The sequence below is a fragment of the Nuphar pumila genome, chromosome 1 (genome assembly GCF_984573655.1).
Source record: "Nuphar pumila chromosome 1, dmNupPumi1.hap1.1, whole genome shotgun sequence".
Taxonomy (NCBI): domain Eukaryota; kingdom Viridiplantae; phylum Streptophyta; class Magnoliopsida; order Nymphaeales; family Nymphaeaceae; genus Nuphar; species Nuphar pumila.
The window spans coordinates 120,477,316-120,549,404 of NC_143249.1; the positions used below are offsets into that span (position 1 = coordinate 120,477,316).

Consider the following 72,089-nt stretch of genomic DNA (forward strand, 5'->3'; position numbering starts at 1 on the left):
CAAGAGAAACAATTAATTAGATTTTTAGGATAACTGTTTTCATATGCATTCTCATATATTGTGAATATGTCTATATTTTTAAGTTTACATGATTATTGCATATGAATTTTGTTACATGTCAATGGAAAGACATGTTTATGCTTGGTCATATGATTTGACCTATTGTTACAAGTCAAAGGCTTGATTGATGCACGTGAGGTGCTTGTGTGTGCGAGGCACACGGGAAGGGTCAAGATAGGACCTGTTCCATTATGATATTTGAGTTGCAAGTTCATAAATATTGTGATAAATGACATGTGAATATGTATTTGAAATAATGTATGCCTTAGTCATAAGTTGGACATGATCTTATTTTTTTTAGCATAAAAAAAGTGAATGATAGCATTACATGATAGCTTGTATTTTTGCTTCACTTTAAAGTATGCTACAAACTGCTAGTTTCATTCATTTATGCAAATGATTATCATGTATATGAATGAATGTGAAATGGAATGCCATAAATTAAAATATGAATGAATTTGAGTTCTTATGCACACAAATGATGTAATTATGAATGCTATGACATGAATGATGGTTTATGTTAATGAATGTCATATTCTTACTATGTTGTGGATCCTCTTGACTCTCATTTCTAAAATGATGATAATTACACTTGATTTCATCATTTCAACTTGAATTGCATTCTTCAAGTTTAGTTTTGGTTTCCTACGGGCATATCGTTAATGCCCTACAATATTTACAGATAACCTCATGGAAGATTGAAGCAAAGCGCGGGTTGTTGCGTGGTTGAAGGCTCCGCTCTTACCTAGTACGATTTCTGGAGGGATTAGACAAAAGTTTTGAGAGTTAAAAACTTGTGTAAATTTTACTTTTTGTCAAAATCCTTACATTTAAAGATGTGTAATCTTTTTGGAATGAGAATATTTTAAATTTTGTCATTTCATTTTTGTTATGTTCTTGCATATGGTTCAGAACTTTAAATTTTTATGTAACTCCTCAATTATCTTCAACCTCGATACATTTTGTCTTCCGCGTCTTCTTTTTCACATGGGAGAAGCCCTTAGAGTAATAGTCTCAATCAAGTTGTGTTTATGGATGATTTCATACTGGATCTGATATTAGGAGGTTAATATATACTCGCGCTTACGCTCAGGTGGGTCGTCTAGTATTTGGAACGGTTGAAATGTCGTCATAGATGAACTTGTTGGCATATTACTTTTGGGAACCAAGTGAATTGTTTATATAAATAAAAAGTTGTAAATTTCTTCTAAAAATTTAGGGTTTGTGAAAGTTTTTAAAAGGTTAGATTTTTTAGGGACATTACAGATGTTCTTTCGTGTTTGCAGTTTTTTCATGGTATAAAAAATGATTGTCTGCACCCTATGATTATTTTCATATTTTAAGGGTTTCTTTGTGATCCCCAACTTGCTTAATCTTTCATAAAAATTTGACAACTTTTTTAGTAACTGTTTTCGATGATTCATCGGTGGCACTTCATCATTGCATTTCGATGAAGTTGCAATATCTTTTTCATCATCTTCCCCAGTTAGGTCAAAAAGTGAGTTTTATATTATGCATATTGTTTTATTTTCATTCTAATTTTTTTTGTAGAAATGAGCATCATCTATGTCCATGCGTATTTGTGTGTGATTGTTTGCTTGTCCTGTGCTTTTGTTTTATTTAATATTTTCACGTGATTTATTGTTTAGGGTTTACCATGATGTAAATGATTTATGTGTGTTTGTTTGTCCTTTATGTAATTTTGGGTTGACTATGTTGGTGTAATGCATATTTGTTTTCTTCATAGGTAGTTAATTATGGCATCAGTATTTGTTAAACTAAACTATCGTCTTGCTAATGATAGTAACTAAAAATCTTTAGTGGTTTCAAAAAATATTAGCTTTAAGGAATTCATGGCTATGTTGTCTCATAAAACTGGATATAGTGAAGAGTTAGTCAGTTGAGCCTCAAGTATACATATTCTCCAAAGACAAGTGACAAACAAATGTGGTTAATTTTTTGACAATGATGATGTAAAATCAATGTTATTTAGTAGTGATGTTTATGTAGTGGTTCACATAGTGCAACAAGAAGCACTTGGAACATCCCAAACAGTGAACAATGTTAATGTCCCAAACAAAGTCAAATGATTGAAAAGTTGTTATCGCTAAAAGGTTTAATGATTTTCAGCATTGTCGTAAATTTTTGAAAGATCATGTGATTAAGAATAATTATAAAGCAAAATTCACGAAGAACCACAATAACAGAGTCATTATGGTATGCACGAGAAAGAACCCGCAAACTATGGTTGATTGCACCTGAAGGATCCCTTGCACAAAGGTTCAGAGAACAACGCTCTTTCAAGTGAAGAAGTATCAAAGCGAGCATACATGTGATGGATCATTGGGCAACCTAGTAGTGAAAAAAATTTCTTCCAAGTGAATTTCAGGTATTATTCATAGACGCTTGCTTGATAACCTGAAAATGACTCAAAGAGAAATCATGAATGACATTAGTTGCAAGCAAGGTGTAGAGGTTATGTACAAACAAGAATGGCATGAAAGAGAATTGACCAGAGGTGACACTATATGGTTCATTTGAAAAGTCCTTCAGGATGCTTCTCGCCTATTGCCATCATTTGATAACGAGTAATCGAGGATTAACAACATACATTGAGACCAATAGGCGACAAGGATTTACATACATGTTTGTATCCTTTCACGCATGCATTAATGGTTTTTTTAAAGGATTCCCTCCACTTTTTATGGTTGATTACACAGAAAAGTACATGGGTATATTATTGTCGGCCCGTGGTATTGATCATTATGGTGAGATATTTTTGGTTGCATTTGTTGCATATAATACTTATCCATTCAAGCTAATAACGGATAATGTCTCACACATCGCTCTTCTGAACTTTATTCTCGTCTTACCACCAAAAGTCCTAAACTGGGGTGCCCTAAGAAGAAGAGACTGAGAACATAACATGAGGATGTTGTGTCATACAAGTACAATCACTGTGGTGAGGTTGGCCACAACAAGTGAAAGCACAAATAACAGTATGTTTGAGTACTAATTGTTTGTAAAATTTATATTCGTTAGGAGTTGTTTAATGAAATTTTCTTTGTATTTATGTAATCTTTTTTAATAAATTATTCCAATGTCTTATGTCTTCTATGTATATCTCAGGTAGTTCACGATAAATACTTATAAACTATACCAAAAATATTACAGCAGAAAGCAATTGAAATCTCTATCCTCAACCCCAAGCAAGGAAGCAATTATGGTGTTCGATGTACTTGTAAATGTCTTGAGTCATATTTATGTGTTTATATTCAATTTTAAGTAGTGGTTCTGACATATATGTGTTTATATTCAATTTTAATTGTTTATGAGAACATGTTGGTTAGAAAAGTCAAATTGTGCATGAGGGAGAAAATGAGCCGAAAGAGTATGAATTTTATGAAGATACTTTGATAAGAAGTGACGTAAGTGTTAGGTTTGTACGTTTGTTACTTTTGTTATGTTTGTATGTATACTCAAATGAATCTAACATGAATGTACCACATATGTAGCATTTAACAAGATTTATAGAAAGTCTCAAAAAAGTTTACAATTGAGACATGGAAAAATGACATAATCTGTCAAGGACCCTTTACCTTACCCCTTATTTTTTTGTGAGTCTGAAAACCAATGTTTCTATTGTTTTACTTCTGACTAATAAAAACTAACTTGTAAACATTGATTGATCACAACAAGTGCTCACAACTAAAGAGCAGTAAAAGGAGGTTGTTGAATGCTTGGATATTGACAACATGTCTTATGTTTGGTTTGAAGCTGACATGATATCCATTGGACAATGTTATGTACATAATAAATATAAATTTGGGGTTCCCAAAGCGACCTTATGTTTGATTTATGTTGCATATCTTATTTTCTATCAATTGTGGCAACAAGCACTGGGTTCTTTAAGAAATTGACCTGAAGGTGAAGGAGCTCAAGTTGTACAATTCAATTCGTAGCACAACTTGTTCACATAACAATGTCTGCAACATAGTAAATTAAGATTACTTATTTAAACATGATCTTATTGCTTTCTCATACTCGGTAGGTTTAATGTTTTGTTGCAAACTAAATTTTTTACAGCGTGGATGGTCTCACTTATGAATGATATTTCTCAGCAAGAAAATGAGTAATTACTTTGCTTATATGTTTGTTAATTCAATTAATATTCTATACATGTTGACTTAGAATATGATTGTTACCGGTATAATTGTGGTATATTTATCCTTTTGTATATGCAATCTTGGACAGAAATAAGGAATTGACCTTCACTCAGGTACATATTTATGTCATTGTTTGTTATATTAGTTGTTTGCTAATAATCATTTTTTTATAAGGATGTCACAAACTACAAGAATCGTATGATCTCATTCTATAAAAAAAATGAGTAAGGTTGCCGACAAGGAGACAAAAAATAAAAAAAAAAGACCGCAACAAAAAACAACGAAGACAAAAAAAGCAAAGGCTGGAGAGACGAATGTTGTAAAGACAGATACTATAGAACTATGGGCAATTCTGAGGACTATATGTTGATTACTATTATAATTTATTAATTGTCAAACGTTAAGCATGTAAATTATGAGTTTAAATTTGTTTTTTAAATATTTCATGTTTAACTGGGTTAAAACTTATAGTTGATTAAATTTTTCATATTTAATGAGTTTAAATTTATCAAACTTTGTGAATTATCAAACCTAAGGATGTAAATTATGAGTTTCATTGTTCTTAGTAAATTATGAGTTTTGTCATTCTTGATTAAATGTCTCTTGAATTATAACATAAAATAATGGATTTGCAATTTTAAAGAACACTGTAATTAATTGTTATAAACAATAACCAAGAGTTGTGATTTTTAAGAATTCTACAACAAATAATAAGAAAATATGTGATCTTATAAAATATGTGATTTTACTCTATTATTAGTATCATATTTTTTTTCTTCGTATAATTAGATATGTGATCTTCTTATAAAATATATAATTTTACTAATATATTTATGAAGTTACAATCATAAAGAGGTTTGCATAAGTTATATTTGTGTGCTTCATGAATACCGCAAAAAAAAATCGATGTGAACATACATTTAAGTGACGGTTAAAGAAAGGAGAAAGAAGGTTCATACGCTATCCCACGACTTTGATATAAAATATGTGATTTTACTAAGGCATTTATAATTTTATGATTAACATAGAAGACCATATAAATAACATAATTTGTGTGCTTCTTTTGGACCACAAAAAAATATGTGCAAATATACATTTAAGTGAGGTTTTACCTTTGCCGATGGACGGAATGATATATCACGCGATCTTCGTGTGATTTGCTTGTGTGAAGGGTAAAAAGGTTCTAAAAGGTTTTCAATTTGTGGTTTTGAACGGCAGGCCGATTTCAAAAATTTTAAATCAATTGAGAAAACTCATCATATTTGCCGTACAGTACCATCATTTTTCAAAAAAAAAAATAATCCAGTTCCTTCCCATAATGCTGCAAGTGCAAATCCCTCTGGCATGACAAGGAGGCAACTTTAAGTTCAGCTGCATTACAATAGCAACCTAATAAATGGGGGGATGCTATTTATGCTGCCTAGCACCTCATGTTTTGCACAAACCATAGTTTGCCTGCACTCTGTTTTCAGAAGCAATTTTAGTATACCTAACCTTCCTACTCAAGACAAGTAGGAACTTTTTTTGTGAAAGAATATGGAGTTTAAAGGAATACAAACTTTCTGTGGTCTTATTAGTATCTAATTCTGCTTAATTTCATTTTTGTCACTGTTCTTCAAGTGCCAAATTGAATGTCTCCATTTTAATTGTAAAAGGCTCATCAGTTCCGCTTTTTTACATGTAAACAGATTATGATATCCATCAAATTCAGATATTTGTCAGATTGTCCCAAAAAATCAAAAAACACATCCGCATCATATTATAATCAGATTTGTCTTACCAAATGCAACTAAACATAATCAAATTCAGTCAGATATCAATCCGATTCATTGACACCCGTAATTGATACCAACTTGAAAGAATTTTATGCAGGAACCTGAACCATCAAGCTGGGAAGAAACTCCCATCATTCTCTAAACAGATGCGTGCAAGCTGCTGGTTCATTCAGTTGATATTCTGCATTTAATTTTTCATGTAAATGCCATTTAGCAAATGGAGATGAAGAATTGGCGGAAGATGGAGACAAAGCCCCTCTTTCATGTCTTTGGACAAGGGGACTTTCATAAACCACACTTTTGGTATCCAGAATCCACCATCAAGGTTAACAATAGAGGTCCATAAAACTGAAGACCGCAAATCTCCAAGAGTGGCGCTAACCGCTCCTGTAGAATTTGTCACCCTAAGGCTAATTTGCCTTGTGCACCACCATGCATAGTGGTCGATGACTTGGAGAACGAACCTCTTAAGATAACCGTAAAAGTCCAACGTAGTTTAAAACTCCTCATGTTCGTCATTGGGTATAATCTTCTGTAGTTTTGAAATAGAAGTTGATGATCATATCCTTAACAGAGCATAGTCCTCTACATGGATAACACCCAAAACACATTCCCAGGAGTATAATCCTCATCAACACAAGGTGATTTGATGAATTGAGCACGTAAAGTCTCCCCACAGAAATTGAGAAATTGATCTGAACACAAATTCACATGATCCAACATCAATCCTAACTACTCAGCCAAAACGCTTTCTAGGATCACCATGGCAAACCCTGGCCAACCTAAACAGACAATACCTCCATGGCTTTCACCATCAATGCTCTGGACCACCATCAACATCGATTTCAGCAATTACAAGATCATCTTGCATCATCAGGTGCTCCCCAGAAAAAAATGAGAGTAGCACCACCATTACCTGTCCATCTCTCGTCATCCATGGGTGCGGGGGTGCGGCAGGGGCAAAAATGTAATATATATAGTGTATATGTATGAATGTATGGTAGCTGTTAAGGTCCATGACATTTATGCATGTTAACACGTTCACCACAATTTTATGCCCCTAACAAATTTAAAAATTGATATGGTGATTAGGTGTATTAATTGTCACAATTATGGACATTTTTATTAGGAAAACATATTAATAATTGTGCATTTTGAATGCACAGCTAATAAGTGTGCAACTTATTTTTACACAAAATTGCAAAAATAGCTACTGGTGTCCATTAATGCATGGAACCACCAAGTCATTTTTAAACTTCAATGAGAAGCCTTTTGTTTTATGTTTGCAGAGGCATTGATTTTTTTTAGATTTTTTTAGATGTATATCTGAATGTGTGCCCAACTTGCTTTTTACCATTTTTTTATCTTATATGGTTGTCCCCAAAGATGAAAGTGATGAGTTGTGGAGCCTGATTTATTGTTTTTGCCCTTGCAGGAAGGAGGGTCAGGGGGCTCCCCCCGGCGCGGTCAGCGAGCGGGGGTCGGGGGGCGCCCCCCCCCTCAAAGAATTTTTTTATAAATTCCGCAGCCCATTTCATAGGGCAAAAAAAAAATTAAAAATCTAAAAAAATAGACAAAAATGACCCTAGATGCGGTCAACACACTCAGGGTCGGGTTGACTGCACCGGCGTCGAGTCGCGTCAACGCGGGTGCGGCACCCTGCTAGCCGAATCCCTGTGACATAGAATACCACTTACACGCAATGGCACAGTGATGTATTCTGATTGTTACCTCAAACCATTCATTTTCTTCCAATCGTTAGTGGTTGGCACTTCAGTTCCCATCATCCATTTCCCAGATGCAGTAGACAGGGTGCCGGACAGCACAAAGTCCAGTAATACGCATTTCACACATCAACCAAAAAAGAGAACAAATTTTTCCATGTCTTTGCTTTCAAAAGACCCCATTTGGAGGCACAATTGTGAGTTCTGAATACAAGGACGTTTATTAATCATGGAGCATGTGAAAATATCTATATACACAGAGAGAGAGAGAGAGAGAGAGAGAAACAGAGAATTACTCCTGTACAGCAGGAGTTTTGCAGATTGGACACCTGTTCTTCAACCGCAGCCAAACATGGATACAGGATACATGGTAACGATGATCACACTGCAAGTGGCCTATTTCATCTCCAATAACATACTCTTCCTGCAACCAAAAGGTTTCATCAACTCTCACTCCATAAATTTTCTAAAGTTCAGAGTATCATGCTCGCTGCATGCATTTGTAAGTCGAATTTCTCCCTCAATACGAACAGGTAAAGTGGTGTACCGATGACTTAGCACCAGAGAAAATAACATGGATCAAGAGGAAACACGCTAAGAAGTCAGAGTGACTTAGTATACTTTTGTACCTGACAAATGCTGCATTTCACATCTTCTCCACAACTTTTGGTTACAGAGACTGTAGGATCCCATGAATACAAGCTCTGAAGACATTTAGATAGTGCTTCTTCTGAAAGTGTTGTACTGACACTGCCCATCCTTTCCTCCAGAGCTAACAATTCCTGATTAACAGATAACATGCCCTTCTGTAAGTATAGTAGTCCTCTTCCAAGACGAGAGAGAGAGAGAGAGAGAGAGAGAGAGCACTGAGTGGGTTGAAAACTAAACTTAGACTAAGAGACATTAGTTGGATATGGTCTTCCCCATAGTTGTGAAAAGTGTGCCTCAAGGCAAAAAAAGAAAGGGCACCTTGCCTCAAGGTGAGGGGCTTTTAGCCTTGAGGTGAAAGCCTAAGGTACAACCATGTGTGAGGCGTGCACCTCATACACCTTGAGGCGCGACTCAGGTGAGGTGCATGATCATGCATATTTTATTCATGTTTTTATATATTTTTTATGCATGATATTGCGCATAATCAATGTTAAAAGCCCGTGTTTAGTTTATTTTGATGCATTGTCCTGCAGGAGAGCTTTGTGTCGCATTTCATCGAAATTAGAGTGAAAAATAAACAATTTGGTGAATGGATCGGGTAAAATGTTAAAACTCCAAATTGACCCACTTGTGTTTTAGAATATTTTAATTTTTTTGTTTAACATGTTTTTAAAAATAAAATTTTAAAGTGAGGCTCTTTGAAAATCTTTGAAATTAGAATATTTTTTAGAAAATTTCTAATAAAACCCCCCTCTTAACCCTAACCCTTTATTATAAATAGTTTTTTTTTTTAGAGATGGGGGCATCTTCCCTCATTGGAATTCATGGCCTCTCTCTCTCTCTCCTTTCTTCTTCTTTCTCCGCTCATGGATAGGAGGTGCATGACACGTTTATAGAAGAGGGAAGATCATTATTTCTCTCCCCAGGCTCACCTTGGGTTCGCCTCTTCTCCTCCTTTTCTTTATATTTCTGCATATAGATTAGCTTTTCTGAATTTCTAAATGCATATAGCTTAGTTTTTATTTTCGTAGTTGTTGCATATACATTAATTTGTTTTTATTAGTCATTTCAGCATTGTAGTGTAGTTTTCTGATTTTGTTAAACAGAAAAAAAATTAAGGGCTGATTTTTTTATATCAAATCTGCCATCATCGGCAGACCTGATCTGCCATCATCAGCAGATCTGCGATTAGATTTGTAATCAGTCCAGCCTGATCAGTTGACTGATCAGGCCGACCCTGGTCTGCTAGCCCAGATTAGCCAGCCCGACCCAGCCAACTGCACAGTCAGCCTGGCCTGACTGGCAGCCTGATTGTCAACAGATCGCTTATCACGATCTGCCGACTGATCTGCAGAACATTCTTATAGCAGGGCACGGCTGAACCGGATTGTGTGCTTCAGTTTTTGTTATTATTCAGTTTTGTTAGTTTAGTGATAAGTTAGTAGTTATTAAATTTTTTTTTGTATTAGATTAATATAGTAGCTCACGGTTTTGCTGCATATTGAGTTTGGGAATCGTGATCGGGCAAACCGTGTGCTAAGTAAACTTTTTAGTTTAGACTTTTCCTTTCCTTAGATTTAGATATATATAGATTTCTTTTTATTATTTAGATTCAATTCGCTTTTTAGTTTATTGCAACTAACCGTAACTAGAATAGATAGTTTAGTTGCTTTGTTCTTGTGTGGTTTTGAGTTTTGCAGGTGGGCATGAGCTTCTTGATTTCTATTGGAACGCGACAACGATAAGCATATCAGGGCCGTACACGCACGGATAACCGGAGCTAGATTGCGAGCAAACGAAAACCTGTAATTTTTTATTTTCTTTATTTTTTATTTTTAGGGCCTTAGGCCATTTATTTAATTTGGGTTGTAATAATTTTATTTCTACTCGGACCTTTGTAATAGGTTTAGTGTGCTTTGTTTACTTTTTTTTAAGGCAATAAAAATTGTTTTGTTTGAAGTACGAGGTGTTAAACCCGTTCCCTGAGTTCGACTCGAACTTCACAACCGATCGTTTAGAATTCGATGCACAGTTTATACTGACTATTTTTATTGAAAAATCTCTTTTAAAAAATACTTTTAAGAAAAGATGCATCAAAGTTTTGGTGTCGTTGTCGGGGAATGGCGATTTAAGATTAAGTACTCACTTTATTGCCTTTGTTTCACGTATATTTAGGACTACTAGTTTGCTTTCGCATTTTTTTAAGATTGCCTAATTTAATTTATGTTGATATATAGGACCGTTAGAACCACGTTGAGTGCAAACCATAGAGCCAGCTTAATTTTTCTTCACGGCCTACCTACTAGAGTACCATCTTAGGTAATCGAGCATCTATTTTGCTTTCAAGCTCTATACTTGCATTTGGGTGGTGGTTGTTTATTTTTAGTATTTTCTTGTTTGCTTCATGGTGTGGCTTGATTACGATTGCATGGTAGTTTACATAAAAAGCTCCTAGGACGGGCAGTGCACCGGGTCTCAACTCAACGGTGTATGAAGGGCGACGTTCTTCAGGCCCTGAACTTGTAGATCCTATCGAGAACCCTGAATTAATCCTTAGGAGATCTCCTAAAACCAGACCCATGACGGAAGATCTTGCCCCAATCCGTCCTTTGAGGGAGTAATTCATTCCTATGGAGTACAATCATGTTTCCTACATAGCGAGGCCAAATGTAGAAGCCCCCCAATATGAAATTAAGGCTAGTGTCATCCAAATGTTATCATTCTTCTATGGCCTTAGTAACGAGGACCCTTATTGTTATCTTGATGAGTTTCTAGAGGTGTGTTCTAATCAGAGTTACCGGAAGCGCCTAGGCAAAAGGGGAAGCGCGCTTCCCCGAAGCGCGCTTCGGAAGCGCGAAACGTCGCGCTTCCGAAGCGTGAGGGGAAGCGTCCCCCTTTTTTGGGAAGCGCGCTTCCCTTTTATGGGAAGCGCGTCCCCCTTTTATGGGAAACGCGCTTCCCATAAATGGGAAGCGCGCTTCCCCCACGTTTCCCCCACGCTTCCCCCACGCTTCCCCCACGCTTCCCCCTCGCTTCCCCATTTTTTTCATTTTTTTTCGCTTCCTAGGTCGCTTCCGGTTCGCTTCCTAGGTCGTTTCCGAGACGGTTCGGAATTTTCTTCTAAGTGGTCCCACGCTTCCCCGCTTCCTAAATTTTTTAAAGTGCCTCGCTTCCCGCTCCCGCTTCCCGTATCGCTTCCCGCTCCCGCTTCCTCGACTGGTAACTCTGGTTCTAATGTTAGGATCAACAATTTTGGATATAACGTACTTAAGTTAACCTTGTTCCCGTTCTCCCTCAAAGATAAAGACAAAGTCTTTGGATATGGTTCAAATTACTACTTGGGATAGGATGCAAAAAGAATTTTTGAAAAAATCTCTTAATTGGTAAGACGAACCAATTCCGTAAGGCTATCACTAGTGAGAACAATCCCATGAGACATGAGAGAGGATGAAAGATCTTCTCCGGAAGTGCCTCCATCACCATGTACCTAAATGGCAACTGGTGCAATTCTTCTACGACGGACTGACAAAAAAAAAAGCAAATGGTTGATGCAGCCTGTGAGAGTACATTTATGCTCAAGAATGAAAACGAAACATGGGCCTTATTCGAGACCCTGAGTGAGAATTCTATGTATCATGCTTCGGCCTCAAGAGCAAAAAGGGCAACACCTACCGCTGTTGTAGTGAAAAAAGCAAGTATGTGCGAACTGGGGACAAACCTTGAGTTACAAAACAAGGTTGACCTTCTGACCCAGAAATTGGATCAGTTGTTATCAAATCCCACCCCAGTTACGCAGATGTGCACATTGTGTGCTTGCCCAACACACCATGTTATAGATTATCCTTCTGAGTCACAGTAACCTGAATTTGTGCAAGAACAAGTTCAGGTGGCGCAAGGTTTCGCCAAGCCCGCGAATAACCCATTTTCCAACACTTATAACCCTAGTTGTCGAAACCACCCAAACTTCTCATGGGGAAATCTACAACAACAACCCTATGCCCCTTCTCAGACCTAAGTTAGGCCAGGTAGCTATCAATCACGCTACTAGAGACCCAATTTCCCTTAGGCTCAGCCTATGTTTAGCCAGCCTCCTTCTCAAGAGTCTACATCAAGCCAAACCTTTGAACAGAAAATGCTTCAGGCTTTTGCAGACATAAAGGCAAATTTGAACTCCCACACAGAGTTGATAGCAAAACTAAAGACTCAGATGGGACAGCTAGCCGAGGCATTAAGCAGGTATAGCGAGGGTATGCTACCTAGCCAACCTATGGTCAATCTCAGGAAAAAAGAACCTATCCATGGTTTGCATATGACTGACTCACATCAAGGACAGGCTAAGTCTATTGAAGAGTTTCAAGGACAAAAGAGTAATCAATCGGTCTCCTTAGCTTCACCCTAGGAAAGTGGGAGGACTTCACAACCTGAGCCTTCCAGATCGTATATACCCCAGGCCCCCTTTCTTGAAGCACTTGAGAAGCTAAAATCCTTTGGCAAGGGGTGAAAATGCAAGAGATGCTTGAGATATTCAAGCACATACAAATAAACCTCCCCTTGTTGGATGTCATTCAGCAGGTCCCTGCATATGCGAAGTTCTTGAAAGAACTTTGCACACAAAAGATGAAGTTGTAGTGCAATATACCCAAAAATGTTTACTTAACTGAGCAAGTAAGTACGGTGTTGCAACACCAAACTCCACCCAAGCTCACGGACCCAGGGGCTCCTATTATCTCATGCGTCATCGAAGATATTACTGTTGAGCGTGCTTTGCTCGACCTTGAGACAAGTGTAAACATCTTGCCGGGTTTCTTTTATGATGCATTCAGGTTAAAGGATATGAAACCCACACCCATGACCCTGCAGTTAGTAGATAGATTAATCAAGGTTCCGCGAGGAATTCTTGAAGACGTGTTGGTCAAAGTAGAAGATTTTTATTTCCTTGTCGACTTCATTATTCTGGACATGGAGTGAGTTGCCCATATTAGGCAGACACACATCATCTTGGGACGACCCTTTTTGGCTACTGTCAAAGCGTGCATTAATTGCCGCACGAGAGCTATGGACGTGTCATTTGGCAACAGGAATATGAGGCTGAATATTTTCAATGTTGCCATGGGCCCTACTGGCGAGAATGCTTGCTTCCAGATCGATTTGGTTCAAGATCTGATAGAAGCAGAGCCTCTTTGGACGTTGAGTGGTCCACTTCAGGAAGAGGATGAATCACTCAAGGAGGATAGCTTGGGATTGATTGATAGACTTTCAAGTGAGTTGAATTGGACTTGGCACTTCAAGCTTCTCCCGAATTTGGGAGAGCAACCTGCCAAACCTTCAATTGAGAATCCACCTGAGCTTGAGTTGAAGCCTTTACCAGCTTCTCTCAAGTATGTTTTTTTAAGAAAAGAGCATACTTTGCCTATTATTATTGTGATAAACCTGACAAGCACTCAAGAATGACAACTTTTGTAGGTCTTGCAAGAGCACAAAGAGGCAATAGGATGGTCTGTGACTAATCTAAAGGGGATAGATCCCTCCTTTTGCATGCATCGGATCATCATGGAAGAGGGTGCTAAACCCTCTAGGAAGTTGCAAAGAAGGTTAAACCCCCACATGAAGGAGGTGGTGAAGAAAGAAGTAATTAAGTGGTTAAACGTTGAGATCATATATCCTATCTCCAACAGTCAGTGGGTGAGTCCAACTCAGGTCGTTCCTAAGAAATCTGGGCTCACTGTGACCATTAATGACAAAGGAAAGAGTGTCCCCATGAAAATTACTACAGATCAGTGAGTGTGTATTGATTACCGAAAATTAAACAATGCAACGCGAAATAACCACTTCCCATTGTCATTCATCGATCAGATTTTAGAACGACTCGCATGACAGAGATATTTTTGTTTCCTTGATGCATATTCAGGATACAATCAAGTGGTCGTTCACCTGAGGACCAGGAGAAACCACGTTCACTTGTCCACATGGCACCTTTGCTTTCAGGCGTATGACGTTCGGGCTCTGTAATGCCCTAACAGCTTTTCAGAGGTGCATGATGTTATCTTTTTAAGGATGGTGGACGACATCCTAGAGATTTTTATGGACGACTTCTCAATGTATGGCTCGTCTTTTGATGATTTTCTCCAAAAGTTGTCTAGATTGCTCAAATGATGCATGGAGACTAATCTTGTGCTTAGCTGGAAAAAGAGTCATTTCATAGTTAAGCAAGGGATTGTTTTGGGACACAATGTCTAAGAAGAGGATTGAGGTCAACAAAACAAAAGTGGAGTCCATTGTCAAACTTTCTCCGCCGACCTCCATGCGATAGGTTAGATCGTTTCTCAGGCATGAGGGCTTTTACAAGCAGTTTATAAAGGATTTTAGCAAGATTTCACAACCTCTGTAACTTGCTAGCAAAGGATCAGCCTTTCAAATTCGACGATGCCTGTATGAAGGCATTTCTTACTCTTAAGGAAGCCTTGACCACAACACCCATTTTGAGATCTCTTGACTGGTTATTATCCTTCGAGATCATGTGTGACGCGTCAGACTACGCGGTAGGAGCCATTTTAGGACAAAAGGTTGATCAAAAGTCGTACGCTATTTACTATGCCATAAGAACCCTCTTTGATGCCCAGATGAATTATACTACTATAGAGAAGGAACTGCTAGTTGTGGTGTTTGCGTTGGAAAAGTTTTGATCATATTTATTGGGCTCTAAAGTCGTTTACTCAGATCATGCCATCCTATGGTACCTGATGAGTAAAAAAAAGGACACGAAACTGCAGCTCATCTGATGGATTCTGCTATTACAAGAATTTAATCTCAAGATTTAAGATAAGAGTGCATGCGAGAATCTGGTAGCAGATCATTTGTCCAAACTGACACAAGAGTCATCCACTAATCAAGCGACAGATGATTCGTTCTTGGATAAGCAGATCTTGCACGTTAGGCGTCTTTCTTGGTTCGCTGACATTATCAACTATTTGGTGACCGAAAAGTTCCCTATGCATTGAAATAAAAATGAGAAGGATCGGTTTTTGGTGCAGGTGAAGTACTATTTCTGAGAGGACCCAAAGTTGTTAAGTTATGCGCTGACTAGATGATTCGTAGGTGTGTCCCAAAAGAGGAGAGCGAGTCAGTCTTGGCCTTTTGCCACTCCCTAGCCTGTGAAGGACATTTTTCCAGTCAAAAAAACCGCAACCAAGGTCCTCCAATCTGAATTTTGGTGGCCTACACTGTATAGAGACTCGCATGAGTTTTGCAAGCGATGCTTGCGGTGCTAGTAGACAGGGAACATCTCCAAAAGAAACATGATGTCCTTGCTCCCCATCTTGGTTGTTGAGATTTTTGATGTTTAGGGAATTGATTTTATGGGTCCTTTTCTACCATCATTCGGATATGTTTACATTTTGGTGGCAGTTGATTATGTATCCAAATAGGTCGAGGTTGTAGCCACCCGAACCAACGATCATAAAGAAGTGCTTAAGTTTATTAAGCACAATATCTTTAGCAGGTTCGGAGTTCCGAGAGCGGTAATTAGTGATGGGGGTAAGTATTTTAAGAATATACAAGTTGCTTCCCTACTAAGAAAGTACACAGTGCACCATCGAATTGCTACACCCTACCATCCACAAATCAGTTGCCAGGTCGAGGTCTCTAACAGGGAAATCAAGCAGATCTTGGAGAAGACAGTCAGACCAAACCGCAAGGATTGGTCTCAACGCTTAGATAACGTGTTATGGGTGTACATGACTGCCTTCAAGACCCCAATTGACAGGTCCCCCTACCGATTGGTATTCGGAAAGCCATGCCACCTCCCGGTTGAGTTGAAACATAGGGCCTATTGGGCTATTAAGAAATTCAATTTTGATATGGCCCAAGTCGATAAAGAACGCAAGCTTCAGTTGAGCGAGCTCAAGGAGTTGTGTAATGATGCATACGAGAGTGCTAAAATTTTTAAAGCTCGAATTAAGAACTTTCATAACAAACATATCTTGAGGAAGCAGTTTGAGCCTGGACAGAAAGTTTGGCTATTTAACTCGCGACTCCAACTTTTTTCAGGAAAGCTTAAGTCAAGATGGGATGACCCGTTTGTAGTTCAGGAGGTATTTCCACACGGTGCAGTTGATATCCTAGATCCTAGATCCTAGAACGAAAAGGAGATTCAAGGTCAATGGGCAGAGGTTGAAGCCCTGTATTTCAGATGTCGCAGTGAACCAAAACATCGAGGTCATTGATCTCGTTGATGTATAGAGTAGCGCGCACTTATATATTATGTTAGGATTAGGATGCAATTTTTTGGAAGCTAAGTAGTTCTTGATGCATATTTATTTATTTATTTTTGTTCTATGAGCAAGAATGACAAATCATGTATACCTTTCACTTTTTGGTTAGTATTTATGAGTTACAATACATGACAACTTGGAGCCTCTCAAGAAGCAACTACAGAGCCAATTCGACAAGAAATCATGCATCTACGTGTATGTGGTGGTGGTGTCTTGAGGAGGCATAAATCAGCGCATGCGGGGTTCCATCGCATATATCAAGTGGTATCTATCCTTTCTCTCGTGTTTATTTTATTTTCCCTAGTGTACATTCATTCAATTTGCATATAACCACGGGGGAGTGCCACTAAGGACAGTGTCATTCAAGCATGGGGGAGGGTCACCCAAATTTTTTTTGTCCATGTATCTATTTTCGAATATATATATAAGGCTTTGAGAAGACAAGTTTAGCATTATATTAGTGAATTCTGCAAAAACATGACATTGTAGAGGATTTTTTTTAGCCCCATGCAAAAAAAAAATTTGAAACCAATCTAAAACTAGTGATTATTTATGTAGATTTCAAGGAAAAGAAAATGTATATGAATGTTAAAGTTTGTTTTGAATCGCATGTATGAATACACAGAAAAAAAAGAGCAATGGATATACAAAGAAAAGAAAAGAGCACACATGTAGTTTGTTTTAATTTTCTTAGTTGTTCCTTAATAACTGGGTTCAGACACAAGATGAAGTGTCTGCGCTCATGCAAATAAGACAACTAAGATGGTCAAACTTCTTGTCTAGTCTATACCTATAGCCTTTTGAGTTCGAGCAATTAAGCCTGAGGGGTGTTCTACATCGAGTGCCCTAAAGCCATCTAGTTTGGGAGTCACTAGCTCAAAGCTCGTTACATGGACCCATTAGAAAGTTTAAGAGGTGTAGGCATTGCACACGATAGGAAGAAATGTAATATTGTGTATTTTGGTACTTAGGCATTTTATAATTTTGATGAAAATTTGGCTAAGTCTGGGAGAAAATTTGTTTGAACCTCGATTTTAGATCGATGCTTTTGAGTTTGGGCTTAGGTCTCATCACCTAGGTCTAAACGAGCCATTTAAAACGTGAGAAAAAGTTTTATTTCTGACCTTTAAATTCGGGTTATTTTTTGGTGAAATTCGGAATTTGATATTCGTATAATATGTCGTTGGATGCGTCTCGAAATTTTGAGCGCAACGCTATTTTATTTTTCTCGATTTGGGTTACTATTGGGCCGAAAATCATATTTTTTTCAAAAATTGAGCAGTTTGTCGGTTCGGATCTGGACTTGGATCGGACTGGATTTGAGGGATTTGATCCAAATTAATATGGATTTGGACCCTATCCTATACCCATATTAATCTAGATTTGATCCAGTTTAAAACCCATTTGGATTTTGAATATGGATTTGGATCTTGGATCCGGATCTGGATCCAAATCCATGCCCAATGATTTTTCTAACTTTAAATCTATCAAAAACTTTTAAATTGGGGTTTATTTATGTTAAGAAGCCTCCCACATTAATTTGGTAATTTTTGGAAACTTTTGAAAATTTATTTATAATTTAATATTAAATAATTAATTAATTAAATTAATGCAATTCCGAAAATTTATTTTGGGGTGTGTTTAGGACTCTTAAAAGAGCCTTTAAACACCTATGGAAGAGTTCAAAAGGATTTGAGAGACTAAGAGTTCTTTTTTAACCAAATTTTGAAAAGTCAAACTTGAAGAGTTTTAAAATTTTCGAAAAACTCATATAAAAGAGTTTTATTTTCATGAGAGTTCTCTCTCCAGCCCTTTTTGATGGGTTGGAGAAGGGAGGCGTCCTCCCCTATAGGGCCTATAAAAAGACTTCAAAAAGAGAAAAAGAGAAAGAAAAAAAGGAGGAGAGATAAAGTGAGGGAAAATGAGGAAGAACATGAGTTTGGGCCATCTCCAACCATTTACCCACGTTTTTCAACTTTCACTATCGTTTTTCTTCAAGTTTTTATTCATGGTATGGGTTTTCTCTCTTGAATCAAGTGAGAAATTGATATAGATTTGATTTCCATGCAATAATTTGTTGAAAATCCATGGAAAAAGTAGTTATATGGATGTTTTCTCAAAAATATATGGAGGATGATCTATGAATCTTCCTCCATGGATGTATTTTTTATTCTCTTCGTTATTTCAAAAATAAAATTTTTGGACATATTTGTTCTATGTTAAAACAGAATGTTTATTGGAAGTAGATATGCCTATCTAGATGATTCTTTTGGTGATATTTGGTTTCGTCTGATATTGTTTGTTTAAGATTGCTTTTTCAAAGTTTTTCGTTAGGTTTGTGATGTTCTTTTGAGTCAAGATCTTGTTACTGAGGGAGCTGGTCATGTGTTAACTTGATTTCATACGTATTTTGTTGAATAAGTTCCATATTGATTCCTCATTACAAACATAAGAATATGATTGGTCTCTGTTGAATAAGTTCTAATGGCCATTGTCAGTTCATGTTAGTGGTGATCCTTTCACGCTGAATATAGTTCCAATGATGTCTTTTTGTGGCTTTGTGGTTGAAGTTCTATGTGTTTTTTACCTTGCATAGAGGAGATAAGCTTTTTTTGTCTTTCCTGTCGATGAAATGTCATGTATCTGATCTGGAGTAAGTTCGTGCTGTCATTGTTTTGTCGTTTATTGTCAGTCCTGCTGCATTATTTGTCAACTCAAAAAAAAAAAAACTGAAGTTTTGAAGCATGGTGGTTTTGAGCCGACTGGCAGCCAGTCGAGCAGAGCTCAGCTGACTGCCAGGCCCTGGCAGAACACACACAGGCCGGGGCCGGGGCCGGGGCATGGTCTGCTAGACCCAACCGAGTGACTCCGTTGGGCTGGCCCGGCCAGTATGGGCTGGCAGGACTGCCAGGCACAGTCCAGCCAAGAAGCGGGACTGGCAGCTCATTGTTAGGCCCAGCTGGGTCTGCTTAGACCAGACCCAGCCGACCAGGGTCGGCTGGGCCTGATTGGGACCCAGCCAACCCAGTCGGCTGGGTGTTAAACTTTTTTTTTCAAAAAAATTATGTTGTGTTGTGGTTTGTTTGGGTTCAGCTGGGTCTGGACTGAACCCAGCTGGATAGGCCAACTACAAGGGAAAGGGTAATATTAAGATTGAATACTCGGTGTTTGCAAAAATTTGGAATTTGAGATTTTATATGCATGAAATTATGTTTTATGCATGTATGCTATGACTGAGAAAATTTCATGTGTTTGAAATTATATGACATGCTTAAGCATTATGCAAGATGAAATTTGTTTTCAATGCACATGTACTGATGTGTGTGTCACTTACGCATGAATTCATGAATGCTCACATGTTTAATTGAATAGATTCACGAATGAAAGCATGCATTGGTTCACATGTTGGTCCCCGAACAGGAGCATGCTTTGGGTATGGTTGTGTGAATGCATACATTTGAAAAATGAATACAGGCTGAAGGATATAGTTATTGGCAGGCATGATTGTGCATTGAAAAAGCACATGATATCTAATGAGTATATTGCCATGTTTCTTAAGATTTTTGCATATGAATGCATAGATGATCAAGATGGATCATCATAGGTTGTGGAAGCCTTGAGCCGGTGTGCTCCTTACTTTACTTGTTTATGCATTGCAAAGATCATATTTGATATTGTGGTTTTAATTACATTGTTCTATTGTTGCTACGGTGGTAGACCATGAAGAGTTGCGCATGTTGACTTGCAAGCTTATGTTTGCATATTAATTTGCAAATTTATAAAATTGATTTTAATAACAAGATAAGAAAGAGAACAGTGTAATTAACGATCTCTTGATGTTCCTTCTACAAAAAAATAATCTTGGGCTTAGCGGTTTGGGGACCGTGAGGATAAAAAAAATCTGTATGCATTGTTGTTGCCCCTAAACCCGATATTGAGGTTCTTTTCCTGACCACGGTTTTAGGGAGAATCCGTCACTTTGCCTCAGAATAGTGTGTAGACACAGTTGGTGTTTTAGTATACCAAGAAAAGTGACACTTGTTCCTTGTGTCTCCGACATTAGATGGGTAGTCTAATGTTCCGAAGGATGTTTCGGTCGAGGGTTAAGTTTGGAACTCAGTAATAAAATACAACTTTTATGCTAAGCTACCCTGGGAACCTAACTTGAGCTCGGGGATTTTACCCGTTTGGTGTATCCGCGAGCAATGGTAATTAAAAAGAGAAACTTAAATTGTGTGCATTTAATAAGAACATACTTGACTAAAGATAATAATGTGTTCATACATGCGTATTCCTGTTATGCATCAGATCATGCATATTTACTTGTTCTCTTAATTATGATATATTGATGAATGCATGATGTTTCTTCCTTACTGCATGTTAAATGTCTATATTGCTTAACTTGTGGTCTCTATTGATTATTAAATTGCCCCTCATGCTTAACAATTGTTCTCTATTGCATAAATGATTAATTGAATTACGAATTTGTCATAAATGCATTCATCTAAATTATTGCATGAATCTTATCTGTGTTCTTTATGCTTATTTGTTTTATTAGAGGGATTCATACGCAGAATTCTTTGGATTCTGATACCTTACTTTTTTTTTGTTTTTCGCAGCCTCAGATGCCTATTAGGGAGGACTTGCTTTTGAGAAGAGTCACGAAGGGACTACAAGACTGCAGGGCAGATTCTTGGGATGGTGTGGCTCTTTCCTTTTGCTTTCTTTACTTTCATTTACTTATGTCTCAAACTCTTTACATTTGAATAAATAAAGTTTGGTTTGATTTTGGTTTGGTATGAAAGATGAGTATAAGATCTCTTGTAGTGTGATTGGTTATCCAATTGAAAGTCGAATTGTAAAGGCCCCAGGTCTCTGAGAATGTTTCTGCAATGATTTAAAAAAAAATCTGCATTTTCATAACTACATGTAGCTATGAAAATCTAGGGCCTAGTGATTCGAGTGATTAAGTCTGAGGGATACTCTTTATCCAGTGTTCTAAAGTCGCCTGGCCCGGAAGTCACTGACCCAAAGCTCACTACATGAGTCACGAAAGCTTGAAAATTAACATAGTATTCAGAAAAAAAAAAGGAAAAGAAAAGAACCTAATAAAAATGCATTGTTGAGGAAAACTTATAAAAATTTGTGCAAATAACATATATGTGAGGATAAATGGGCAATAATGTGAATATGCATGATTTTCTAGGAGAGAAATATAAATACTTGCGAATTTTAGAAAGGTAGAAAGAAAAAATATATTATTGTGGTGGCGTGATTTGATTCTAATTTGATATGAGACTGCAATTTCATGAAATATTCTAAACTATTTTCTTGAATACCTATTATTTTTTAAAAAATGATTGAATGTATACATGACGGAGATGTTTGTGGGTAGCATCAATGTAAACCCTCACGAGACCTCTCTCGTCCACTGGGGTAACCTAGGGGTTTAAAAGGTTTGTTGCATATGCTAAATGCAACCGTGATTCCTACGAAAGTGAGTTAGGCTAATGAGGTATTGCATAATAATTTTCGGCTTTAGGCTATTGACTTGCATGTTTTGTTCTGCTTTCGCTTAGTTTAAGAATAATGTTTGCTCGAGGACTAGCAAATGATAAGCATAGAGGAATTTGATCATGCATATTTTATTCATGTTTTTAGATATTTTTTATGCATGATATTGTGCATAATCAATGTTAAAAGCTCGTGTTTAGTCGATTTTGATGCATTGTCCTGCAGGAGAGCTTTGTGTCGCATTTCATCAAAATTAGAGTGAAAAATAAACAATTTGGAGCGAATGGGTTGGGTAAAATGTTAAAACTCCAGATTGACCCACTTGTGGTTTAGAATATTTTAGTTTTTTTGTTTAAGATGCTTTTTGGAAATCTTTGAAATTAGGATCTTTTTTAGAAAATTTCTAATAAAACCCCTCTTAACCCTAACCCTTTATTATAAATAGTTTTTTTTAGAGAGGGGGGGGCGTCTTCCCTCATTGGAATTCATGCCCCCCCTTTTGCTCTCTCTCTCTCTCTCTCTCTCTCTCTCTCTCTCTCTCTCTCTTCGCCTTCTTCTTTCTCCTCTCTTGGATAGGAGGTGCCTGACACGTTTAGAGAAGAGGGAAGATTGCTCTTTCTCTCCCCAGTCTGTCGGAGGCGAACCCAAGGTGAGCCTCTTCTCCCCCTTTTCTTTATATTTCTACATATAGATTAGCTTTTCTGAATGCATATAGCTTAGTTTTTATTTTCGTAATTGTTGCATATACATATAGATTAGCTTTTCTGACTAGCTTAACTCCGCCTGTGTATAACTCTTAGTTATACACTGTCGGTCCCAAGCCCGGATAAAGGAGGGTTGCGGTAGGCCAGTGACAGCCAGCATAAAAACTTAGTCATACCCTATGAATATAAACCAATATGAGAATTTCGTTGGGGTGTTCCCTACTGAGCGACGCGTTGTACTCTCTAGGCCCGGAGGCAGTGATAAATGGGAAAGGGTTGCTAGGTCGTCGCCCAGAAGCGACGCGTCACACCGGCGCCCGGGTGTGGTGTCAAATAGGCAAGGGTTCTCACACTTTGTTGGACGGGTGGGGGTAAAGAAATTAGTCCAAGACCATAAAATTAGGTTAGCCACTTGGAACACAGGGTCTTTAACTGGTAAGTTGGTAGAGTTAGTAGATGTTATGTGTAGGAGAAAGATTGATATTTTATGTCTACAAGAGACCAAATGGGTAGGTGAGAAAGCAAAAGTGATAGAACCTTGGGGATATGAGATTTGGTATACAGAAATAAATAGGAATAGTAATGGAGTAGGGATTGTTATGAGTCGTGAGTTTATAGATAATGTAGTTGAGGTCCGTAGGAAGGGTGATAGGATTTTACTTATTAAATTAGTATTAGGTACGGATATTATTAATATTATTAGTATTTATGCACCTGAAGTAGGTTTAGATTATTCCATTAAGCGTCAATTTTGGGAAGATTTAGATGAAGTATTACAAGGGATATCTTATGGAGAAAAGTTTTTCATCGGCAGTGACCTTAATGGACATGCAGGCATTAGTAGGGATGGATTTGAGAGTATCCCTGGAGGCTATGGTATAGGAGAAAGAAACGAAAGTGGAGAAAGGATTTTAGATTTTGGTTTGTCCTATGATATGATCTTAGCAAACACTTGGTTTAGGAAGAGGGAGTCTCACCTCGTAACATTTAAAAGTGGGGTTAATACGAGTCAGATAGATTTTTTCCTACTTAGAAAGAGAGATAGGGGTTGTTGCATCGATTGTAAGGTTATACCGGGAGAAAGTGTAGCTACACAACATAGAGTCTTAATTTTAGATCTTAGAATTAGACAATGCCACAAAATGATAGACATAGGATAGATCCTAGAATTAAGTGGTGGGCACTGAAAGGAGCTAAACAATGAATGTTTGTAGAGCAGGTAGTTAAGGAAGTTGATTGGTGTCTCGAGGAGGATTCAGAATCAATGTGGAATAAGATAGCGGGTGTCATGAGAAAGGTGGCTAAGGAGGTATTGGGTGAGTCTAAAGGCGGTGCACCGCTAGGTAAGGATACATCATAGTGGAACGAGGATGTCAAATTAGCTATTAAGGTTAAAAGAGTGTTATAGAAATCTAAGTAAGAGTCGTGATAATGAGAATTTGGAGAAGTATATGATAGCAAAGAAGGAAGCTAAAAAAGTAGTTCGAAACACGAGGGATAAGGTATATAAGGAGGTTTATGACAAGTTGGATACCAAAGAGGGCGAGAAGGATATTTATAGGCTTGCAAAGATGAGAGTTAAGAAATCGAGGGATCTGGGTATGGTTAGATGTATCAAAGATGAAATGCAAAGGGTTTTAGTCAAAGATGAGGAGATTAAATAGAGATGGAAAGATTATTTTGATAAGCTATTTAATGGAAGTCATGCTCAGGATCTTGGAGACTTCTCCATTCCTTTTCATGAGATGAATCGTGACTTCATGCGCAAGATTCAAAAGAAAGAAATTGCAGAGGTTTTGAAGAAAATGAAATCAAGAAGGGCAGTTGGCCCAGATAGTATACCTATCGAGGCTTGGAAATGCTTGGGGGAGAAAGGTTTAGAATGGTTGACAAATCTTTTTAACAAGATTTGACGTACAAATAAGATGCCTAATGAATGGAGGAAGAGTACTTTGGTGCCTCTATATAAGAATAAGGGTGATATACAAGATTGCACAAACTATCATGGTATAAAACTCATGAGTCATACTATGAAAATTTGGGAGAGGGTGATTGACTCTAGGTTGAGGAAGGTTGTCATCATATCGGAGAATCAATTTGGTTTTATGCCTGGAAGATCAACTATGGAATCTATACATCTTCTTAGACAACTTATTGAAAGAAATAGAGAGAGGAACAAAGATTTGCATATGGTTTTTATTGATTTGGAGAAGGCATGCGATAGAGTACCTAGGGACGTTCTCTGGTGAACAATGATGAAGAAAGGTGTTTCTCTCAAGTACATTAGTATAATTAAAGATACGTATGAAAGAGTAGTAACCAATGTCCGCACTTGTGGAGGGGTGACAACCAATTTTCCTATAACGGTTGGGTTACATCAAGGATCTGCTTTAAGCCCTTTCCTATTTGCTATAGTGATGGATGAGCTTACGAGATCAATTCAAGAAAATGTGTCGTGGTGTATGTTGTTTGCTGATGATATTGTTTTGATTGATGAGTCTAGAGCTGGGGTTAATGCTAAGTTAGAATTATGGAGACAGACATTGGAAGCAAGAGGTTTTAAGTTGAGTAAAAGTAAGACAGAATATATGAAATGTGGGTTTAGAAAGCAACGAAGTAGTGATGGGAGTGTAGTGAAGCTTGGTGAGCAAGAAATACCGGTGGATGATTGTTTCAAATATTTGGGATCTATCATTCAAAAGTATGGAGAAATTGATGAAGATGTAAATCATAGGATAAAGGTTGGGTGGATGAAATGGAAAAGTGCAACTAGAGTGTTGTGCGATCGTAGAATGCCATTGCGGTTGAAGGGAAAGTTTTATAGGATGACTATTAGGCTCGCTTTACTATATGGTACGGAATGTTGGGCTGCCAAGACACAGCATATTCAAAAAATGAGTGTAGTTGAGATGTGTATGTTTAGATGGATGTGTGAAAATACAATAAAAGATAAGATTCGAAACGAGGATATACGTAAGAAGGTAGGCGTTGCACCCATTGAAAATAAGATGAGAGAGAATCGTTTACGGTGGTTTAGACATATTCGGCGAAGGCCTAATGATGCTCCAGTTAGAAGGATGGAGAAATGGAAAAATATATTAGTTAAAAGAGCTCGAGGTAGGCCTAGGAAGACATGGATGGAGATGATAGGAAAGGATATGAATGCTTTGAACCTCACCGAGGACATGGCATTGGATAGAAATGATTGGAGGAGAAGGATTCATGTGGAAGACCCAGAATGATTTTCTTTTTTAGTTCATATCGCCGACCCCAATTGTTTTGGGATGAAGGCATAGTTGTTGTTGTTGTTGTTGTTGTTGCATATACATTAATTTGTTTTTATTAGTCATGCTGAAAGAGAAAAAATTAAGGGCTGGTTTTTTTATATCAGATCTGCCATCATCGGCAGACCTGATATGCCATCATCAGCAGATCTGCGATCAGATTTGTAATCAGTCCAGTTTGATGAGTTGACTGATCAAGCCGACCTTGGTCTGCTAGCCCAGATTAGCCAGCTCAACCCAGCCAACTACACAGTCAGCCTAGCTTGACTGGTAGCCTGATTGTCAACCGATCTGCAGCTTGATCGCTTATCACGATCTGCAGAATATTGTTTTAGCAGGGCACGGCTAAACCGAATTGCGACAAACCATATGCTAAGTAAATTTTTTAGTTTAGACTTTTCCTTTCCTTAGATTTAGATATGTATAGATTTCTTTTTATTATTTAGATTCAATTCGCTTTTTAGTTTATTGCAACTAACAGTAACTAGAATAGATAGTCTAGTTGCTTTGTTCTTGTGTGGTTTTGAGTTTTGCAGGTGGGCATGAGCTTCTTGATTTCTATTGGAACTCAACAGCAATAAGCATACAAGGGCCGTATACGAACGGATAACAGGAGCTAGATTATGAGCAAATAAGGACCTGCAATTTTTAATTTTCTTTATTTTTTAGTTTTAAGGTCTTAGGCCATTTATTTAATTTGGATTGTAATAATTTTATTTTTGCTCGGACCTTTGTAACAGGTTTAGTGTGCTTTGTTTACTTTATTTTTTAAGGCAATAAATATTGTTTTGTTTGGAGTATGAGGTGGTAAACTCGTTCCTTAAGTTCGACCTGGACTTCAGCACTAGTGTGAACTGGTTATTTAGAATTTGATGCATGGTTTACACTGACTATTTTTATTGAAAATCCCTTTTAAAAAATACTTTTAAGAAAAGTTGCATCATTTAAATTTGAAAATAAAGGTAAAATCGCATATTTCAAGCTCTTCCCTGTGTTTTTCAATGTTTTGCTTAGTTTAAAACTTTTTAATTTGTAGTTTAATTAGATTAGGAGTTTTAATAATTATTTTTAGTTTGTTTAGAAGTGTCCCCTTTCCAAAACACGCTTTTCTGGAAGTATTCCTTTAGAATTTTCGAAAATTAATAGGGGTTTTCAGAAAAAAAAATCGTGTAACCTAATGTGTGCTATAAAATCTTCTTTTTCAGAAGAGAGGGGCATCTCCCTCTTAAGAAAAAAATGTGTTCCTCTTTCTTCTCCTCTCTCTTCTCTTCCTCCTCGTTCCCAACCGATTCTCCCTTTTGCTCTTCCTCTTTCTCCCTCTTGTTCGTCTTGCTTCTAATCTCTTCTGGTGTCGGTTCTTCTTGTCCCTATCGTCGGAGGCACGTGCAACTCGGAGGAAAGACCATTGTTCTTCTCAACCCCTCCGTCGAATACAAACCGTGAGGTTTGCCGCTTCTCCCTCTTCTCTTTACGTTAGGTGCATAGATTAGATCTTTTTGTTTTGTTCATTCATTGCATACATTATCATATTTGTTCTCTTTCATTGCATATATCACATTGTTTATTTTTATTTGCATAGGATATAGGACAGGTTGCTTTTGATTTACGTTTATGCATTTAGATTAAATACAGCCTGAAGTCGTTACATAGTTTAGTAGGTCTTGAAGTTTGATTCCATTTTTGTGATTTTAGAACATGCCGATCTGCCTTAGTCAGTTGGATTGAGTGCATCAATGTGATTTTTGCAACACCGGTTTGTTAGTTTACACAAATCTGGTTGGAACTAGCATCCAAACCAGAGTTGTGTCTGTGTCTGTGTCTGTGTCTGCTGCACGGCTGTAGGTAGGATATTGAAAAAAAAAACGTAACTAGAACTGCAGCTCGGTCTGTTAATACTGTTCCGAGCTGCAACACTTCGGGCCCCAGCCAATCGGTTTTGGTTGTCTGATTGCGACCAGACCACAGGGTGATCTGGTCGGCTAAGGCTGACCCTTTTACCTGTTGGCTGTAGCAGCCAGACCAGCGGCTGATCGGCAGTTTGAGGTCAACCGAATGAACCTATCAGTCCAGCTCGGTTAATGGTGGAAGCGTAGAATTTGGTTAGGCTAGTCTGGTTTTGTTTTAAGACTTTAACTAATTAGTTCCCAGTTATATTCATGGTTGTTTGGTTTGATATTTCTTATTTTCTGTAGTAAGATTTGTTTCAATATTTGCTTTTTGGGTAGTTAATTAGTTAGGATACCTTGAGTCATTAAAGGTTAGGCCCTTAACTCATTGTTTTTCTTTTTTTCTTTGTTTCTTTTTTATTTAATTAGGCTGTAGTCTAGTCCATGATCGATTCTTTAGAGTGTCGTGTGTTTTTTTTTTAGTACAAATAATTCGGGTAAAGCAGTCACGGTTTTCTTTTCTTAGATTGTGTTTGCTTTTCTTTCTTTAACTAGTTAACCCGTTAAAAGTAGTTTAACCAATTAATTAATTAGATTAGGATTAGTTAAGTTCCATGTCTTTAATTAGTCAAGTCCATTGTTAGTTAGCTTGGATTCACAATTTATTGATTAGTTAGTTTCTCTTTGTTTTAATTTAGTTAGTTTGTTTTAGTTTGTTTCAAAAATTAGTTAGTTATTTTTAATTTATTTCAAAGTAGTTTGTTTCATAGTAGTTCATAGTTTGTTATTTAGTTAGTTTAGTTATCACATGTCAGTTACATGGTTTCGTTTGTTACATGTTAGTTATTTGTTACAAATTTGTTATAGTTTGTTAGATTAGTTTCTTGTTTTTCTTGCATGAAATATTAAAGTTTGGTATTGTTTCTTTGCTTTGTTATGTTGGTTTTATTTATTTATTTATTTTTGTAGGGAAGCAGTTGGATGTACGATAGGCCTCAAAAGTACCTCTGAGGTCCCTAAAAGGCCCCTCAGAAAGCCCTCAAAGTACTGATCATATTAAGATGTATGAGAAATGTAAACAGTGAAGATCAAAGGGACTAAAGCTCAAGCAACCGAAGACCTTTTTTCTCTTTTCTTTTAAATTAGTTTTATTTATTTTATTAATTTGGGTTTGTAATAAGACCATTTATTATTCTTTTTTAGCCCTCTGCAAGAGAGTAACACATTGTAATAGTTAGTTATTTTTAATTATTTTTATTTTAAAGAAAATAAAGCTTGTCATTCTGTGGAATACAAAGTTACTTCCCGTTCCCTGAGTTCGACTCAGATCTCACCCTAGTGTGAGCCGGTTTTATTATTTAGTGTTTGGCTTTCACAAAACGTTTTTATCAAAAATATCTCTTTAAAAATCTATTTCATAAAACTTACACCAGTTAGCCCCACCCACCCCCCACGCCCCCTTGGTCTCCTCCCTTTTGCTTCTCAACCCCCACCCTATTTACCACTGGCGGCAGGTCCATACTCTCTTTCTCTCTTCTTCTTCCCTCCTCCTTTTCTTCTTGTTCTTCTTCCCTTCCTCTACTGCCACTTCTTTTTTCCTCCTTATTTTTCTTCTTCTTCTATCCATTTCTTCTTCTTCTTCCCTTCCTCTAGTGCTGCTTCTTCTTCCTCCCTCCTTCCTCTGTCCTTCCCCACTCTTCTTTTTCTTTCCTATTTTTCTTTGTCTTCTTCTTCCCTTCCCTTCCCTTCCCTTCCTCTGCTGCCGCTTCTTCTTTTTTCCTTCTTCTTGAAGGTGCACGCGATTATGATTGTGTATATCAAATTGTCAATGTTAGTTTGCTTTATTATTTTAAAATAATTTTTTGATAGGTGGATATGCATGTAATTGACTGCATATGTGTAGGTTTGTACATGTACATAGCTACATATAAAGAATGTGTATGTACATAATCTATTGTGTATGTGTAGGTTTGTAATTTTATATATAAAGATTGCTAATGTGAATTTGTGACTTTTAGTTTGTGTTAATATGCATTATATGATGATGACACGATGTTGAGGAATTTAATTGTTAGTGATTTTGTTACTTAATTTTTCATTGAATGCTCATATTTCATTTGTTAGATACTTAGATAGATCAAGTTGTTGCATTCATGTTACTTTTACATGTTATTCTCGTATTTTTCAGTATTTATTTTTAGTATTTCCTACTTATTATTGGTTGTTTCTTCATGAATAAAGCATGTCTTTTATTTATTTGTATTTTTAGATATTTTTTAAAGTTTTAAAAATATATTTTTGAGGCTTACACCTCGCTTCATATTGGTGGAGCGCTTCGCTATGCACACCTCAACACTTTTCACAACACTGGTCCTCACAAAAAGTGGCATAAGAAACAAAAAGATGAACAAAATAGCAGGTATGAACTCAGTTTTAACATGAAGAACATATAGGAAAAGGATCATACAAGAAATCATTAATTGGATGGAATGCACAAGTGTACAGAAAGGCAGCAATACAAATGTGGTAATAGCATAAGAAGGAATTTTGAATGCACTTATAAGGTTTCAGGGAACCTAATTAACAAGAGCTAAGTCAGAATCATTCCCAGAACCTGCTGTTGTCTTAAGACTGGTGAACAAATTTGGTTAATCAGATATCAGACCAAATAAAAAGATAAAAATAAAGGGAGAAATGTGAAAGAGACTATGGCAACAAACTGACCTCATACGGCATGTTATCTATATCCATTCTCATATCTCTATGCTGATCGTGGAAACTCAATCCGCCAAGGAACAAATTTGTTTCAAGAACTAATAATTGCTGCAACACAATATGAAAAAATTAGCCCAAGTTAGACACAATAGAGCAGACAGAGACAACCTCATATGCCAACTCTTCATCCTGTTCAATCTTCTCCAGTTCAAACAAGACCTGTGAAAATGGCCAATATTCAAAAGCTGGATTGTAAACACTAAGAAGTTGTGCAGCCAGTTAGACTAAATGCTGATGCAAAGCCAGGAAGGCTTTCCACAAAAAGGAAAAAGGAAAGAAAAAAAGGAGAGAGAGAGAGAGATCCATCTATTCACCAAAATTGTGCGATAAATTGCACATTTTGCAGGGGTGATTCCATCATAGGCAAGATCGTCTAATGGATATTCATTATAATAAACAATTCACCCGTTCAGACAAAAACAGTAAACAGAAACAAAAGGTACCTCTGCAAGCACTTCCAAGTTAAAACGGCGATATCCATCTCGACCAATTGAAAGGCCACGAAATTCATGTGTACTGCTACCCTCCTGACGAGTGCTTGGCCTACTTCGAGAAATTTCATTTCCAGATTCTGAAATCCTAAATGAGTGTAGACAATCAATAGAGGACGATGATGAACTGGCAGAAGTAGAGGAGCAATTTGATAACTCTAGTTGAGATTGTGAAGGAGGCAGACTAGTATCTGATACAGAAACAGTATTGGTGTTACTGCTGCTCCCTGACAATCTTTTGTTAATGCCCTCACTGGGCCCTTGTCTGGTTCTAACTGAAGTTACTCCTCTGATTGCTGAAGATCTACCGTTCCTCCTTGAAGGTTGCAAAGACGGTGAACTTGATGTAAAGGACATATTACGGATAAGGACACTCCGCCTGCTATTTGAGGTAGCTATTGTGGAACTATTGCTTACATTCTTCCCTCTGATAGATGAATTCTCTCCATCAGATTTTCTAACTCGACCAGAGTGTCGTGAATCTTCCACTGAAAATCTGGAAGGAAGCACATCGGATATTGAAGTGCAGCTGAGATTACCAAGGCCATATTTACTGGAGCTAGCTCCTGGACCACATGAAGGAGCTTCAGAGGGCTCTCCAGAGTTTCTAGAAGAGAGGGAACGCTGGAAGATCACCTCTTTACTGGACGAAACATGAGGAAGACTGTGATTACCTGGATTCGATCTTTGATACACTCGCTTTCGTGCCCTTGAACTATGTGTTGAAGGATGATTACCAACCTCTGCTAATGTATCTTGTAGCAACAAAGAGCTCTCTGGTGTGGCAGTGTCTTCCATCTCTTCCCTTTCAGAAGTTACTGATTGGTCTTCTGATGTTGAAGACTCTGGTAATTCCACGTATCCCTGTCCATTGCTGCTTGAAGCAAGGTAGATTTCTTTAGAAGACATAGGACTATGTGGTCTCCTATTAGCCTTTCTTAGACCAGTTGTGCTTGGAATTAGTTTAGAGGAGCTTCCAGCTATTGCCTTACTGCTAAATGCACGAAAGTTTGGTCTTGAAAGCTTGGGCTTCTCAGAAATACCGATCTGCCCCCCATTCATAGAATTAATGCTGCAACCCAAACGGTTACAGCACTGAGAGCTTCTAGGCTCATGGTTTCCATCCCTGAGGGTAAGGCCAGACCCCGTTCTAGAGACACCTAATCCATTAGCAGCTTTCTTGCTAAGGTATTCATCCATGCTTCTCTTATGGCCCAGGTGAGGTGAAGACTATGAATCTATGAGAAATCAGGCTTGTTTTGTAGCCCTGCACACAGATGAGAAAATACTCACAACTCTTCAATGATAAAAGCTTCTCCTAGAAAATACACGAACAAGAAAATCCTCGGTACTACACATGCACACACAAGCTTTTCTGTTCAAAGAATCATTGCTGTTAGTACTCTTTAGACCAATGTTGTCAGTATCGGTATCGGCCCTGAATCATTGGGCCACCGATTCAGCTCTATCAGCCGATACCAATACTCAAGTGAATCGTTGTGTATCGGACAGAAAATAATAAAAAAAAATATTATGTGTTAATCATAACAAGACACGTTAAAACTATTAAAATAAAAAAAATAATTTTAGTATTTTTTGCATTTATTTCAAATAGCCGATTCAGGGGTGAAGCGTATCAATTTTATGCCGATACGATGTGTATCGGCCGATACAGGCCGATACTGATAACATTGCTTTAGACAACTTAACGAAACTCCAGATTGCTAATATGTATGTATCAAAACATATATTAGGACTAGATAGACATCATATAGGGAGAAGTTGTGTATATAGAAGAATGTCATATGCTCTTCAATTGTGCAACTAGTACCATGTAGTTAACCATGATAACCAAGGCTGTAAAATGTATATCTTAATTAGTATTGTTGGCAAACTAGTATTATAAATGCAAAAATTTGACACTGAAGTGAAAAAACTGGTAATTATGGCAACATAAATTGGTAAAAATAAAAAAATCAATAAAACAATACATAAATAAATAAACAAAAACATATTCATGTTATATTTTTGGTTGTGATTGAAGCTAAAATCATTAAAATTGTGATCTACTTTAGCTTCTATAAGATTTCATAATTAATACAATTTGATATTTCAATGATGAAATGAACAGTCCACAGAGAAGATCACGTCTGCAATAATAAAATATACAGCAAAATACATCACAGCCAATGCAGCATGTAAAATCCAAATAAACATTTTTATCAATCCAAATCAGGTAAACTGTTCTCTCTCTATCTAATCTCAACTCTCAAGTCAAAGTAATAAGTGGGTGTTTTCTCATCAATCAACCCAATTCCTAATTAACAAACTGAATTATTTCAAAAGACAAACCTTTGATAAGAGGAGCCTACAAACCAAGTCAGGAAGCCACTTTTGCTTGCTAATTCTAGTGAACAATAGCCTTTTTCCATGCCATTTGCATTTAGGGTGATTGGAGAGAAATGATAAAGGTATTCTCAAAAGCCCTCAAACCTCCACCTTTAGAAAGCTTAAAAATCTATTACAAACCTAGTAAATGAAGATTTGTCCATACTCCATGGGCTTAAAAATGATCCTCATTGACCAAAAGAGTCTGCCAGAAAGTGTTCAAAATATCAAGGAAAAAAATGACAGAAATTCACAATTGTGACACGTATGTAGCGTATCATAGGAAGACCGGTGTTTCATAATGCAATGTACTGTATTATGCGCTACAGAAACACCACATCAGTTTTGGGACTTTTAAGTCCATCATAGTAATGTATGCTACAAGTTTGAGTCTTCAAAGTCCTACACCGTAATGTATCATACACTATGTTACAGCTTTTACAACACCATGACAACGCAAGGGAAGATGAACTGCGAGCATCTTTCAGGAGCAAAACATTTCCTACTCCCAGATGAGTACCACTTAAGATAGCCATTAAACAGTCCCAAATCATTACAGCTATATCTCAGTTTGCTGCAGACCCCCAGTCAAAATCTAGATGCACTCATCAGGCACGCATTTTGCCCACCTCAAACTGGAAACCAGAAATAATCTTTTTCCTATGCTTTCCAACTAGTTTGACAGGGTCAAAGAAAGACGGTCAAAGAACCACCAATCAACATTGACAGAAAACCCGACCTTCGAAGTATCCTGCAAAGTAGCTTCTGCCAAAATTCAAGGGCTGTGAAAACATACCAATGAAACACTAATGCTGCAACTTCCTCGATCTTGACCAATGAAATCTCAGCTTTCCACACATTGCCCTCCTCTTCCTCTGTAATGCTTCCTGAATAGTTCTATCACCCACACAGAGAAACCCTTATTCACCATACAGATATTTCATTAAACATCAAATTGTTTTACTAAGTCCATGGTCCACAATCTGTGTATATGCCCTTCCTATACATGTACTGTTTTAGTCATGAGTAAAGGAATACAAAACTCCATAATTTCACTTTTAGATTTCAAAATACTGATGAGATCACATAAAAATTAAGCTTTAAGCTATACGTTTATCACAGTCAAATGGCAGCAACATGTCATCCTAACACCACAAATTGACATGGAGAGGCATCTAAACAGTTTGGGATTCAGAAATAAATGAAGCTTTTAGACAGACTAGTTGTTAATCATATGGGTGCTATGCTTTCCAACTAGTTTGACAGGGTGAAAGAAAGACAGTCAAAGAACCACCAATCAACATTGACAGAAAAGCCGACCTTCAAAGTATCCTGCAAAGTAGTTTCTGCCAAAATTTGAGGGCTGTGAAAACATACAAATGAAACACTAATGCCGCAACTTCCTCGATCTTGACCAATGAAATCTCAGCTTTCCACACATTGGCCTCCTCTTCCTCTGTAATGCTTCCCGACTAGTTCTATCATCAACACAAAGAATGTAACACCCCAAATTTTAAGTCTCAAAAATCGTGAAAATTTTTGTTTTTTTTTTAAATACTTAATTCTTTTATGAAATTGCAGCGAGAAAACCGATCGAGAATAAAACTTGGCGCGTTACTTTTCGTTTACATTCACATTTAAACTTAAAAACATCCATAAATGAAATAAATGTTCACACATGTCCATCATTACTAATAAAATCCAATAAATAACTCCATTAATATATCAAAGTTTTGAACAACTAATATGCGCTTATTCCAGAACTTCAGAGGTTTGAGAAAGGTAGGACTCGGTCCCCATCGCAACCTCCCGCCATCGCACGTGAGCTCACTTACTTCTTCAAAAACATTAAAAATTCATGGGATCAAACAAAACATGTCTTAGTAGGGCAACAGGAATCTCTTCAAACTTTCATGCATTTAATAATTCAAACACGACAAAGTTCAACAAGTATTGTAAATATCTCAAGTAAGCATGCAATTACAAAAGTTAACATTTATTCACCATTCATTAAACTTAATCAAGTAAAAATGCATGAACAGTTAAAAATACATGTACTTACCAACGCATAAGTCCTTCGTATGCGTAAATCGATTATTATCTTTAATTATCTTTTCTTTCTTATATGATGCATGCGATGCCTATCTAATGCACATACATTTAGGTTTCACTTCTTAACCTCGTTGGTACAAACACAGGCAGATATCTGGATCAGGGTCATGGCGCAGGTAGTGTTTTCATGCAAGGATGGCTTTGGCCTGGCCTGACCGAGCACCTTTCACTAGGGCTGGCAAAACCTGACACGACCTGCCAACCTGCCTCTTAGGCGGGTTCGGGTTTGGCTTAAACTAACCCGTTTAATAAACGGGTCGACCCGCCTAACCTGTTTATTAAACGGGTCGGGTTCGTGTTAGGGGTATGCCAACCCGGCTGACCCGTTTAATAAACGGGTTAGGCGGGCGGGTCAACCCGTTTACCCGAATCTGACCCGCCAACCCGTTTACCCGACCCAACCCGTTTATTAAATGGGTTGGTGGGTCGTGTCGAGTTACCCGTTTAATAAACGGGTCGGATTCGTGTTTGCCACAGCCGACCCGTTTATTAAACGGGTCGGGTTGAGGTATGTTGACCCGCCAACCCGACCCAATTGCCACCCCTACCTTTCACCAGTCCAGGTAAGGGACGACAAAAGCGAGAGAGACTCTTAACACCATCAACGCGATGCATCAGAATTTCACTCATGAGTTTTTTCCCCCTACGTTGCAGTCTATTGCAGAGGGTTTCCCCTATCTTCGTGGGTAGAGAGGAGCAACCTTTCGTGCTCAAAGCATATTTTTATGAAGTCATATTTACCGCTTGCTCCCTCTCTGCAAAGCCCTTGCTTTAGTGTTACATGTTTTACTTATTTGCATTAATATCTTATACGCAACGCTATAATTGAATCCCTCAAATAGGGTTCGGCCACTGCGGCTATGGATGTGTATTTAGAATTTTGCATTCGATATCATGCTCATGCTTCTTACTTTGCAAACATGTGCACATATACATAAACAATATGATAGGCTTTTATAACTTTGCATGTATAGGATCAAATACAATTAAGCATCTACACATGTCGTATTGTGCAAACTCGGATCTCTATTAACCCGATTTTGGAAAACCCATCAAAAATTACAGAAACTGAATTGCACTCTTCCAATTTTTTAGTGAATGCCCATGTGTCTCAGGAAAACAGTCCAAGAAACAGAACTGAAAAACTCGTTATAATAAAACCAGGAAAATTTTAGGATTAAACCCTGTTTAAGAAAAATATAAGACAGATCCTGTTATTTGTAGAATTTTTTTTCGGTTTAGGAAATTTCTCCAAACCTACAGAGAAATCTTTTTACAAAACCCTTTTTATAGGATCATCTTATATATGTTAGCTTTCACCTAAATTTTTCTTGATTTATTTTGATTAGTCTTGGTTGGGTCTTTACAACCATCAAACCATGGGTCGGAACAGTCCTACAGACAGAGCAGAAAACTTAAGCTCTGTTGCAATGGACATTTTAGCCTCAATACTAATCCAACTGAAGCAAAATAAGATTATAAATTCAAGCTCTAGATGTGTAGAACACTCCAGTATTTTTATTTTAATTAATTAACTTCGTTTTCATTGAGATGTCGATTTTTTTTAAAACAGGTCAGGATAAAAAAACGACATGAAAAACCAAGATTTAAACTCATGCAAGATTCATAAAAAAGAACAAAATTCAAGGTATAAATCCATACAATCACGAATTTTGATGCTCTAAACATGGTTACATCATTATATAATGTATACTTGATCAGATTCATGCTAATCTTGTTAAAACAATAACACACATCATTCAAGGATCATAAATCCATCAAGAAATATCTCAAGCATGCTTACATCTATGCAAGAATCATACAAAACCCTAAACAATCATAAAACATGAAATCTTTATGCAATGACCTATGTCACATGGGTGCAGGTGCGGGTGCGACACGGGTGCGGCGCAATTCCAAAAAATTTGGACACGAGGACTCGGCTATATATATATATATATATATATATATATATATATATATATATATATATATATATATATTAACACATAAAGATTGTAAAATTTAAAGCAAAAATAAAAAAAACAATTCTTAACACAAACTTACCAAAATATAACACATAAAGAAGCTTGTGAGTGTGATAAACAACAAAACTTATCATAAATCTGTCTCATCGTCTGAATTAGAGGGAAGAACAAGATCGAGGTAGTTCATGTTGAGAGTATGCAAATTATGTTTTCCCTCTAAGTCAAAATCTTCTGGATTTACATCCCAATTCTTGGATGGTCCACAACTGCATCAAAAAATGACTATATTAGTATCTAACTTAAAACTTTGAATACAAATATTTAAATACAAACTTTGAATACAAAGAAAAAAAAGTACCTATACTCTTCTTTGGTGCGGCGAGAAATTAATCGTAAATTTGAGTGAACATAAACCAAATCCTCTGGTCTTTTACTAGTGAGTTTGTTTCTTTTAAAGATGTGAATTTGAGCATATGTACTCCAATTTCTTTCACAACAAGATGATGTAGCAGGTTGGGATAACAACTTCATTGCAAGACGTTGCAGATTTGGTGTCTCTGATCCATATGTTGTCCACCAATTAAGGGGATCTTCCTCGTCTCTTGCCACGAGTGTTGCTAAAGAATCAAATCTCCCAGTAGAAAACTTGTCAAACTCACTATTTACAACCTTAAACATGTGAGGATCATTAAAAAGTCTTCCCAAACATATCATTCTATTTCTTGATATCTTAGGATCTTAATTTGGAGAAACACGACCAACACTTGTTGTCAACCATTTTTTTGCATAGTATATTGGATTGAGAGAGTGTGCCATGCAATGCAAAGGTGTATTGCTTTTATCCCATCTTCTCACTAAAACTGAACGTACATGATTGTAAAATTCTGAATCATCAAGTGCAATATCTTTCTTCTCATGTTTAAAAATGATACTTTGAACTTTTTCAATCATATTGTCCCACATTTCATAAATTCTATGAAGCATGGGTACATCTCTGTCAACTTCTCTCAACATTTCCCAAATAGGTTCTGTAAATTCAACAAAATATGTAATTTTATCCCACCAAAAATCATCACAGATGCATTTTTTGATAGCTTGAGCCTTGACATCATCTTCAGTACGATAAAAATCCCAATCTTGATCAGTCAACATCATCATCAATGCATTCTTGAGTTGCTTAATTCTTTTCATCATAACAATGAGAGAAGCAAAACGAGTTTAAGCAACTTTCAGTAACTTGAGATTAGAATGCCTATTAAATATAGAAAAAGCATGATGATGGTTTACAACAAAATTTCTAATATTTCGAACATCATGCTCTATTTCCTCAATCCATAAACACATTTCACGTGCATGTGTATCATCTTATGATGGATTGCATATACTCTTAAGTGTCAAATTTAAACTGTGTGCTGCACAAGGAGTCCAAAAAATATGTGAATATGTATCTTCACTTGCCAAATTCATTCATGCATGACTGCAAACTGGAGCATTGTCAGTAATGATTTGCACCACACATTCTTCACCCACTTCTTTTATCACTTCGACAAATAATCTCTTTAAATATTCAGCATCTTTATACTCTCCAAATGCATCAACAGTCTTTAAAAAGATTGACCCATTAAGTAAGTAAGCAATGAAATTTATCAGTGGTCGCCTTTGTATATCAGTCCACCCATCAGAAACAATCGACACTCCATGTCATTTCCATGCAAATTTTTGGGTCTCTAACAAGTCTTCAATTCTATTTTTTCCCTCTACAAGAATGATTGTTCTTAGTTTTTCTAAACTAGGAGGCACGTAACCACTCAAATTACAATTAGCCAAAGATGTAATCATATCTTTCTAGTATGGACTTCTAGCTACATTAAAAAGAATTGAGCTTGAGTAAAAGAATCAACCAATCTTTTTATCAATTTCTGCTCTTGCCATGTTTTTGAATGACGCTTGTATTTTTTTATTGCTTTCCATCTTTCTTTTTTTAAAAGCTCTTTTTGTATATCATTAGCAATAGGAAAAGACAAATTAATCGAATCGCTTCTTATCTCTGCAATTTTCTTCTTTTCAGCTTCCTCTTGTTCTTTTTTTAATTGCTTTAACATGTCTTTGTCAACCCCAAAACATGCCCTAATTCCTTGACCACGAATATGCAAAAGATATGCTTTCACACACGTATAAGAACCTGTGAAAACAGTCTTACATAGATTACAATGAAACTGCACATTCCCACCACCACCACTACTAGCTTTTATCCCTTTTGTCACACGCCTCCAAAGTGGTTGAGAAACTTCTAATTCAGGGTTAGAACTTGAAACAAATGTATTGACACTACCTCTAGAACTCGCCATTATATCTCAAAAGTGAAAACTGAAAAGAAAATAAGTTAATAAACACTTCAAAATAATAGTAATAGGAGCTCCAGGTTCGTTCCCCCTGTGCAAATCAGGTTCAAACCAGGCCCTCCTCTGCAAACCAGGTTCGAGATAAGGGGCCTACCCCCTATCTGACGCAAAAAGGAGGGGCAGGGCAAGCCCTTGTTGAACCTTATCAGTGGCAGGGGCTTCGCCCTTGCCAAAAAGCCAAAGGCAGCAGGGGAAACGAGGAGGGGCCGAGCCGCTCCTCATTTCCCTTTTGTTCGGCAGGGGTAAGAAGGAGTGGGGGAAGGAGGGGGCTCGGACCCCCCCCCCTGCACCCTCTGCTCGCAGAAGAGGGGCTCGGCCCCTCCTCGTTTCCCTTCTGTCCGGCGTGGCAAGGCTCGGCCTGTCAGTCGAGCCCCCCTCCTTCCCCCACTCCTTCTTACCCCTGCCAAACAAAAGGGAAATGAGGAGGGGCTCGGCCCCTCCTCATTTCCCCTGCTATCCTGCGGGGCAAGGCTCGGCCTGTCAGTCGAGCCCCTCCTTCCCCCACTCCTACTTCTTACCCCTGCGATAAAAGGGAAACGAGGAGGGGCTGAGCCTCTCCTCTGTGAATCGGAGGCACAGGGAGGGACGGAGCCCCTCTTCTGCGAGCAGAGGGTGCAGGGAGGGGGGTGATGTAATGAAATAAGCGGAAGAAACCAAGAATGCTAAAGCATTCACTATGTCCCACACGGACAAATGCAACAAGCACAAGAGAGAAAATCCACTAAGGGATATACAAAAGGCCTTATAAAAAGGCTACACACATGAAAAATAATATCACTATTATTGAAGAGGAGCTCTCAAGAGCAATACAACATACATGGGGGGTTCCCCCTATTTATAAGAAGAGGAGACCAAAGGGGCTCCCAATAGAGTCGTTGGGAGCCCCCAACGGTCACATATGTGACCGTTGGGGGCCCCAACGACTCCATTGTGGGGCCCCTTTTCGGTATCCAAAAAATACAAAAATAAAAATAAAAAGAAAAATAAAAAATAGTGAAATACGAGAAACAAAATAAGTACACCTATGGGGTACTTTGTGAAATGACCATAATACCCCTATCGGGTATTATGGTATTATTACATATGTTTTAACACCCCCCCTCAAACTTTACGGGGGAATGACCGAAAGTTTGCCAAGGAGGAACAAGAAGCGAGGAGCAGGCAGGGCTTTGGTGAAGAAATTAGCAAGTTGATATTCTGAAGTGACATATGGCAGTGTTACTGTCCCACGAAGATATTCATCACGTACATAATGACAATCCATTTCAATATGTTTCGTCCTCTCATGGAAAGTGTGGTTGCTGGCAATGTAGATAGCACTTTTGTTGTCACAACAAAGCTTCGAAGCCCCGGTAATTTCGACTCCCATATCTTGAAGAAGACTTCGAAGCCACACCAGCTCCATTGTAGTGGTTGCCATAGCCCTGTATTCTGCTTCAGTAGAAGACAATGAGACTTTCTGCTGTTTCTTGCACCTCCAAGCAATTAGCGAATCTCCTAGGAATACACAAAAGCCAGTAGTTGAGATTCGATCATTTGGGTTTCCTCCCCAGTCAGCATCAGTATAAGCTAGTAAATCTAAGGAAGAGATTGAGGATAGGAATAGCCCTTTAGTCAAAGTATTTTTAATATATCGAATGATCCGGAGCACAGCAGTCATATGCACAGATGTAGGAGCATGCTGAAATTGGCTTGCAGAGTGCACAGCATGAGCAATATCGGGCCTGGTGATAGTCAGATAGGTGAGGGAGCCTATGAGTTGCCTGTAGGGCGTAGGATCGTCCAGCAGAACTCCATCCTCCAGTCGTAGTTTAGCATTGATAACCTCGGGAGTCTCCACCTTTTTATCATCTGAAATCCCAGATTTGGAACATATGTCTGCAGCAAGCTTCATCTGTGACAGTATATACCCTCGAGGAGAGTATGCAACTTCTATGCCAAGAAAGTACCTGAGAAAACCCAGATCAGACATATCAAAATTATGTTTTAACATATTTTTAACTTTAAGAATACCGCTTTCATCATTGCCAGTGATGATCATATCATCAACATAAAGCAGAAGGATGATGATACTATTACCTGCATTTTTAACAAAAAGAGCAGTGTCAGTATAACATGAGCGAAATCCCAACTGTAACATGATAGCACTAAATCTATCATACCAAGCCTTAGGGGCTTGTTTAAGACCATATAAGGCTTTTAATAACCGAAGGGTTTGACCTTGGTTAACACTGATTCCCGGCGGAGGATCCATATATACTTCTTCATTCAACTGACCATTAAGAAAGGCATTTTTAACATCTAATTGGAATATAGGCCATTTCTTAGATGATGCTACCGCAATTAAAGTTCTAACGCTTGTCATGCGAGCCACGGGAGCAAAAGTCTCCTCATAATCGATGCCATATTCTTGTGAGTATTCCTTAGCAACTAATCTAGCTTTATAGCGCTCTAGGGAACCATCACTTTTTGTTTTGACTTTGTAGACCCATCGACATCCTATAGCTTTCTTATTTGGAGGAAGTTGAACTATTTCTCAAGTTTTAGCTTTATTTAAAGCATCTAGTTCACTTTCATTGCTTCAACCCAATGAGGTATACTTTTTGCTTGATTATAATGGGAGGGTTCATAGTAAGAATGCAAGGCTATTAGACAAGCTCTATATTTAGGTGAAAGAGTTTCATATGAGACAAACCTATTAGGTGGAATTGATTCTCTAGAAGAACGCCTAAGGGAGGTTTCTTCTAGGGGTTCATTAAGCCGCAAGAATTTTTCTAAAGCACTAATAGGTTGGGCTTCCTCACGCCGAGTGTATACTTGGAGATTGTCACCATTAGTTGGTGATACATCATCATCATGAGAATCATGAGTATTTTCTAAAATTTCCGGATGACTCAAAGAGTCATCATTTGAATCTTCTAAAAGATCATTGATAAACATATAATCAATTTCATTTGATTTTTCCAATATGTCAAATCCATTTTCATCTTCTAAAAAGGTTACATCTTTGGAGACAAATAACTTATTGTTTTTATGATCAAAGCATCTATAGCCTTTTTGATTTTCACCATATCCTAAAAATACACATTCTATTGCTTTAGGTGACAATTTATCTCTTTTATGTAAAAGAACAAAGCATTTACACCCAAAAATCCGAAGACGATTGTAGTCGGGTGTCATATTAAAAAGTTTTTCATAAGGAGAGATATTATTCAATTTTGAAGATGGCATCCTATTGATTAAATAGGTGGAGGTTAACACGGCTTCGGCCCAAAAATTTTTAGGAATATTTTTAGAAATGAGTAAGGATCTAGTGGTTTCCAAAATATGCCTATGTTTTCTTTCCGCTAGACCGTTTTATTGAGGAGTTCTTGGGCAAGATTTTTGATGACAAATGCCATGTTGTTTTAGATATGCTTGAAAATCATTTGATAAGTATTCTCCACCCGAATCGGATCTAAGAATGGATATTTGACTTTGAAATTGATTTTGAATTTTTGCATGGAATTCTTTAAAGAAGTTAAAAACTTCCGATTTAAAGTTAAGAAAATAAATCCATACATATCTAGTATAATCATCAATAAAAGTAACATAATATGAATAACCACCTTTAGATAGAACCGGAGATGGCCCCCAAACATCGGAATGCACCAATTCAAAAGGTCTTGTTGTCACAAAGGATCTAATAGGAAAAGGAGTAGACTTCATTTTGCCAAAAATGCAATCTTTGCAATTGATATCTTTTTCTTTACAAAACTTGTGTCCAAAAGGAAAAAGATACATTTTAGAGTAACTTGGATGTCCAAGCCTTTTATGCCAAGTTTCAATATTTTTGTCTTGGACATAAGTACAAAATGAGGTATTTGGAAGCATTAAATTATCCATAAAATAAAGGTCTCCCTTCCTATGGCCTTGCCCAATCCGCTTCCCGGACCGGAGATCCTGCACAAAGCACCCTTGGGATGAGAAAGATATTTCACATCCATGGTCGGCTATTTGAGAAACGGAAAAGAGGTTAAGATTTAATTTTGGAACTATTCTAACTTTTGGAACAAGGAAATTTTGAACATTTTTAGAATCAAGAGTTCCAACACCATTTATTTTGAGAAAAGTTCCATCGGCCGTAGAGACACAAGACATTTTTGAATTGGTGTGCACATTGGTTAATGCATTTTCATGAGGGGTCATGTGAAAAGAAGCTCCGGAATCTAAAATCCAAGAGTACGTACCGGGAGGTGATGATGAGGCAATGGCGGCACCGGAGGTGGAAGAAGTGACCTTTAAGATTTGTTGAAGAGCCAAGGAGATTTGTCCAAGAGTGTCTTTGAGATCCCCGTTCTTGCCGTCATCTTCTTTGGTGGTGGATTCTTCAACGGAAGCCACCTTTGGCTTGAATGCCCCATTTAGCTTTGGGCAAACGGGTTTAATATGTCCCGGCTCATAACAATGGTGACATATAATCATTTTTCTTCCACCACTCCCTTGCTTACCAAAATGAGGTGGTTTGTATGTTTTAACATGATTGCCGGGTTTAGATACGGCAAGAACTTCCTCTATGCTTTTACCCATGCTATGCCTAGTCTCTTCTTGAGTAATCTCGGCAATAGCTTCTTCTAAGGGAGGAAACGTGGATCTATGGAGAAGTGAGGATCTCACTTGTTCAAATTCGGGACGAAGCCCAAATAAAAATTGAAACAATCTATCTTGTTCCATTTGTTTTTGTCTTAGAACCACATCCTCCATAGATACCCATTTAGGCTCTAAAAGAGCCAATTCATCCCACAAAGGATTTAGAGCACTATAGTAATCTTGTATGCTCATGTCGCCTTGTTTAGTGGTTCTTACTTTTTCTTGCAAGAAATAAGCTCTTGCAAGATCCTTTTGGGTAAACATACCCTTCATAAAAAACCAAGCTTCATTTGCCCGGCGGAATTTTGCAATATTTGCACATACCTTAAGTTCGACATTATTCATAAACCATGCAAGGATTTTTGCATGGTTGCTCTCCCAATCTTCCATTTGATGATTATAATCTTCAATGGCCTTGAGACGAGCATCGCCTTCAAGTGCTTTCTCTTGATCTCCTTCCATCTTTGTGAGCTTAAGTTGGGGTTCCGGAACGGTTCCCATTACATAACCCCAAAGCTTCTTGCCTTTGAGATTATTCTCCATTGCGGATGCCCATATCATGTAATTTTTTTCATTGAGTTTGAATGATAGATCGATCTTGACTTCCATTGCTACACAAGGAAGATGTGAGAAAGAAAAGGAAGTAGAGAGAGACAAGATTTTACCTTTAGAAGATCTTATGGCTCTGATACCATGTAATGAAATAAGCGGAAGAAACCAAGAATGCTAAAGCATTCACTATGTCCCACACGGACAAATGCAACAAGCACAAGAGAGAAAATCCACTAAGGGATATACAAAGGGCCTTATAAAAAGGCTACACACATGAAAAATAATATCACTATTATTGAAGAGGAGCTCTCAAGAGCAATACAAGGGGGGTTCCCCCTATTTATAAGAAGAGGAGACCAAAGGGGCTCCCAATAGAGTCGTTGGGGGCCCCAACGACTCCATTGTGGGGCCCCTTTTCGGTATCCAAAAAATACAAAAATAAAAATAAAAAGAAAAATAAAAAATAGTGAAATACGAGAAACAAAATAAGTACCCCTATGGGGTACTTTGTGAAATGACCATAATACCCCTATCGGGTATTATGGTATTATTACATATGTTTTAACAGGTGAGCCCCTCTTCTGCGAGCAGAGGGTGCAGGGGGGCAGGGGCCTGTCTGACATAAGCAAAACGAGGAGGGTCCAAGCCCCTCCTTTGTGAATAGGAGGCACAAAAAGGGGTCGAGCCCCTCTTCTGCGAGCAGAGGGTGCAAGGAAGGAGGCTGCGAGCAGAGGGTGCAGGAGGGTCGACATACCTGTTGAGTGTTGACGGAGGGGGAGACGGTGGCTGGCACCTGTGCGTACCGTCGTCGGAGTCTGGATCGTCGGCGTGGGTGTAGGAGAAAGCTGCATGGGCTGAGGGGGAGAGGAAAAATCGAGAGGGTAAGCCCCTCCCCCTGTCGATAAACCCCTTTAAGGGTTCGGCTGCAGATGAAATTTGGATCTGGGTCGGGTCCGGACCCGACCCGGATCCAAAACGTATTTTAAAAATCAAAATGGACATTTTTGGACTCGGTCAAAGTTGAATGAGTCCAAAATGTGGACGGATTCAGCCTCGACTCGTTGACTGAAGCCGCACCCGAGTCCGCACCCGTGTCGGGGCGTGTCAACTCGGGTGCGGCTCCTCCTTAGACGAGTCTGTGTGACTTAGGCAATGACATGCTATTTAATCATGCTAAACATGAAATAATCTACCCTATATGCTTAGATCATCTTTCTTTAACAAGAACATCCAAAACCCTATATTCGAAGATCGGTTCTTAAACCAGTCCCAAATTTGCGAAAAGTCCAACTCTGTCTGACTGTTATAAAGACTGTAGCGCTGAAATTTTTTCAATTTGTAGAAAATTTTGTCAGTTTTCCAATGTTGCAAACTGTTCGTAAAAAATCATCTGTACGAGGGAGTTACGAACGTTTTGGTATAGACCTACACTTCTCTGCTCCAACTGTCATAGATCTGTTTTTAGTCTATGAACAGAGCCCAAAATTGTACAATAGATGCAAAATTTTATTAACTTTCCAACGCAATAAACCGCTCGTTAAAAATCCTCCAAACGAGGGAGTTATGATAGATTTACCGATCGGGTGTCAGGCCAAAAATACGAAACCCGAAAACACAAAACGTGTATTTTCTTATGAAAACGACTATAAAAACCGTTCAAATTTTTACTGAACATCAATATGAACATGATCTACTAATCCAAATCAAAATACACAGAAAAATAACCAAGTAACATGTGTATTTTGCAGTTTTTACGATTTTATTTTCTGAAGAAATCGATTTTGAGAGAAAACGATTCTTAGAGGGGTTTTCTTTCGAAAACCCCTTTCTATCATATACATAGACAGCCTTAAGCCAAACCCACGTGTGAGAGGCATGGTCTAGGGTGTTTACTTATGAAAAATTGAAAAAATTCATACCCACTAATTTTGTATTACGTGTAGAGTATAGAACTCCCTACCTTAATCGGGTTCTCAAACATAGATCGACCTTCGTCTCCCGTCTTCAAACCTTAGAAGAAGTTCAATGACTGCTGGAAAAGCTCCAAGAAGAAAGAAAGAAAGAAGAGGAAGAAGAAGATAGAGAATTCTAACGAGAATAGGAAAGGAAGAGAGAACAAACATTGTTAATCTACCTTCTCAGGGCCTGTATTTATAGACAAGTGTGCCATCTCCAATATAAGAGGTTAATATCTATTAATATATTTTATTAATAAAGCAACTAAATAAATTATAGGTCATAACATATTAAACTTCAAAATTAACTAAACTAGAGAAGAAAATTAGAGACTTCTTACCTTGGTTGGGCTTTAATGACATGGTAACCTTCTGGGAGGCCTACAGACCCAAAGACTTATCAAAATTCGACATTTAAATACTCGATTCGATAGCCCTCGAAACGTAGATTGTCGTGGTGGTCTTAGATTTAATCATACGCACACGGATCAGTAAGAAAATTTAGTCGACATTGAAGAACGTTAATTTTCAACCTACAATTAGGCATGAACTTCAATTGATGATAAAATGCTCAAATCAACACCAATTTAGGCGTGTAAATAGTCAATTGTGATGCCTTCGAAATAAGGAACGTCAAGGTCGACTTCGATTTAATAGATAAGCCACTTATCAGCGAATTTCTGTCAAAACAATAATGACGTTTTTCGGAACGTTTGACCCTATGGGTCCAATCCAATGATATATGATTCAAAATATCCTATGTTATATCCAATCTAATCTATCCCTAATTGATCTAAATGTTATGGATTATATCCAACTTAATTGGGTTTTATCCAAATTTCATTAGTTAAATCCACTACCTAATTTAAGGTCCAAATCCATATCGAATTTTTTTTTATGATTAAATTCTAATTTCATGCATAATTAAATTAAAATTCAATTCTTTACAAATTCAAATGTGAAATTAGATGAAATGGCATTAAATGGCTCTGAATTAGGCTTAAATGTAAATCGATTTCATTTATAAAATTTTGAATTTTCATATATTTAAATTATTTATTTTAAATATTCCTTAAGAGGTTAATTCGAATTTTTCAGAAATAATTTCTAAAAATTTGAAACTCAATAGGGTCGATGAGACCCTTGGACGTGTAGGGGTGTTTCTTACGCAGAAAATTTTGTCTAAGTCCTACATACTCTATACTCAACGCAAATTATCATTATCCAGACTGTTTAATTTATTTTCTAAAAATGATGTTTTCTCATAAACAAACTTCGAAAACGATCTCTACCAGGGTCGGCAGAACCCAATGTGGTTTTGAGTGTTTTATTTTATTTTGTTTTATTTTTAGATTGGATTTAAAACTCATAAAACTAAATTCAAATTTATTGAATTTACATTACATACATATCGAGTTATCCTAAATTTGTCTGAAATCATATTCAACTTTATTTCAGTAAAATTTACCAGTTATTTTATTAAATTTTGATCTTTTTCATAAATTTGATTCTGAATGCGAATTTCATAAAAATCAACTTGAATCATCTTTAAGTTTTCATACGATATTTCTTATAATTTCTCTTAGGCTAATTTATATTTTTACACTTCTTTCTCGTAAAAATTATTATTTATTTATTAAAAATACCCTAAAGAATCACATATATTACTTCTGAACTAAATTTAAAATTGTATATTCAATTTCAACAAAAATACAATTTATCGTATTTTTCAAACTTAAATTAACATTCGATTAAGTCTTAATTTAGATTTGAATCAAACTCAAATCTAATTATAATATTTGAAACATATTTATTAAATCTGAATTCAAATCCAAACCCAATTAAAAATTGAAACCCTGATTCAAAATAAATTCTCTATTGAAAATTTATTTTGAATCCTAATAAATGTTCAAATTATAAATTAATTCTCGTCTTAATCTCAAATAATATTTTTAGCCTTAATTCAATGTTATTTCTCGTAAAATATCAAAAAATTGCAGGTTTCAGAGAAAAACCCTTATTCGCCATCCAGAAATTTCATTAAACATCAAATTGTTTTACCAAGTCCATGGTCCACAAGCCCTTCCTATACATGTACTGTTTTAGTCATGAGTAAAGGAATACAAAATCTCCACAATTTCAATTTCACTTTTAGATTTCAAAATACTGATGAGATCACATGAAAATTAAGCTTTAAGCTATAAGTTTATCACATTCAAATGGCAGCAACATGTCATCCTAACACCACAAATTGACATGGAGAGGCATCTAAACAGTTTGGGATTAAGAAATAAATGAAGCTTTTAGACAGACTAATTGTTAGTCATATGGGTGTTATGCCATGACCTGCCTTAGTAAGAATGAGTGTGGGTGCACCTGTCTTATTTTGGTTTCAATGACTGAAAAAATAAGATAACAAGAACAAAGAGCATATTATGGCTTTAATTTCAAACAACAAAAAACAACTGAAATCCAGTTTGTGATTGTCGGTAAGTGCTGAAGATTTGAAACCCAATATCCACTAGTGATGCCCAACTGTGGTAATACCAAATGAACACCAAATGATGGGGAATGTGAAAGGAAGCAACATCCTAAGACCTAAGATAACACAAAGACTACTTCATCAACATGAAATATGAAATATTTTGAAATTTGTCCCAAGGCTATGAGACACTAAGTGTATGGATATGTATTCATGTAACGCCCCAAAATTTTAATCTTAATTATTATTCAAATATTAAAATTTGGAGACCAACTTTTTTTATAAGTAAATTAGATCTTATAATGCAAAAATGATTTTAAAAAATGGTTAAGACTTTGGGCGGAGTTACACTAAATATAACAATCAAATCAAAATGTACGGGATATACACATTTCAAACCACGTATAATATAAGATTGAAATATAAAGAGTTTTAATTTCATTTCAAATCAGAATATAAAAACAATATTTCAGCCTCTACATGATCAAGTACTTGAAACAAAAAGATCATGTCTACCAAGATCGTAAGATAAGAGTTGACCTTCGAGAATGCAGCTTGATCAGTCTTTTGCTTCAATTACCCATTATACTTTACCTGCACTACTTATACCTCATAAAACGGGGTCAGACTCGCTAAAGTCTAATAGAGCAACTCAAATTCAAACTGAAAGAAAACATATCAAGAATTCAAAGGTAAAGACGTGATAGATTATTTATTAATCATCAAGTGATACACAAGGAAACATCCCATAAGTCATTCATTCAAGCATTTAAACATAAGGCATTTCAAAGTATTCTATCACTTAAAAAATCATTCAATATGAAGTCAATCATAAAGCATAATTCATATACATTCAAGACATACAAGTCATCGCTTGAATATATACATGTATCCTATGTCACAGGGATTCGGCCAACCAGGTGCCGCACCCGCGTTGACGCGACACGGGTGTGCGTGCGGGTGCGGCACCTGGTGCGGTCAACCCGACCCTGGGTGCGTGATTGCACCCAGGGTCATTTATGTAAAAAAAAAAAACATCAAGGGAGGCTCGCCTGAAGAAGAAGAAGACAACGAAGAAAGAGAGAGGCGAGAGGGAGCTCACCTGAAAGGGGGGCGGAGGGGACATCGCTGGCACAGGAAGGACCTGCGTCGAGTGGCTGGAAAGCCAAGGCTCGCCGGACGTGGGGCTTGTCGGCGTTAGGTGGCCGAAAAATGAATGGAAGAGAGAAGAGAGGGAGCCTGCAGCGGGGGGAGAAGGCGAGCGAGGAGAGAGAGTGAGCAGCGTGGAGAAACCCTACCCTACGTGCTTTAAATAAGCACGTAGGGTATGTTTTATCGGGTTTGGATCCAGGTCTGATCCGAATCTGACCCGGGTCTGATTTTTTTTTTTTTTTGCCGCACCCCCGCACCATGTTTTTTTAAAGTGTTGCATTCCCGCACCCGCACCCATGTGACATAGCCTGTATCTAAGACATTAAGGTCATTGCATCATTTTCATATGCATTCATAATTCTCATAAATAATAGGTCAAATCATATTTGATCATCCAGTAAAACACATGCACATATTTTCTAAGTAATTAAGTTAGATATTCATGATACACATTAATCATGATACATAGGTGTGATATATTCACTCAGACAAACATAATGCAATCATTTGCAATGAAACTATGTAGACATAAAATATCATTCACTAATTAAGTCGACCTAGTCATTTGTAGACGTGATGTGTCATTCACCTATAAGCTAACATCAACATTACAATCGGAACCTCATATTAAGATTTAAAATCAATAAGAATTTGATTCTCAGATCTGAGTTCAGTATATACTCATACTACAACAGAAAAGTCAAATCTATAGCTTCATAATTGGCTATCTTAATAAACTCAGAAAATCATCATAATTCATCATAACATTTCATTAAATCATATAAATATTCACAAGATCCACGCCAGATCACTTGGTCTGGAAAATGTACAACCTCACAAGAAGTTATCGTCATAAATGGATGGTTTGCCTGGTATTGGACAATGCACTTCCTCACAGGAATATACCGTCTTCGCGGGCTACCCGCTCTTGGATAATACACTTCCTCACAAAGCTTACCGCTCTAGCCGAATTACCTGATCTGGTCGTGCACACCCTCACAGAGAATCCTTTAAAAACAGTTCCTCAACGGGTACCATATCTAGTGAAAACTATTATCATACATGTATCAATACAATTGATCACTCTCAAGGTCTATAGCCACCAACACAGGCACAAGCATGTATACAATCAAAATGCATCGCATATCACTTTATAGGACATCTAAAATCATAAAATCATGCATTTAACCAAATAAGGTTCTATGAACCATAGTTAACTATTGAACTTAAATATTTATCGCATGTATTCATAATTTCACATCACGTGACATTTAAATTATATCATACAGAAGAATATTATTCTACGTATCATATCATCACCACAAGAAACATTACATTTCGCAAATTGAACCTCGAAGCATGCATAAACAAACATGAGTTCTATGTATGCATACGTGAACATGCACATTTTATAATACAAAACAACTAAACCTCAACATACATAACTCCTACGTAGTTCGAGATTTGCACACAGGATAAAAGTCATGCATTTTTCACCACATGAATCGATATATCACCTTAGATATAATTGTGTAAGGGTATGTCAAAATCTCATTGACCATCCAACCGTACATCATACACACATGTTTCTCCAGCAAACAAGACAATTTATGTTCAAAACAATCTATAACATGCGCATGCATTCTTTCATACAAGAATAAATGAGTCCAACGTATAACAAAATAATATATAACATTCATAGTATGCATCGATCACGACTTACATGTATCCATAATAGTTATATGTGCACCATGTATCAAATTCATACGATCACAAAACAACATAGTATGTGCAAACTAAAGCAATGACGGCACATATTACGTACATATTATACACTCATAAGTGCACAGGCATTCAAACTCACACAGGTGTACCAGCAACAAACACACTTCATATTCCGCTAACTACAATGATGACAAGCATGATCTCCGAAATATAATCACAAGAGTCATAGATATCCACAACTAAGTGAAGTGTGTGAGCATGAAGGTGTTGCATACAATAAAATAAATTATTGTGCGATGCATTTGCATCACGTTTACTTACTATGGGCATTTACCTGATGTGTATTTTGCATTGCATTGTGTTCAATGCACACTAGCTTATAGTCATTTTGATACTTAGCATAAGTATCACATTTTTAGTATATCTTGCACTCAAATCAGTTAAACATATAGGGCAACTTATGCATACATAACAATTCTAGATATTCACAACTAAGTACGGTGTGTGCGCATAACTTGTATTTGCAATTCATTTAAATATTCAGTGCAACGACATCGTGCTTACACAATTATTGCCTAAACATGCTCTCTACAAGTTCAGTTAAGGTATATTACTTTAATAATGTGAAGAACAACAAATCGAAACCCAAAAGACCAAGGGGTTTTAAAATCCGCAAAGACCGCTCAAGCAACGATGCACCGAACACTTAAGGTGCGGTCGAAAATGCCAAAAGCTCTAAAAATATGAAATTCCCAAAAATCCAAAAAGATAGGGTGAACTACCAATAAATATTAACTGGTAAGCAGAAAATGTTGCATACACCAACATCTCCATCTCACCAAATTTGGTTACTGCAAAACATAGATTAAATATTTTAAATAGTACTTTTGATTAAAATGACCAAAATGCCCCTTGATTATAAATTAAGATTTTTAACTTGCTAAATTCATCTAGTAAATTCCAAAATTCAATGATATCACACCAATATTTTATAAAACTCTTAAAAACATGTTTTTTATCAGAAGTGATATAATTGATTATTAAATATATGAAATAGTTTTAAAAATACCAATTTTACGCTTGTTAGCCAAAAATGAGTAATTGAGAATTTAAACTATAGAAACACATTCCTAACTCGAAGATAAAAATGAATTATTTATTTATTAATAATATCCAAATTTTACAGGTTTTACAATTCATGAAGCTGATGTGCCAGTGATGCTCTTAAACTGCTTGATGTCAAATAAACTCAGCTGCAAGAAGACTCTATGAAACTATGCATAAGCACCTTGTACAAATAATTAGTTTCAAGAGCCTATACTCATTGACAGTAAGATCTGAATCATGCAAAATAAAAATAAAAAATAAGAAATAAACTACATCATGAGAGGCAAGTCATAAAGCACCTTGGGCAGGTGACATCATCCGGCCTTAAAATAACAGATCTCATACAAGATGCAAATGAAGCAACTTCAGAAAAGATCATCTCATCTGCAAATCTTTTACACCCTGATGTATCATATAAACATAGATCAAAGCACCAAAATAATGGCATGTACTACATAGTAAGAAATAATAAAATAACCCTGGGTAAGGGAAGTTCCACAAAATTTCCAGAGATTTTTTACTTGGCTCTCATTGAATTTTTAAGTTTATAAGGAAATGATTGCTTAGAAAAACAAAAAGTACAATGGTCTGCATCATGAGCAGCAATCAAAATCCCAGTTACAAGCAAAAAGGGATTTCCTTGAAACTGACACAATAACCATAAAGGAACTTATTCCCCAGGTAATCAAACTCTGAAAATCAATTAAAAACATGAAACCTGACCAAAAACAATGCAATCCTAAGATGATGAAAATAAAGAATTGCCAAGAAATCCAAATATGCAAACAGAAAGTAGCACATGAGACCATTGAACATGAGTAAACTTATGAGAAAATCAAACTTTCTTAAGATCATCAAGCATGAGAAATACAAGGTTGCACCAATGGCAAACTGAAAACAATGAAACTGAAGGATTGTCCAGACACCAAACAGAAAACCAAAAAGCAAATAGAATCAACATACCTGCCACGATAGCTTCCACGCAAAACATTCTTTCCACACCCTCATCAGGTTGAGAAAGAGAGAGAGATTCAAAAGGTTAGTCATCCATCATCAACCATCAAATTTTTCAGAAAGCACAATAAACAAAGCAGATGTTTTAAGTCATCAGCAAACTACTGATAAAACGTACAAGTCCTCAAAATCTAATCCTACCTTCATAAGCAAGACACCAACAAACCATTACGCGCAAATTCCAAGCATAAAATCAAACATTTGCATCTCAAATTAGATACCAACATCAATATTTCAATAAAACATCAATCGATCGCATCGGCTAACAAAAAATTTCCCAAGCTATAATTCCAAGGAGAAAGAAAATTATCATCCCCGCGATGAAGAGTTCCGAAAAACAGAAGGAACCCCAATCGTCAACGAAACACAAAACAAACGGAAGCAACGAACCTAAACAGGGGGCGCTTGGAATCCTGCTAACCGAATAGTCGTCTAAATTAAGAAACTTTGAGCTACCCATTTTCTAACCACCGGACTTCGAGGCGAGAAAAAAACGGCCCCTCGTGTCCCAACACACCACACAAAAGACTTCCTGAAAAACCTCATCTCTTTCTTACTTCCACGCCACCGAATACCCCCAAAAAAATAACCAAATTTTCTCTCCCCCAACATTCCTCTTTAAAAGAAGAACCAAAAGCAGCAAAAAAACAACCAAAATGGAGTTGCCCAACGAATCCCTTTTCACGAACCAATTAACATCCAAAACCAATTTTTAAATAAAAAGAGCAACCCACAAATTCGATTCCTTACATATATTTAAGAAATAAGAGAGAGAGAGGATCCAGGATAGGAAACCAAGAAGAACAAAGAGAGGAAAAAGTAAAGGAAGAGCAAATTGGGCTATCATTCTGATACGATTCTTATCCTTTTTCTCCAATCTCAAAATCGAAAAAGAAGAAGAAGAAAAATAAGAATGGCCATCATCGTCTTACCTCGACGATAGAACGGCACAAAGATGGCGTGTTTAGTACACCAGAAACGATGGAGAGAACAAGAGAGGAGCAAACGTGTGTACCAGATCCGAGGCTTCCCCTGGTTTACTGCTTGGATCAGCCGTGGGGTTCACGAGGGAAGAGGGGTGTCCCACACGGGGCCAATCTACTGCGGCGGTTCGCGACCGTCCAATCTGCCTCCGAATCCGCGTCGGGGAGCGTGCGTTGCAGCAAAGATCGTCCGTTGAATGGCAGACGCAGTGGACGCCGACCAGTTTGCCGTCGGGGGCCGCACCCTACCCTGAGAGAGAGAAAGTAGGGAATTTGTTTTTTCTCGCTAAGTTTTAATAACTTATCAAGTTAAATTACAACGAAAAGAGTGTCATCTCTCGGGGGTCGTTTGTTTTATGCCCCACTTTGACCCATGCAGGAAAGAGCGAGACCACACATTTTCCACTCAAATAAAGGGTTTCAACAAAAATCTGTATCACTCTTCTAGAACACATTTTTTTGCCGAAGGCAGGGAGGGTGAATTTGGATTCCATTCAAATCCCTTTCCACAGCAGGAAACAAATGACTTGTAATGGTAGCATTTAGGGCACGTTTGCAAGGAAGAAAAACTCTCATACAAAAAAAAAATAGCTTATGAAAAGTTTTGATATGATAATTTTGTCACTTGTTTGAGTAGCATGAGAAATTTTTTACTTAGTGGTGGTGGTAGAGCTTCTCTAACATTATTTTTCAGAAGGTGGGTTATGGTCGGTGGAGAGGGTAGTTTTTTGAGAGGTGGAGGTGAGATAGATGGTGATGGTAGGTGAAAAATCATCATGAGGGTGGTGGTGGAGCTTCTCCAAAACAGTTTTATACAAGATGGATGATTGTGGTTGGTAGTGGTGGTAGTGGTGAGATGAATGGTGAAAAATCATGTGTGAAGGGCAGTTTTTTAGGAGGTAGGTGGCAGTGGTGGTGAGATGGATGGTGATGGTGATGATAAGATGGGTTATGTGAGTGTGAATTACTATTTTTCCCTCGTAGAAAACATTCCTCTCACCCCTTTTTTGAAAGAATGTTTTCTATCAAAAAGTATACTTTTTAGAAAAACTCTTTCAAAGAAAATGTTTCTCTCGCTTTGAATGATCAAAAAAGATCGTACAGTTTTTTCACCTTGTATTATTTTTCCTACATCTTCTTTACATTCAAATGTACCCTTAAAAAAAAGTGAAAGGTAAGAAGTGGTGGAGCTACATGGGGCCAGGGTGGGCATGTAACTACCCAGACCTGAGAATGTTAGGAAAATCGCAAGCAATAAACAACCGAAGAAAACAATAAACAAGAATGATCAAACTAAACACAACAAAGACAGAGAGATTTACGTGAAAAAAACTCTCCTCAAATCTGAGAGAGAGTAAAAAACCATGGCCGCTTAGAGAAAACTTTATTGTTCTTCTTCGACTGTTACAAGAGAAAAAGAAAATAAAGTATTTATACAAGGCAAGGGCGACAACCCTAAATGTAAACAAAATCGGGTTTAATCCATAAGAAACTCGGTCTCAAACATATGCCCAAAAAAATTTTTTCTTTCGGGGGACGCTGTCCCCCACGACCCCACACCAAGGGCGGTCACCCCTGGACCCCCGCCCGCTGACTGCACAGCAAGACCTATACCGGAGGAGCCCCCAGACCCTCCTTTTTGCAAGGGTAAAAAACTCTGAATCAGGCTTCACAACTCATCAGAGAAACCTCCTTAGGTGATAGTGGTGGTGAGATGAATGATGATGGTGACGGTGGGTAGTGGTAGTGGTGAGATGGGTTATGGGAGTGTAAATCACCATTTTTCCTTTATAGAAAATATTTCTCTACCCCTTTTTGCATAAATATTTTCTATCAAAAAGTATACTTTTTAGAAAAACTCTTTCAGAGATAAAGTTTTTGTCGCTTGGAATAATCAAAAAGATCATACGATTTTCCCACATTATATTATTTTTCCTATATCTTCTTCACATTCATAGTTGCTGCAAAGTTTTCAACTATGCGATGAGCCAAGAAATCTTTTTTATGTCTGGCAATAATTTTGTTGCTATTTTAGTTTCCGACATGAAAATCAAATTATCTTTTACTATTCCCACTATGCCATAATCTTCACCGATAGGAGTTTGAGGGTTGTTAGTTTGGTTGGGGTCGACCGTAGGGGTGGCAAAACCTGACCCGACCCGCCAACCTGCCTCTTAGGTGGGTTCGGGTTTGGCTTAAACAGGTTTGTGTCATAAATGGGTTGACCCGCCTAACCCGTTTATTAAATGGGTCGGGTTCGTGTTAGGGGTATGCCAACCCGCCAACCCGGCTGACCCGTTTAATAAACGGGTTAGGCGGGCGGGTCAACCCGTTTACCCGAACCCGACCACCCGCAACCCATATATGTTTCATTATCTAACTCTAATTTCCTAAAGTGTAATCCTTCCTTCCTACCCAGCCGCAGCCGTGAGCCGAAGAGTCGGAGACCTCTCCTCTGAGTCCTCTCCACCTCGTTGCCATCATGATTCACCGCACAGGCACACACCACCACCCTCTTCTCTCCTCCCTCTTGTTCCTCCTCTTGGTTTGGCAATGGCACCCAAGCAAAGCAAGTTCAATCCAACGTTTCGTCTCTCTCGTTGAAGGCACCTTTTTTTTCTTGAAGAAGGGGCTGGAATAAGTATGTGGTTTGTTATTTGCTTTTTTTAAATGTCTTCCCATTCCCATCATTTGGCAGCACCGTCACACTGGTATATTATTGCTCTCTCTCTCTCTAGTTTTGGTTGAAACCTTGTGATGATAATGCTTGGGTCTTTTTATTTTTCTTCATAGTAGGCCAGTAGGAATCTAGGATCACCAAGGGTCTCATCTGAGATTCTGAGGCACGACTGGTGGCAGCATGCATTCCCTCTCTGCCTACATTTTGGCTTTTTCATGGGTGTCTTGCATTCCTCAAAGCTTATGAAAAGCTCTCATTGTCCCCACAAACGGCTGTCAAATTTCAAAAGAAACTTCACGAACACCCATTTTTTTTTATTTCTCTTTTATTTTTTTATGCCAAAGAGAGGAATTAGGACTCTTAAAAAATGATAAACATAGGTTGTTTTTGTTTCTCAATTTCTAGTGAAGGTACATTGTGTATTTTGTTTCTTGAGAAGTAGTGATAAGTAAAATTTGGAATATTTATATTTGACACTGTAGGCGGAAAATGTTAGAAGGCAAGCACATATTGGAAACTAAAGGTGCTACGATGAGGTTCTGGTTGCTAAGACTTATCAATTTTTGTTGCATATAGGAGCCATTTTTTTAGCGATTTTAATCATGTGCTCTGCATACTATGATTCCTGTGCATGTTGTGTTGCCAATAAATTTATATTATGAGCTAAATAGATTCCAAAACATTATAAAAAACTGCTAATGGTTTGATTTTTCTCTTCTTTTTTTATGCAATGTTTTGTCATCTTGTATATGTCCATCTTCATTTCCTAAAAATTATTGCCTGGCCACTTGAATTGATTCAACTGTGTTTTCATTGATAATTCAAAAAAACATATCCTAGTATGGCATATGGTCACATCTGCTCATTTTTTGGTATCACTTCATGCTTTTTAGGTGGAGTTGCCATAAAAAAATGGTGTTCAAGCTATAAGTTGGCATAAACATAAGCACATATTAGCATTTACATCTGGTCCTAATCAAATATCTGTGCACGATTTTGAAGAATTAGGTCACTGGCATATGAAAAGTATCTTCTATGTGCTTCTCTTTTTTCTAGAATATATTTTTCTCATTTCAGGGGTGGAATATGCATTTGGTCTACTTATCCAGGGAATACAACTTCTCTAAGATCTGGGTTAGCCTCTTAAGATATATGTATCATACCTCTGACTCAACTATTAATTTTTCCCTATGTTCTTTTACTCTATTCAGGCAGTATTAAATATTACTTTCAATTAGTAATGGACAACGTTGTGGATACATCTGCTGAAGATCCAGAAGAAATTAATTTTGAGGATGTTCGTGTTACGCCATCTACAATATTAGGTGGAGAGAGTTCTAGTACTAGACGAAAAAGAAAACTAACCTCTAATGTTTTGGAAGCATTTAAGCAACTTTCAATTGGAGAAGATGGGATAAAGAGAGATGTATGTAAATTATGTAACAAATCCTACCAAGCAGATAGCAAGAATGGGACCAAAAAATTAAAGCATCATGTGTTTGCATGTCCAAAATTGAAAACTAAAGACATAGGTCAATTATTCCTTGCAAAATAAGAGGGAACTATGTCTTTACAAGTTTCTAAGTTTGATCAACAAAAGTATCAAGAATTGGTAACAACGATGATTCTTAAGCATGAATTGCCTTTCCAATTTGTTGACTATGATGGATTTCGTTCATTGATTACCTATGTATGTGATGAGGCCAAACACATTAGCAGAAACACAGCTAAGGGAGATGTTTTAAAGATGTATAAAAAAAGAGAAAGACAAACTCAAAGATTTGTTGCAATCTATTCCAGAAAGGATATGTTTAACATCTGATTTGTGGACATCTATAACTATTGATGGGTATATATGTCTCACTGCATACTTTATTGATGAAAATTTAATATTGCAAAAAAGAATTCTAAATTTTTCTGCAATGCCAACTCCACACACTGGAATAGCTATATCTGAGAAAATTTATACATTGTTGACTGAATGGGGTATAGAGAAAAAAATATTTTCGATTACACTAGACAATGCATCTTCAAATGATGTATCTGTTGAGTTGTTGAAGAGTTAACTTAAATTGAAGGATGTATTGTTATGTGATGGTGAATTCTTCCATATTCATTGTTGTGCTCATATCCTGAATTTGATAGTTCAAGAAGGACTAAAAAAGATAAATGATTCTGTTAAAAAAGTCCAAGAGAGCATAAAATATGTGAAAGGGTCACAAGGTAGAAAACAAAAGTTTTTGGAGTGTGTTAAGCAAGTTTCTTTGAATAATAGTAAAGGCTTGAGACAAGATGTCCTTACAAGACGGAATTCAACTTATTTAATGCTTGAAGGTGCTATTATATATCGTCGTGCATTTCTTCATTTACAATTGAGTGATTCAAATTACAAGCATTGTCCGTCGATAGGAGAATGGGACAAAGTTGAAAAGATTTGTGACTTCTTGAAGTTGTTTATCATGTGACATGCTTATTTTCTGAATCTACATATTCTACATCAAATTTATATTTTCAAGAAGTGTTTCTAATCCACTTAAGCATAGTCAAGGGTATGCGAAGCTCAGATAGTTTTATTAAATGCATGGCAACACAGATGAATCTCAAATTTGAGAAGTATTGGAAACATCACAGTCTGGTCTTAGCTATGGCTACTGTTTTGGATCCACAATACAAGCTACAGTTTGTGGAGCTCTTATATAATAAAGCAGAAGACTCTTGTGAGGCGATACAAGTTTGTGAGAAGATATTTGCTATTTTTGATATTTATATGCAGAACAGTCCCAAAGCTTCAAATGTCGAATCTTCAATTCCTCTGGATAATGGTTTAGAACGTGGTTCAAATGATAACTCACTTTTTATGGTAATTACTTCTAATACATATATTTTCATTACTAAATTTGTCAATGTTTTTTTTTTAATAAATTTTCTTTTTTTGTGTAGGAGTTTACTTTATTTGAGAACTCTGGGAGTGCGAATAAAGTATAAAAGTCACAATTAGAATTATATCTAGAAGAGCCTCGAATTGATTGGAATTCACAATTGAATGTTCTTGACTATTGAAGAACAAATAAATTTTGATATCCATATCTTGCTCTCATGGCGTGTGATGTATTGAGTATTCTTATCTCCACACTTGCTTCAGAATCTGCTTTTAGCATTTGGTGGTAGAGTACTTGATCAATATAGAAGCTCTTTGAAACTTGATACAATAGAAGCATTAATTTGCACTCGAGATTGGTTGTTTCATGCTAATGGTAATCCATAATCTTATATTTTTTTTCTCATACAAAGTATCAAATAATTCGTGGAGTTTGATTAGTGAGTTTTATGTTACTAACTATTTTATGATATGTTACTAACTATTTTATGGTATAGCAGAAAATTTAGTATTATTAGAGGAGCTGACGGAGGATATTATTGATTTGAACCCAACTGTGACCGCGAGTGAAGTTGTAGAATCTATTGAATGCTCAAATTAAAAACCAATATTTTGTAAGGTACTTATAAAAAATTGATACTTATGTTTTTTTTTTCATATGTTATATCTTAATAATTTAACTTACTCTTTTAATTTTTTTGTGTAGGGTCATGATCTTTGGAGGATTGAAACAATTGATAAATTGATCTTAATGTTGATTGTTGACACAATGTATCTGATGATTAATGTTTAATTGTTATTGTGATGTGGAAGTTTAATTATTTATGTTTATCTTGATGATTGTAAGACAACTTGGTGGATATGTTTCTAGTATGTTTGTAACTTGTAAGACATTGTGTTTATGTTGAGTAATGATGTGCCTTGCTTGGTCCAGTGGCATCAATTAATTCACATGGATGATTGATTTTTAGTCATGTATTTTATCCCTCCGTTGGTAGCTTGGTATTCTTAGTGGAATACCAACTTGTCTGTTCCAGGTGCTGCTTAGCCTTACACCAACTCAGTGAGCCATAGTAATGGAATATGCTTCTGGCGGTGAGCTAATGTTGAGAGAATATGCAATGCTGGGAGATTCAGTGAGCTTTTTGAGAGAATATTCCCTTAGTCTTTTCTATTTTCTTATTTTTATTTGTTTCCGTTAATTGGTTTGGAGATTGCATTTTGGTTAGGCTTGAGGAAGCTGAAGAAAGTGAAGAGTAATGGGCAAACACTTGCAGTTAATGAGGTGTGTGTTTTTCCTTTTTTATAATTATCAGTTATCAAACTTTTTGCTATTCAAAATGCATTTTTGTGCATGTATCGAGTTATTGTATATGATGAACACACAATTAAAAGATATAGTTCTGGTTAATAGTGAGTGTTTTTTTTCTTTTCAATAGTGTAAGTACAAATCATTTTGATCAATTGCATTTTTTTGCCTCCATGCATCTGGAATAAGTTTGTTGTTTATTAGTGCCTTAGGTTTCCTAACCTTTGTTGCTGATCAGTTGCATTTTCAGCTAACATTGTTTTGCAATTTTTACTGATTTTTGAGCAGTTATATTTATGCACAATTACTGATTAGTTGCCAAATTCCTTTACGTTTTCAAGTACCTTAACAACTTGTGCTGGATTGGAAGAATTGGACTTGGGTCAGCGAATTCATGGTTGGGTAATCAAATGCAATCTGGAAGATGTCTTCATTGCAACTACACTGAAAGATGATGTCTTCATTATTAGGCAGAAGGATGTTGTTTCTGCTTTTGAGTTCTTTCGAAGCATGAGAACTTTTGAAGTTGATGCAAACATATACACTGTCACAAGCATACTTAGTGTCTGTGCTAAAATGGCCAAACTAGAACAAGTCTTGCAGTTCCACTGTTGGATTTTGAAGGGAATGTTTCTTTCAGGTGTTGTGGTTTCTGAAGCCCTCATCAATGCATATATGAAATGCCGAAATATTGAGTTGCCTGAGAGAGTGTTTCATGAAGAAAGGGATAGTGGTCACAAGATTGCTGTCTCCACATGGTCAACCATGGTTGTTGGTTATGCTCAAAATCGGAATACATGAAGATGTATTGAGTTGTTCCAGCAAATATCTCGAGAAAGAATGAAACAAAAAAATATGCAACTTCAAGTGTTCTGAGTGTCATAGACTGTGAAGAACTGGGGAAACAAATACATTCTATTTCTGTTAAGGCTGGATTAACTCTTGATGTTTCTGTCGCTAGTTCAATTTTCATAATGTACTCCAAATGTGGAAGCCTCAATGAAGCTTTCCAATTGTTTGAACAAATGGTTGAAAGAGATGTTGTTTCCTGGACTTCCATGATTGTTGGATTTGCAGAACATGTCCAGTCAAAGAAAGCATTTGAATTGTTCAGAAAGATGTAGCTTGAAGCGCTGAACTCTGATGCATTCACTCAGTCAGCTCTTTTCATTCTGCTTCATCAATTGGTAGTTTTAGACTTTAGTTTATCTCATCAGTCTGAAGGACAATATGATTAGACAGGTTATTTGGGTTACTCGGGTCGGTTATCGTGTCTATGTTATCGAGTCAACCCGTTTAATAATCGGGTCCCCGTGTCGTGTAAATGGGTCGTGTCGGGTTACCCGTTTAATAAATGGGTCAGGTTCGTGTTGAGGTATGCTGACTTGCCAACACGCCGACCCGACCCGCCAACCCGACCCGATTGCCACCCCTAGTCGACCGTGTGGTTTCCCCTAACCTCAATCCCATCTTGCAACTAAGCATTTTCTTCATTATGCAAGGCCCTCTCTTCCATTTTTCATATGGGGTTGGATTGTTGGAGTAGGTGGGATGGAATCTCTCGTACAAGCTCTCTTGTGGGGTCATCATAGTTTTCTTCTTAAAGGTGGGTTTAAAGCCTTTAAACACATTTCTTTTCTTTTTGTAAACCTTTTTTTTAATGGAGGACGTTTTTGTTGGACTGGTTGGCAGATCTGGATCCACGACCAATACCCACTCAAAATATAGAAAAATTCTCCTTTTTTAATTAATAAAGTCATTTTATTTGCTTGATTATTTGACTGAATAGTGGTTAAACGAGTGATTTTAGGCATAAATACCGGTGACGTTTTGAAATTATTACCATATTTCAAAGTCCTTTATAATCTTAAGAAATTATGATAATTTTTAAACATTATATATCTAGTTTTTATTTTTTTATGTTTTGTTTATATTGACATATATTCTTTATATATATATCTCTCACATTGGTTTGATGACAAAGCACGCGTTTGTAACAAGTAAATGAAAACCCCAGCCGGTCAAATATAATGACCAAAATAACTTGGCAGTTTTTTGTAAATAGATATGAGGTAGACACCTTTTTGAAATTTTCTTTTTTTATTTAAGTGGTTGTCACTTTCTATTTTTAATGCGGTTGTGCTCACCTTTACTTGTGGGTGGAAATAAACAAACCATTGTTAGTTTTGGTGCTCTTACCTATCCCTCCTCCAACCACAAATATTCCCGTCTCGGATCTGGATCTGGTTCCCACACGCGGGCATGTCTCTAGGGTTGGTAATGAGTTGGGGGTCCAGTTTGATTCCACCGGGCCCATTGTCCAGGTTGTCACGTTTTCGGTTAGGGCTGTTGGTGGATCAGGTCAACCATGCCTTAACCCACTTTGACGAGGCATTAAGTTGGACTCATGATCGTGGGGTCCATACCCCTCTCAAATAACCTGGATCGGAATTTTCCTAGAACCATCAGGAATGATGAAATTTCATGAACTCGTGCGTGTTTTCCATGGCTTTTTGTTTCATTGGGACAGCAGTTGGAAATTTGTGTTGTTGATCCAAGAGCACATGAATTTTCTGAAGTTTGGAATTTACTTATCAGTCAAACACATCACTAATAATTGGTGCTAAAACCCTTGAATTCCTGACTTTTGGGAATTGCCAAAAACATCCAAACACGTCACTAATAATTGGTGCTAAAACCCTTGAATTCCTGACTTTGGGAATTACCAGCAACATCCAAACACATCACTAAGACAGGGACTTTTCTTCGACTGCTGGTGGGCTCAAGGTAGGGATGCAAATGGGTCCAATCCAAGATGGGGTTTTGCAATTTTCAGCTGTTGTGGATCCGATTTGGATCGGCATCCCCGTGTATTTAGCTGTTCCGGATCTGAAACGTTTGCATCCCTGGCTCAAGGATAGCTTGGGCACAGCTGCTATTATGGTAAGTTCACCTTGCATTCATATATATTCGCTCATGGGAGAGTATACCCAAATTGGACATAACGGCAAGGGACACTCTCCATGGATTTCGAACTCTTGATGTTCCATCAGCGTGGCGACATTCACTAGTCGTTCTTACCAGATAAGCAGAGTCCTTGTGGGCGCCTTGCATTAATACTTGCACGTGGAACCAATGTTGTCAGTGTCGGACCTGAATGGTTCGGCCAACGATGCGATTCTCAAGTGAATCGTTTTGAATCAGCTAAAAAATATTTAATGTCAATCAGAACGTGACACATTTTAAAACTATTAAAATATTAATTTTAAGCATTTTAATAATTATTACAAATAATTTAACAATTAAAAATACACACAAAAGAAGCTAGATTTAGCTGGGCTTGATCTGGTCCAATGCAATACGACATCACTGGTTAAGGACTGACCAAATTTGGGTGGTCGGTTAGTCGAGTTCAAAATTGCACGTAGATATTAAATTTCATAGTTGGCATATTGGTTGTAACGGCTCAAAAGATTGAAGTTGCGTTTGGAACTAAACATGATGGAAAATATTTTATTCAAAAGCAAATAACAAGAAATAATTATTTTTTAATAATAAATACTTGGAAGGCTCAAGACAAGATGGGCCACATCCTGCTAAGTTGCAACGCACTTTTCAATACAAAAGAGAAAAGACTCTCCATGGGACCCAACTTCTATTTTTTTTTTCATGGCAAACAGAAAAACCACCTCCGGGACTAAAGACCCAATCGTTCTTGCTATGCCTGCAATACTTATGGTCACTTTTTTTGACAGTGTAAACTCATGGTGCACCTTAGCCCGAAAGGAGTCACCTTGATTCGGCATGAGCAAGAGTCATAATACTCTTGCCTTTTTATAATGTAACGGGCTAACAATATGAGAGATTGAAACTCTTGACTAGCCGCCAAGCAACCAAGGCCCCTCTCACTATGCCAAACCCCTTGGAACTTCAAAGAACCCAACTTTTGAATTGTGCATATCAACAAAGCCTGTAAAATGGTTTCTCACTTGAGAAAATAGATGTTTTTTTTTTTGAAAAAATGATCTTATTGTATAAAAAAATGATGTGTTTTAAAAAAATGCCTCCAAAATTATTAAATTTGCCAAATGGATAATTCCACAGGTTCTCACTTTTTTGAAATGCTTTGATCCCTATAACTGCAAATTTTTGATTTTCACGTGTCATGAAGCTAAAAGTGAATGGACCCACGAAATTCGTCAGTAAAATCACATATGAGGTTGCGATATTATAAAAAAAAATTGTGAAATTCTAAAACACTTATGAAACTTGTGATGAGTATCGCAAAGCACATTGCGAAAGTAATTTAATTGTTGCAAAAAGTTTGTACCTTGCGAAATTCTAAAATAGTATCACATGATGTATTGCAAAATCATGAAAGTTCGATATTGCAAAATTACGATGAGTATCACACGGGTATTGCGAAATCCATTTTCCTGTGAAATAATGTTCTATATAAATGACATTTTGTTTCTCAACCCCTTATTTGCATCTGAATGCACTATTTTTGCAACCCTAGAGTTCTTCTAGTCCTCAATCCTTTATTTGCATCCAGATGCACTATTTTTGCAACCCTAGAGTTCTTCTAGTCCTCAATCCTTTATTTGCATCCAGATGCACTATTTGGATGTAATTTTGATAGAATGAATAAAAACTTGGATGTCATTTGGATGTAAAGTTTATTCATGTTTGTATTTAAAAACTTGATTATAATTTTGCATATAAAGTTGACATAATTTGTAGTTGTTCTGTTATGTTTGTAGATGAATTTTAGTTATAAATTTCATTTTTGTTTATGTGTTGTTAAATTGTTAAATAAGTAGATATATTCTATAACAGTGAAATTTAAAGTAAAAATATTGCATAAGTAGAAAATTCACATATTTTGAAAGAAATTCACGTATATACATGTGAATTTGTATAAAAAATTTGTATGACCTATTCTTTCACAAAATGAAGTCACTCATACATTGCACATTCAATTCTTTCACAAAAATGAAGTTGCTCATATATTGCATTTATTCCATTCTTTCATAAAAACAATGCTTCTCGGTGCTTTTTTGATGAAGAGAAAATAAATTATGTGCAGAAGCATCTTCATCTCTTTGGCCTCAAAAAATGCCAAATTGCATCACATCCTTGATAAAGAGAAAACACAATATATCATAATTGATTCTGCACAATGTGTTGTTCTCCTGATTTTTCCTTTCTCACCTATACCATGTAATCGAATGAACGCTGACTGTGAGATAAGTCGACTCTACATCATCATCCAACACATCTTTTTTGCTATCACAATTTATTACAATGGATAACTTCTACATCATTATCATTCACGTTCTCTATGATGAGAATGCAACACTAATGAACAACTCACAAACTTTTGGTTTCCTATTCTACCCATACCATAAGATCTCACTGTTGATGCTTTTATCAATAAAACTTACCATCGATGAAGTGTCACCGATATTTCCACCACTGATGCTTTTATCGAAAAACTCACTATCGAAAAACATGCATAAATGTCTATTTAAAGAATTTGGTAAATTATGAAGCATTTTTTAAAATGCGTCATTTTTTGTTTTTTCTTCTCACATGAGAAAGTTCTTCAGAGCTTCACAAGCATGTGATTCATTTCCTCAAAGCAAAATGCCCAGAAAATGTATGTTATTTTCACATGTGAGAAAACATGTTTGTGAAAGTTCACTTTGCTCTTTGGTCCCAAGGAAGCAAATCTCAACCACTCTCGGCCTATTTTTCCATTCCCAAACGTGTCATAAATTGATGACTTAAAGAAACGTACTGAGATTTTTTAAGGGAACCACACTAATTGGTGACATCATATTATAGCATAAGCTTCAATCATTGGTGAGAACATCAATACCGCATGTTGATAAGATTATCAACATCTTTTGGCAAATTGGATCGTTTCAACTTTCTAAAAAACAATTTGAAATATCTCTAAGATGTGATTTAGCCAAAACAAAATTGCTACGCTCATCCATTTTTATCTACTTGTCTGATCTGGTCAGGATTTTAGGCTTTACTTAAGATTGATAATTTACTTGGTTAAGAATCAGCTAACCGTGCATCACCCAAATTAATACTTATCGAGGGTCTGTTTGGGTGTCATGAAAAACCATAATTTCTTGTAGCTTTCATGTTTTAGGTGGTACTAGGAAATAGGGTTAATGCTCAAGCTGACTCGTTTGTAGAAAGAATACATTGCTTTAAAGCTGGAAGCAAATACATAATGAACTCTGAACCTATATTGCTTGCAAGCCGAATACAGATCCTAACATTTGACAAAGGATGGGTTCCATCCCACATTCAATCCTAGCCGTTCAATCAGCAGCTAGGATTGGTCCATATTTTCACTTGGATGCAGACTGATATCCCTTGGGTTTTCATAATCTTTTTGTTGAAAGCCCAACGTTTGAAAGGCAAGCTGGGGTTAGACAGTCCAATACAGCTATACCATTGGGTTTTGAACCTGCAATGTCCTGTCACAAGGTGATGTGCAATAGCTGCTCCTACCAGACAAGCTGAGCCCCCATTGGGTTTAAAATATATTTAATACTACTTAACCAGATTCTACCAGCTGAGCTGAACCCAACATCTGTTGTTCATGTTCAGCTTGCCAGAGTTGGAACGCCAAACCATGAAAGTTTTCTAGCCCTGCAAATAGGGGTGTCAACGGGTCTGGTTTACCTGGACCTGACCCAGACCAAACCCTATAGGGTCCAGGTATGGTGACAAATAAGAAGACCCAGGTCCAGTCCCGAATGTCCGATTAATACACAGACCTGGGTATAGTTTGTGAAATTTTATCAGGACCGGACCCGACCTGAGTTCTGATTAAGATGCACAAATTTTCAGTGTAAATATGATAAAAAAGATTATTTTACCGGGTTTTTTTATTGGATCCGGGTATGGTTTATCTTATAATAAACCTGGTTAGACTCAGGTCCAGACCCAATATCATATCCAAAAATCTGGTAGTTCTACTTGGGTCCAAACCAAACGGGACACATAACATCAACTAGACTCAGCTCAGTCCAAGCTTCACATAAAGCCAAAATTAGTCTATCAAGGCGCAGTCCTACCTGGTTTTCTTGAACAGCCCAAGTCAGTTCAAACCCACCCACTCTCGAGACCATGATTATTGAAACCTAGTAGGGTTGTCAACAGGTCGTGTCTTATCTGACAACCCGATACCAATCTGACAGTTTAAGGTTTGGACTAGGGGCATCAAGAGGTGACCCGACCCACCGCGTACCAAATCCTATAGGGTCAGGGTTTGGTGATAAAAAAAGTGGTCTTATTAGAAACCGGGTCGGACCTAAAGGGTCTGATTAATTTATGGAACCAGGTATTGTTTGTGACATTTCATACCCGACTCAGGTCTGACCTGAGTTCCAATTAAGACCAAAGAATTTTCAATATAAAAAAGCTAAAAAAATATTATTTTAGTGGGTATGAAGTGGTTCTAGTTCATGTATTCCATATAGAACCCGGTATGATTTTTCTTATAGCTGACCTGATAGGACCTAGGTCCAGACCTGGTACCAGCACCTCAAAGATGGATCTGAGTTTGAACTCACCTGGGTCCGAACCAGATCTGACCCATTGACACTCTAGTTTGGACCTACTAAGGTAGTTCCAAGTTTTTATTCGGGGCAAATGAACAAGATCCAATAATACATGAGCTGGAACTGGCTTAAATGTTACGAATCAGAGCCTAGACCGACCAGGCATCCGATTAAGATGTGAAATTTTCATGTGTAAAATATTTAAGAAAAATGAGAGAATTTGCCTGGGTGTGGTTCTTTCTATCTTAACCCAGGTCCAAATCCGGTCCTGCTGAATCCAGTTCCAGCAGACCTGTACCGTAACATACTATCAAAATTGGATCCATGTTCAGATTAACCTAGGGATGACAGTGGACGGGGGCGAGGGACAAGGTCTCCATCCCCGCCTCCATCCTCGGAGATGGATTTTAACCTCCACCCCCGCTTCCATTCCAGTTTCAAGTCTTCTATCCCCGGTCCAAATGGGGGTGAGGTGGGGCGGGTCCCCGTTTCCCCTCGGTCTAGGATTGAGACCTCACAACATCCACACTCGACGACCTTCTTTGCGCCCCTCCGAAGTGCATTCTCTTGGCAGCAAAGGCTGTTGAGTTCGGTTCTTATTGCAGCAGGGCTGCAACCCCCGTAACCCATGTGAACAGGTCCCCCGTTGGGCCTGCTGTGCGAAATCCGGTTAAAGGCTCCCAACTATGGGGCTGCTTGTCCTTGGCAGTCGCTTGCGTTCTGCGATATCCTTGCAAACATGGGCTCCTTGGCAGCAGGTTTGGCTGCAGAAAGCCCGTGACAATGGACTTCCTTGGCAGCACCTTCTTGCTGCAGTTTTGCCGAGTCCTACTATGCTTTTGGCAGCAACTCGCTTGCTGCCCAGTTTCTGCAGGACGACTGTGATGGCAGCATCTCGCCCACTACCCTTTTCTGCAGAAATGTCGCTGCACTTTCATGCACTTGCGACACTTGGTAGTACCCTGTTTAGAACAGGTACCCTTCGGTCCTTAGTTTTAGACACCTTTTCATTGGTTGTTTGTGGCGAGGCTCTTGTGTTACCCTGCCGGTTGTGCGCACCTTACGGTTTTGGGCATGCTTGGCGGCAACACATTGGTTACAATGTCGGAACTTCTTGCATCACATGTTTGCACGCTTGGTAGCTCGTATGCGTTGATGGATATGCACATATTCACACTCTAGAAAATATATTGAAGCATGTTAAGTGAATTCCCATGTGTCACATGCACCCTCACACATCTTAACACTTGTACGAACTATTTTACCATAAACATATGTAAGGAAATATTTGTGCCAAATAACTTACGTAGCTAGATGTGTGATCATGTTGAATATCGTGAATGCTTGTATGCAATCCTGGTTGCGTCCTTGCTCACCTTTGCATAATTTATCACCAATACGACGTGTGATGCTTGCTACATGTTTGAGTTACGCAAATTATCCTCCTAGCATGTGTGCAAAATTAATCGAAGCATGGTTGATTGAATTAGAACTTCACATGCACCTCTAGCACACCTTATCACGGGTACAAAATGCATATATAGAAAAGTACGTGACTTGCTCAATTAAGGTGGTCCACATTTTTGGCATTTTGAGATTTATGGGTGGTAGCATAAGAGTTGCTATAATGAAACACAGTAGTGGACCCCTTTGGCAGCACCTTGTTGGTTGTATTTGCCCTATAGTTTGTCAGCATCCCGTGGGTTGTTGCTCTTGTTGCCTCTTGCTCTGCGTATTTGCACTTAAAACAACTAGTTGCATATTTTCTCACTCTAAAAATATATTACATCATGCTAAATATAATGCCACATGACACATGCACTTCTTGCACATCATGACAA

The 72,089-nt window shown here is 37.3% G+C and overlaps 2 protein-coding genes across 8 annotated transcripts; one reads left to right on the forward strand and one right to left on the reverse strand.

Annotated features, from left to right (window-relative positions):
- Positions 1 to 7,868: 7,868 nt before the first annotated feature.
- LOC149849130 (uncharacterized) lies at positions 7,869 to 56,058 on the reverse strand. Of its 7 annotated transcripts, XM_089998592.1 has the most exons (8): positions 55,822 to 56,058; positions 54,756 to 54,795; positions 54,092 to 54,194; positions 31,253 to 32,567; positions 30,915 to 30,968; positions 30,759 to 30,857; positions 8,355 to 8,507; positions 7,869 to 8,149 (listed from the first exon to the last, which is right to left on the reverse strand). In XM_089998592.1, exons 4-8 carry the CDS (start codon positions 32,498 to 32,500, stop codon positions 8,018 to 8,020), a joined length of 1,686 nt encoding a protein of 561 aa, XP_089854718.1. In that variant the 5' UTR covers positions 32,501 to 32,567; positions 54,092 to 54,194; positions 54,756 to 54,795; positions 55,822 to 56,058; the 3' UTR covers positions 7,869 to 8,017. The 7 variants fall into 7 exon arrangements, with proteins under 7 accessions (XP_089854718.1, XP_089854727.1, XP_089854744.1 ...); XM_089998601.1 differs by lacking the exon at positions 54,092 to 54,194; XM_089998618.1 differs by lacking the exons at positions 54,092 to 54,194; positions 54,756 to 54,795.
- Positions 56,059 to 62,423: 6,365 nt separating this feature from the next.
- Positions 62,424 to 63,457, forward strand: LOC149849131 (pentatricopeptide repeat-containing protein At1g74600, chloroplastic-like). Its single transcript, XM_090007268.1, has 3 exons — positions 62,424 to 62,442; positions 62,577 to 62,632; positions 62,972 to 63,457. The coding sequence occupies exons 1-3, from the start codon at positions 62,424 to 62,426 to the stop codon at positions 63,455 to 63,457; spliced, it is 561 nt and encodes a 186-aa protein (XP_089863394.1).
- The last annotated feature ends 8,632 nt before the right edge of the window (positions 63,458 to 72,089 follow it).

Bases quoted from the DNA above. Each gene is read 5' to 3' on its own strand.
- LOC149849131 (XM_090007268.1), top strand. The intron at 62,633-62,971 runs GTGTGTGTTTTT...ATTACTGATTAG, and splicing joins AAACACTTGCAGTTAATGAG to TTGCCAAATTCCTTTACGTT.
- LOC149849130 (XM_089998618.1), bottom strand. From the start codon at position 32,500: ATGGATGAATACCTTAGCAAGAAAGCTGCTAATGGATTAGGTGTCTCT. The intron at 30,858-30,914 runs GTCTCTGTCTGC...ATTGTGTTGCAG, and splicing joins AAGAGTTGGCATATGAGGTT to CAATTATTAGTTCTTGAAAC. The intron at 8,150-8,354 runs GTACAAAAGTAT...TTTTGGTTGCAG, and splicing joins TGAAATGCAGCATTTGTCAG to GAAGAGTATGTTATTGGAGA.